This window comes from Schistocerca serialis, chromosome 1 (genome assembly GCF_023864345.2).
Source record: "Schistocerca serialis cubense isolate TAMUIC-IGC-003099 chromosome 1, iqSchSeri2.2, whole genome shotgun sequence".
NCBI classification, from domain to species: Eukaryota; Metazoa; Arthropoda; class Insecta; order Orthoptera; family Acrididae; genus Schistocerca; species Schistocerca serialis.
Window position 1 is genome coordinate 423,281,713 of NC_064638.1, and position 72,089 is coordinate 423,353,801.

The window sequence follows — 72,089 nt, forward strand, 5'->3', positions numbered from 1 at the left end:
ATGGGACATTAAGTGATCGGCGAATGACGTATGTAATACCCTAATGAGTGACGCCGAAAATGCAGGAAATTAGAACGTGTGTTGCGGTATTTTGAGTGTAGCGGGAAAACGGTTCGTTTCCGAACATGAGTTCCTCCTAAAAGTAACCGTCTTGGTTCCAACTACAAGTCCTCAACGTCTATAAAGGGAATTTATTTGCCCCTCGTACGTTCATTATCCTCAGATAGTCCTATTTGGAATCAAATGCAGACACTTGAGCAATAGTTTAGTATGGGTAGCGTGATTATTTTGTGATCAATCTCTTTTGTAAATTGAATTCATTTACCCAGTGTCTTCCCAGTGAACCGAAATCAGCCATATTCCGTACCTACAACTGAGCTTATTATGATCATTCCATTCGACACACAGGTATTTGTGTGACGTGACTGATTCTAGCTGTGACTCGTTGATGTAGCCGTAGAATTATATGTCTCTACGTTTTGTGAAATGCGCAGTGTTATGCTTCTGCACATTTAAAACAAGGTTTCGGTTTTTGCATCCCTCTGAAATCTTATCAAGAGCCGACTAGATATTGTGAAGCTTTCTTCAGGTAATACTTCATTAGAGATAATTGCTTCTATTGCAAAAACTTTGAGGTTAAGATTAATATTGCCTGCCAAGTCAATAATATACACATTAACAACACACTTCCTTGGGGTACGCCTGAAATTAGTTGTGGTTCTGTCAGAGAGCCTAAACCATGACTGCGCATCCTTCCTACCAAGATAACCCGTTTCTATTGCAGGTGACCCGTTCGTAATAAGTTCGCGATAGTCTCTTATTCGGTAAATGGAGCTGTAAAATTTCGGATTTGTTATAACATAAAAATATAATTATTAAAATGATGATCTTTATCGATAAGAATTTGCACATGGCAAGAAAGGCTGTCGTCACATTTCTTTTTCTGATCAAGTAAGCAGGACGGAACATAGTAGAGGTCAACTTTTCCTGCGATGTCCTAGTCAACTAGGATTTGATCAGTGATTTTTTTTCGTTTCAGAACTACGCTTTCAACTAAGTAAAACCACCGTAAAACGTTTTTTCCTTGTTCTTGAGTGGCAATCCGCACCCTCGTGAAATATAACTTCTTCAAAAAGTTGTGCCTGCATGATTTTCAAATCATATGAGCCTGCGCTGAAGAATAAGATTGAGGACGACAGTTTAGTCCCGGAAGGGTACTGTTCACTGTTTTATCAAGGTTTTTGCTTTATCAATATTCACCAAATTAACATTTGTATGACAAAATTAACCAGTTATAATTTTCAGTCTATATTATTGCTAATATCTTAGTTTGAGCTCACGTACAACAGTCTAGGTTTTGAGGAGTACAACAGGAATTTTATAAAAGCTAAAATAAAGAACATATGACTCGTGCGAAACTATTCCCATGCACGTTCTGGCAGATAAGTAAGACATCTCGTCGATACTATCTGCGAAAGTATTCCTTGCGGTGGACAGATAGTATCGGTTCAAAAGTTCTAAGAATCTACAACCATCTGATTACAGCTTCTGAGACCAAATGAGAAGCATGATGTACGAGACTGATACAACAGATATCACTTCTTTACGGCGAACGGTCTGTGTTCTCCGACTGTTGAAGACACGGAAGTATTTTCCAAGAATGTGCGCTTCTTTCATGGGAAGAGTGGAAGTCTGTCTTCAACATGGAGGTTGCACACTCTAAAATGCGGTGATGCACAAACGTCTGTGAGTCCTTGAGTTACCACTTGTTGAAACGCTCATTATCAGTTAAAATATGCTTTTCTCCGAAGTGATAAATTTAGGCTAGTTGAGCAAAACCTACATTTGTTCAATTGGAAGAAACCAAACGAGTTGCCTCTGGGAGGCTGCTCGAATCTGAGCATCCGACGACCTGACTGACTAACATCAGTGCTAAAGAGCTCGGAAACGGCACAGCGTGTCGAGGTATTTTCTTAACAGTTATATCACAACACAACCTTCCCTGTAACACCGTTACAAGATTTTCAGACGGTTGCTGACCGCCTCATGTAGTCACGATTTTCTATTCCGACCATTTTCTGCTTCCTAATTTCAGTCGTACAAACAACGTGCCATAGGATTAATTACTCGCATCCGTAGACTTCATTGACTGAAAGACTCATTCGCTGTCGTACCTTAAGACGGCCTATGCACCAGCAGTACAATTCTGTTTATTTTACGAGGGTGAATCAAAAAGTAATTCTCCTGTGTCATAAATAAATTAATGATGAACGTATACTTTATAGAAGAGAGGACGCAACAAGTAATTTTGGATGGACAGACATAGACGTAGAAGCAGTTACCTTCGGGTGCGCCCCAGGGAAGTGTGCTGGGACCCTTTCTGTTTATGTTACACAATGACTTTGCAGACGATATTGATACTAACTTCAAACTTTTCGCAGATGATACCTTTATTTGTAATAAGGTATTGTCTGAAGAAGCTATATAAATATTCAGTCCATCTTGGTAAGACTTCATAGTGGTGAAAAGATTCCCAACTTGCTTTAAATGTTTCGAAATCCCAAACAGTGCCCTTCACAAAACCAAAAAACGTAGTAGCCTACGACTATAATATCAGTTTGAAACGATCGACTAGTACAAATACCTGGGTGTAACATGTTGTAGTAATATGAAATGGAATGACTATTCAGTCTCAGTCGTGGATAAAGTAGGTGACTGACTTCAGTTCATTTGTAGAATATTGTGGAAATGGAATCAGTCTACAAAGGAGATTGCTTGTAAATCACTCGTGCGACCCATCTTAGATTATTGTTAAAGTGTGCGGAACCTGTATCAAACAGGACTAAAGGGTATATTAAACGTACACAGAGAAGGGCAGTCCGAATGGTCGCGGGTTTGTTTGTATCGCGAGAGAGTATTGCAGAGATGCTGAAGAAAGTGGACTGGCGGACTATCCCGCGAAAGCCTACTTACAAAGTTTCAAGAAGCGGTTTTGAATGATCAGTCAAGGAATATACTACAGCCCCCTATACATCTCCTACACGGGGACCGTGAGGACAAGGTTAAACTAATTACAGCACGCACAGAGGCATTTAAACAGTGGTTCTTCCCGCTCTCCGTATCTGAAAGGAACGGGAAAAAAACTGTGATAACTGGTACGATGATATGTACCCTCTGCCTTGGACTTCACAGTAATTTGCACACTGTAGATACAGATGTAGTCGTAGAAGCAGATGTAGAAAACAGCGGAACTGGTACAGAACTGTCCTCAGCAAAACACTGCCGTTCAACATGGCCCCATGCACACATACAGATTTGCAACAAACCCAGTTTGGAAAAATTCAGACTTTTGCCTCTTGACGCGAGATATCGAAAACTTAGGTTTCGTATTGATTATTGGCTCTAATTCGTCTTTCTTCTCGAATCCCTTCATCAGCATGTCCGCGATTTGCACCTGTAGCAGATGTTATTGGCCAGGCGCTGGGCAGCTAAACCGCCACGTCCGTTTCTCCGTTACCAGACTTCTTCACCCGACGCCGCACCTTGCTAATGTCCATTACAGCGTCCCCATACACCTACTTCATCGATAAAACGGCTTAGCTTACGGTCATGGGTCAAGAAGGAAAACCGTGAATTTTTCCTAACTGGTTTTGATGCCTGATTTTAAATTGGCGCAAATCTGTACAAATGCATTGCCACTATGTTAAATGGTAGAGTGTGACGACAGTTCAGGCTATGCTCATTTTTAAATTTTTTTTATAAAACTGGGGGCATTACTTTTAAACAACCCTCATATTACAAACAGTGATCCTAAGGTTACAATTTTAGTAAAACTATTTTTATTTCTTCCAGTTATTTGTGTGACTACTTAGTGCCATATAAGATAGATTGACCCCCATTCCAAACGAAGGAAGGTTGACTTTTTTATGTAGCTTAATTAATTTCTATCTAATATAAAAATAACCTAAAATCAGGTGCGGCTCCTGTATTGGTGTGTAGGATGTGCTACCCCCATGAATAATTTTGTTTAATTGTGTGACCTTTTATACAAGTAGGGCACCATGTATCTCTTTTGAAATGCCCGAGCTGTAAGCGCCGTGCCGAATGCAGCCGAATAGGACGGAAATGTACCGACCGCGACTTGGGGTTGCACTACGCTTCCGAATGCAGTCTAGGGTGTGTTTGTGTGTGTGTGTGTGTGTGTGTGTGTGTGTGTGTGTGTGTGTGTGTGTGTGTGTGTGTGAGACTGGGGCACGGGGAGGAGGCAATGCTTGGCAGCACAGTTCTCATACACCGCTCCGGCCTTAGGTATATAAACATTCCATGTGAGCTCCAGAAACACTGGCAGAATTGTTCCGAAGAGAACCGGAATGGTCAGATCTTGGAACAAAGCGGGATTCTCGCGCCCCCTTGACGAGTTCACGCACAGCCGCGAGCAGAGTAACTATTTCCTGTGCATTGTGTCCGTTATTTTTGAGTGTGCTACCGTGGATTTTGAGACTCAAGTAACAAGTGAATACGTTAAATAGTAAATCAGGTAATTTGCTTGCTCTCTGAATCCTTTCACGTTACGCAAGTTTGAAGAAAAATTAGAAATCAAGAGATTGTCTAGGCCAACTCCTACTTACAGTTTCGCAAACAGAACTAAAAGGCGTCGTTTCAGTAGAAAATTTAACACTGAACTATACAGCAAGCAGTAATGGCTGCATTTGAAAAGCGCCTTGTTTTGTTTTCCTTGTTATTATTTGGAGGAGAGCTTTGGTGGACTAAACAGAGTCTGTGGCACTCAGTACGTGCATGACAAAATTAGGAAACACCATCTTCCTCCAATAATATAGCAGTGCGTATAGTGTTAAGAAGAACAATGTTCCATGCATGTCCGAAGGAACATCGCATCTTTCTTCTTAACAACACAGGCACTGCAATATCTTATTTATCCGCTAATACCGGGCAGCGACAATAAATTAAAATGTCCTCCCCTGTACGAAAGCTACACAATGTGTGTACGAGTACAGGTTGCGACTCAGACAGACGACATAAGGAGGTTCGGGTCTCGCCGTGAGTCCCCTACGAATAGCCAAAGCATTATAAGAATTAGAAAAGCATTGCTTGCTGTGTGTCTTGCCAGCACGGTAGCTCAGCGTCTTCGGTCAGAGGGCTGCTCGCCCTCTGGAATGAAAAACTGACTAAAGGAATCAACGATCAGCTTGAACTGTCTTGTGACGTCCGCCCAGACCAAACGCAACGAACAATACCGAACTAAATGAAAAAAAGGGGTTAAGGCGGCGATTGTTCGAGTAAGGCGGGAAATCCGGGTTCGAACCTCAGTCTGGTACAAACTTTCACTGTCGTCATTCCCCTGTACAGCTGATGGTTGTTCGCATTCACAAATGCGAATGCATTTCTTGCACGAACTTTCTTCGGTCTATGTGAATAACGTTTTGAATCTGCGAAGACTAGGAAATGTGAATATAGATACCAATTAGATTCAAATGGCTCTGAGCACTATGGGACTTAACATCTATGGTCATCAGTCCCCTAGAACTTAGAACTACTTAAACCTAACTAACCTAAGGACAGCACACAACACCCAGCCATCACGAGGCAGAGAAAATCCCTGACCCCGCCGGGAATCGAACCCGGGAACCCGGGCGTGGGAAGCGAGAACGCTACCGCACGACCACGAGATGATACCAATTAGACACTGGGTACAAGACGATCCGTGGCATTATCCACCGAAAAACTTACCAATGATAAATACACACTGAATCTAATTATTAACTGCATTCGTTTCCGTAATGCATTGGAACTTGCCCTCAGACGACATAATGAGACTGAATCATCTTCCAATCCTGGCATTTTTGTTCCTTAATTAATTTTAATGCAGAATTAGATTCGGTATTAAAATCGCATTTAGAGGAAGTAAAATTTTGAAAGGCACCTCTGAAACCATCCACAATGAACTCCTCCAATTCATATTGTAACAAGAAATCAGAAATCGTATTATGGTTGCTGTGTTTTTGATTGTAGTAGCTGACGAAACCAACGACGTATTCTGTGTTTTCCAGGTGGTTGTAGTGTATACAAACATCATCAATGGAAGGCCAGTTGAAAGATTTTATGACTTCATAGCATCAGAAAAGCATGATTCCCAGTCTTGGCAACGTGCATCACAGAACAGATAAATCACTATTTGGAGAATTGTTCACACAAACTAATAGCACGAACATATGATTCTGCAGCAGTCATGACTGGTTCATCATTCGTGGTGCAGGCTATTGTTAAGCAAAAGTTTCCAGTTGCTTCATACATTCATTTTTACGCGTACCAGTTGAATCTGATTATTCTTAAAACCACTTCGATTAATAAAAATGGGTGAATATTTTTCACCAAACTTCAGAGACTTTGCAGCCTCGTTTTTCTTTCAGCATCTCCACAAAGAACAGATTTCTCAGCGAAATAGAGTGAAAATGGCTGCCACGTTCAGTGCCTCCTCGTTGGAGGAAAAAATGTGTAATCGTAATACCGTCCTACAAACCTAAGCGTTAGTAACTATTTTGTGGATGAAAGATTCATTTTCTGGCTCTTGTCTTTTCATAAGATTATGACCCATGTGCATATTTTGTACAATCAGCTACAGAAAATGTATATTGAATCAACATGTACACTAAATCAGCTGACAGCCTTTGAACGTGAAATTACAAACATTAGAGAAGACACGAATGAAAATTTAACAGTTTTGCGTAAGTATCATAAAAGAGGGCGAACTAAAGATAGAAGAGTGATGCGTAATCTACTGTGGGGCGAAAAGAAGTATATGATATTATAAGCTATTAGGGAAGAAGGATTCAAATTCAATGGACACCTGATTGCAGCCTTCCTCTTTGTCAGAGAGAAATTCAGCAGTTACTCTTCCAGATTTCCAGATAGTTTTTTCAGACGTGGTAGTGAGTGCTACTCGTTCTTAGAAGGAAACAAACTTCGAATGGAACTCTGTTATTTATGGAAGAGATGAGCTGAAAAGTATGTGATGATTTTTGAGCTTGCTGGATTACCCAGCAGATAATCTGTTTGGTACATTGAATGAATCTATGAAATCTTGAAAGTGATAATTACAATGACAATGACTATGTCAGAAGCAGAACATTGTTTTTCATCACTGAAGCGTATCAGTATGGAAGAAGAAAAACTGCGACGCGGTGTGACCGCGCGGTTAGAGGCGCCCTGTCACGGATTGCGCGGCCCCTCCCGCCGGAGGTTCGCGTCCTCCCTCGGGCATGGATGTGTGTGTTGTTCTTAGCATAAGATAGTGTAAGTTAGTTTGTAAGTCTAGGGACCGATGACCATGGCAGTTTGGTCCGTTAGGAATTCACACTCATCTGAACCTTTTTGAAGAAAAACTGTCAGCGCTCGCAACACACTCTACTACAAGAGCGCTCGTTTTAGAAATTCCTGACTTCAGTCAAAGGATGACTGAAAAATTCTTAACTATGAAGAAAATAAGAACGGAGTTTCTTGTACAAGTAATTACCACCACATCAAACAGCAGAGATACAAAGGAACGGTGTCAACATTGATCCTGCTGAAAATAGTGAGTAACGCAACGCTATTACTCTCTGCGTACGTGGAGTGCAGTGCATCTTAATTTCTTATTACGAGTATACTTTTCAGTTACATGAGGGAGCGAAAAATGGTTCAAATGGCTCAAGCACTATGGGACTTAACATCTGAGGTCATCAGTCCCCTAGAACTTAGAACTACTTAAACCTAACTAACCTAAAGACATCACACATATCCATGCCCGAGGCAGGATTCGAAGCTGCGACCGTAGCAGTCGCGCGGTTCCAGACTGATGCTCCTAGAACCGCTCAGCCACCGAGGACGGCTGAGAGAGCGATCTGCATATGTCACGGATTACGAAAACATAAGCAGTGTGCTGATTTTCTCTCTTTTGTTAATGTTTTTCTTTTTGAGCAAACTGTATCTTTTTAGGTCACAAGCCGCCACTGCGTAAAATGCATATCTTAGTTAACTTCTCCAAGAAAAAAAAAACCTGCCAGGCTAGTGCTGCCGAACATTTAATAGAATGTACATTACATTTCAAGTACTAACCAGTAATTAATTTCCAAATATATAGTAATCAAACTGAGGATGTGGAGAGGCAATGTGGGACGGCAACCAATGATTGCAAGACTGTCTCTTTGCTATTTTGCAACAGGTTCGGCCTCTCTTGAAATCTCTGCTGTTTTGTTCAGAATCAGCCAGTTTTATTCATTTCGCGTAAATTCACAGGCAGCACAGAGGCAGCCCGTTCGAATAAACGTGGCGTTCCTTCTGATGCTCTACATTCACAAGCCGGTGTTAAGTCATTCCAAATTTGGCACTGTAATGCTAGGCCAGGTATAAGACCACTGGGGATAGATGAATCTCGCGGACACTGAGGAATACTTGAAATTTCTCCCTCTCTCTCTCTCTCTCTCTCTCTATGGATGCTATTTGTTACTGCTGTTGCAACTTACTTCAGGCTACATTTCTTACTCCACTTTTATTGCATACTTGGCCTAGCATGAGTTTCACGTGTTCAGAATCCTTTAACGAATTAAGAAGTAATTTGCTGCTTGTTGTTTGACTGTCAGATCCAAAAAACATTTTATTGGCGGCAATGATACACACCAGGTAAGCATCACGTCATTACACTTGGGCACCGTCATTACACTAGTAGTACTTCTGATGGTTACAACTTTTTGTTAATACGTACAGGTATATATTGGCTAATCATAGCAGCACCTCATCGTAATGGCCATAGTAGCACCACATTAATGACTATTGCAGCTGTAAGAGATGTTACAGAAGCTCCTGTGCTTCTCAAACTGACATTTCTCTGCGCTCTCCCCACGCAGATTTCGTAAGATTGAGTCCGTGTTCCTACGTGCTAGAGCTCTAGAGTACAATTAATCAACTAGAGTGTTATGATACAACTTGGTAATATCTGGTGACTGATTTTTAGTATCAATATCGCTTTCCTACTTCCTCGATAATATGTGACGTAAAACTTAAAATTGTTTAATTGCACTCCAAAACGTTTCTTTTTTGGTTCCCTTTGTAATATTGGATTCCTGTAACCTCGCCAGATTTTAAAGTAATATATAATTTAACTTCTGTGGAACAAATTGTGTTTGCTCACATCGCTGGATTATCGACCCAAAATCAGTTCTGGCCTTCCAGTACTCTTTCGGTATTACTTACCACTAACAGTAGTAGGTGAGCATAAGCCGTTGACTCATAACTGCATCGTCATGCCGTGAGATTCTCGGCAATAGTTCTGTATTTGCATCCCATAAATAACTCAGTTCAGCTAGTAAACGACGAAACAGTTTTGAGATTTCACTGTAGATGTCTCTGGGTACACATACTACTAGTCGGTATCCGTTATATGTTCTGATTTTCTTCAAACTGACGCTCAACTGGTACCTCTGACTGTGTAGCGGGACAGGATGTAGGTTCGGTTTGTGAAGTATTTTTCCTGGGGGGAAGAGGGGGGGGGGGGAGGAGGAGGGAGCGGCTTCCCTCCACTACACCGACGGCTGTGGGAGTTGCGATAATTGAGCCATGTCGCGCTGACGTGTCCAGGTGCTCCTTATATCATGTCATGAGGTCACCATTAGACCAACATTAGTAGGCCTACCTGTAAAAACACCGCCCTTCCGCGTTAACGGGAATGATGTCGTGCGGGCAGATGTGGGTTTTCGGCCGCCCCTTTGACCTCGATCTCTAAGAACTTTGCCGGAGGCACCTCTCCGCTTACAATGCCATATATATTGCCTGCTGCAGCAGTGGGCCTTCCGGCGCGGATACTCAAACGGAAGCCGTTTGTTCGGCGGTAACTGAGCAGTGGCTGCTCTCACGGTGATCAGGCAGGGATCCGCTAGGCAAAACCGTGTCAGCGGCGCTTTGCTACTGGACGCGCCATACAGGTCCCGTTCGGGTGTTCACCGGCATGTTTCGTGACCCGCGGACATTAGATTCGCACCATTGGGTGGGTCTGAAAATTGCCGTAACTGGAGGGAAGTAAGCTGTAAATTAGCTCTGCGCTCCGTATGACGTACTCTAAATGCGAGGCTTCATCTCCATCTCCAGAAACAGTTACAACCACAATTTCAATGCTTTACGACTATGTAGATAGATACAAATCATTTTTGGCACGTTAAAGTTGTTGGTGACCTTTTTTCGCATAACTAAATAGTCACAAGAGACTTATAAAACTACGGTCACAGGTTCGAATCCTGCCTCGGGCATGGATGTGTGTGATGTCCTTAGGTTAGCTAGGTTTACGTAGTTCTAAGTTCTAGGGGACTGATGACCTCAGAAGTTAAGTCCCATAGTGCTCATGGCCATTTGAACCATTTGAAACTTATAAAACAGTAAACAACATGTTACTGTAACGTTATTAAATATCGAAACGAAAATTTTAAAAAAGTTTCTTAAAATGAAATTTCCGATGAAAGAAATACAGTGAAATAACTATTTAGTAGAGCTAATAGCTAATTACGAAATAAAAAGCATTTCAATTTAGGACTTGTGTTTTATTAAGCGCCAACTGGAATTTTTGTAACTATTAGCGAAAACGTACAGCGCTGAGGCAATAATCAAGCTTGAGTGTTAGTTTCTTACAGTTTTAAATACGAGGGTTCGAACTTAAATAGTGGCAACTATTTATTCACAACCGATACAAAAGAGTTACATGTTTGCACCTGTTACTGTCCTTCAAAGTAGTCACCAACGTTGTGTAGAAGCCGTTGCTAGCGATGTGGAAGGCGTAGCATACAGTTAGCAGAGCCTGTTCTGTTGATTGTGCGAATGGAGCGGTCTACTGCCTGTCGAATCTCTGGAACAGTTCCGAAGCGAATGCCACGAAGTGGTTCTTTCTTCTTCGGAATCAAATCAAAGTCACAAGGACTTAAGTCCGGGGAGTATGGTGGATGGTACAGTACTTCGCAGTCCTATCGACCGAATAGAGCAGCCACAGCTAGCGCTGTATGCGCCTGCGCATTGTCGTGCAAAATGGTTGGTGGTATGCGCAGAAAGTGTCGCCGCTTCTTTCGCAAAGCTGGTAGCAAGTGAAGCTCCAAAAACGAACAGTAATACGGTTTAAGTCCCTGTGACTTTGATTTGATTCCGAAGGTGAAGAATCCACTTCGTGGCATCGCTTCAGAACTGTTCCAACGGGGACTGGCAGGTATAGATGCACTCGCGTTCTCTTGGGAAGTAACTGCAGCTACCGTGATTATAGGGCTGGTCTATTGTGCGGCTTGTTGTAAGTATTCGCTGTCGACCACCGAGTTGAAAGCAACCGTTTTGGCTAACAGAAGTCTGCCACCGGAAGGTAGGTGTTCGGAACATATTTTAAAAAATGCTTTCTGCAAATAAACATCTTCTGGTTTTCCAAAAAACCATGAAAAAAACAGCTCTGATATACCGCAGCTTCAGAAGATGTCGCAAAGTTAGTGCCTAGTCACGAGCACTGTTTTCTAGCTTTTTTCCGGGATTCGTAATGTGACACCACACGTAGCAGGTAGTTTTTTTTAGAAAAGAGGGTAAGATATTGAGATCATTGGTTTTTTGACGTTTCGCCTCTTCTTGGCGATTTTTTTAAGAAACAATTACGCCATTCGTGGGCCGATGCATGGTCGAGTTTTTCTTGGCTCGTATAAGGGAACAGTCAGCTCTTTAATAACGGATAGAGAGCCTTGATTTCGAGGCCTTGATCTGAACACATCGCTTCTCTGCAGGCCGTGCTCTCACCTGGAGGGGTCGTTGACACAACGTCCCCAGCGTCAGACTTCCTGGAAGTGTGACACGTTGTCAGCACACTACTCGTATCACACTGAAGTTTACGGTGAGGATAGCTGCCATCTCCGGCAAGTTAGGATAGTCGTGAGTCTGGAGTTCAGAATCATGGTAGATTTCACTGTACCATGTTCGTCAGTACATCCTCAGATCTCTGGGTTTCTTCGGTCCTCTACACAAACAGTCAATGTTATTGTTAAATACTCAGGTTGAGATAAATGACACAAAGTGAGATGCGAGATTATTAAGCAATCCGAATGCCATCGAGTAAATTTGGCAACCAAAAGTTCGAGTTTTGTAGTTCTCATGGTTAATTCTGTGGTTGTACCTTCAGTAATTTTATGACTATTTTTGATGCTTTCTGATTTTAATGCTTTTTTGTAATGAACCATAGAGTTCATTTCAATCTTGATTGTACTATCTCATTTAACCATTGTTCCTGTGGTGTCACCGCCAGACACCACACTTGCTAGGTGGTAGCCTTTAAATCGGCCGCGGTCCGTTAGTACACGTCTGACCCGCGTGTCGCCACTATCAGTGATTGCAGACCGAGCGCCGCCACACGGCAGGTCTAGTCTAGAGACACTCCCTAGCACTCGCCGACTTCGCTAGCGATGGTTCACTGTCTACATACGCTCTTATTTGTAGAGGCCATAGTTTAGCATAGCCTTCAGCTACGTCATTTGCTACGACCTAGCAAGGCGCTATATTCAGTTACTAGAATGTATTATGAACAGATAATATTGTGAATCATGTACCGTCAAGAGCGACGTTTCTCATTAATGGACTAAAGTTAAGTATCAAATTAATTACGTCCGCTTTCTGAATTCTAATTCCTTGTCATGTTCCAGACCTTGCGTCAGTATGGTCCTTCCCTCCTCACGCCAGCCTGCGTGAGCTAAAACGCGTGCATTTCGGCCTCCACTAGTAACACGGTGTTGGCTCATCTGCCAACACATCAGTTCCAGTACGTAAATCTATACCTTAATTGCGATTCTGAAAGTTCTACATAATTATGCACCTACGTCTGATGATGATGATGTTTGGTTTGTGAGGCGCTCAACTGTGCGGTCATCAGCGCCCGTACAATGTCCCAATTTTTACACAATCAATTTTCTTTTCACAATCCAATCTAGTCAATCTCACAAATGCTGATGATGATATGATGAGGACAACACAAACACCCAGTCTCCGGGCAGGGAAAATCCCCAACCCGGCCGGGAATCGAACCAGGGACCCCGTGATACCTACGTCTGACGTAATCTTTCCAGTGGAGTCTGTTTCCAGTAACAATTTTATTCAACTGAGAGAATACATGGGAATTATACCATGCCAATCTTGCGAACAGGTAGGATGACCCAAAAATTTGGATTTCACGTTCCCTTCGTAGGTAAGAGTATTGCCCCGAACATTGCCCAGAATTTCGCCTTCGCATGTGTTCGTGATCAGCATACATACGGTGAAAGGTGGCTTCTATCACCCAAAGTATAAGTTGTTATACGCGACATTATCTTCGAAGCTGCGCGCGTGCGTCAATTGTCTTTGCGACTCTCTTCGGGCTGACGTGTGGCACGATGACAAATCGATGTCCCGCGGAACTCCTTGAAGCGGTGGCCAGGCGCAAGTTGGCCGGCGAAAAGGGCTGCTTTAGGCGTTCGAGATAAAACTCCCGTTTTGAGAGGACGTAGGTCTAGATGGAGCCGCATGGTGCTTTAATTGGTGAGATCATATGAAGCACTTGCAAGTAAGGAATGCATTGCTATTATAGTACCCTGCATTAACTTACAAGTCATTCTATTTCTAACAATAAATTCAGCTTCCATGTTAGCTCCGTTTGTAAAATTTTAGACACTAAATATAGAGATTCTCAGGCAGGTCTCATCAAGGCGTGAGTCATTTTCCCTGAGATTTATTTGCTTCATCACTTACCACCTGTCTCTGCCCTTCATGCGGTAACGTTCTCGCTTCCCACGCCTGGGTTCCCGGGTTCGATTCCCGGCGGGGTCAGGGATTTTCTCTGCCTCGTGATGGCTGGGTGTAGTGTGATGTCCTTAGGTTAGTTAGGTTTAAGTAGTTCTAAGTTCTAGGGGACTGATGACCATAGATGTTAAGTCCCACAGTGCTCAGAGCCATTTGAGCCAATTTCTGCCCTTCATAAGCCAACAACAGGAGGTGCTATGCACATGGCCCTATCTAACTACACTTTCATCTTGTAGTCCACACTCCCTATTATACAGTTTTCAATGTTGTTGCTAATAAGTAAAGAAAATAAATTAAGAAAGGGCAGATTACAATTGACTAACAAGAGCGGAAAAAATCGGCGAAAATCATGGCAGTCGTTCCGTCGTTAAGAACGTGATGCGTGACCATGAAAAGACAATAAATAATTTCATTGTAAGTAGCGACTCTTCAGAATAATATCGGACTTCGTATAAAAGATGTATGTGAAGGCAAGTTCCGTCATCAATCTTGCGATGTGTAATTAAAACTGCTACGATGGCGGCTGATAAATTGCATCGCCGTATTAAAAAAATTCGACTTGATTCCTATTCTCCAACATTAATTCCTGGAAAAATATTTAGAAAAAAAGAGTCAGGACAAGGAAATGTTTAAAGTGACAAATAAGAGCTATATGCATCTCACCAAATTTGTGATCAGCTAAAATATGCAACAAAGAGTGAAACCACTTCCCGCCTGGCTTGCGGTCAGGAGGAGCGCCAAGAGAAAAAAGACGGTAGCAAATACTGCCGTTCCAGAATTTGTTCTTAAACAAATTATAACTGAAAAGCTGCCTTAGAATACTTTTAAACTGCATATGCATTCTGTCAAGTCATCTTTGCATCTGGGAAGTTGTCAATCTTTCTGTGAATGTTTTATTATGCACTACAGATGTCTTGCATTACTAACTGCATAGTTATTGATACACTAAAACTTTTAGTCCTACAACGTAATTCGGCGAGCAATGCATCCAGTGACCACACACACACACACACACACACACACACACACACACACACACACACACACACACACTAATTTTTGTGAGTTACAATCATCTATTTGAATGATGAACTAATCTTACAGTCGGTGGCGTATCCTCTTTTGCCTGGTTCTCAATGCGTTCATATAGATCTGCACGTTATGCAGTTCGTACCCTAGTGTTCCAGTCGAGTTAAAGTTTTCAATTGTGTGTCATACATTTTCGGCGCCCAACATTGATGTATGGAATTAACTGAGATTAACTTCATTTATCACGACATGAGGTGAGGTAAAAACTGTTGCATCATGCATGACGGTTATCTTTACTACTTCCGTGCTACTAACTCTATTCGCAATAAATTTCGGAAACAGTATCCACATATGGCGGCAAATGCATCTACAAAATTATATGATAGCTTAGGATGCACTACGTCATAAAGACGTATATCACGAAAAATTGCCGCACTGAGAGTGACATTTAAATTTATTACTTCTTTGCTACAAACTCTTTTCCTAACACATTTTGCTGACAGTATCCACCACATATGCCGCTGAATGTGCGTACACAATTATGTCATTGTACGACAGATAGTTCAGGACATATGACGTCATAAACACTGAGTTGCGTGAAGAACTGCAGCGTTGTCTATGCCGTTAGAACACATTTAGTCCTTGCCACTAACACACTCCTACATCGCAGTCAACTTAAGGAAATCCGTCACACCTGGTAGCGCTTTTGACAGCTACCAACTGCGAAGCTCAAACGGCTGTGGGCGCAAACAACTGCCGTCTATTGAGCGACAAAGAGGCATTGCGATAGAGACGTGTACAAAAGTAGTCATTCGAAACAGCTACACCCAACGTACAGAAATATTATGACTTCTACATTTGTATATTATGCATATTTCTTCGTGCGAGTGTTTCATTTCAGAGGTATTTTCACGAATACATGGAAATGAATTTTTTCCGATATTACACTGCACACGCAATTCATTTTCTTTATTTTCGTTTCTAATAGAAAATTGGGGAAATGAATACCTGGGCAGCGCCAGGTTTGTCAGCTAGTTCACAATAAACATTAACTACAGCTACCTTACAACGGCAGACTTTTGCACAAACATTTCTTGTAGTTTCAATACAGTGTGTCAGTCCAAGTCGCATCAATTTTAATTTTGCTGGCGATTATCGGTTTGAGTCTAATATTATATCCATCATCATACCCACTTCAAGTCCTTGTGAGAAGGCAGCATGCGGAGCCTGTGTTATTAACAAGCCATAACTTTTTGACGGAACCACTTGATAATACTGTACTCTTCCTTCCTTCTTCCATCCACCTGGCAATAACGCAGCGGCTCCACGCACTAGTTTCTCAAACGAACTTCAAATTGGGTTTATGGTGGTTATTATACAGCAATGGAAAAAAATCGCAAAACCAGAAAATAATTAAGATAGAGAAACAAAATTTCGGGGTTACATTTGTCTAGGTAACATATTTATGAGATTAACATTGCTAGATGATAGATTAATAAGAGCGTGATAAGCCATTGCAAATGTGAAATGCTCGTACATTAACAACCGGTGTGAGAGCCAAAACGTCGAATGCAAGCATGCAGACGTGCATGTACGATTGTGTTGTACATGTTCCGGATATCAGTTTGTGGGATGGAGCTACATACCTGTTAAGCTCGGTCGGTCAATACAGGAGCGGTTAGTACTGGTTGTGAATGGCGCTGGAATTCTCGCCAAGGGTGACCGGTATATTCTCGAATGGAGACAGATATGGTCATCGAGCAGGCCAAGGAACCATGTCGACACTTCATCGAGCATGTTGTGTTACAGCAGCGGTTTGTGGGCGAGCGTTATCCTCTTGAAAAAAATCCCTTGCAATACTGTTCATGAATGGCAGCACAATAGGTCGAATCACCAGATACACATACAAATTTGCAGTTTGGTTCGTGAGATGACCACGAGAGCGCTCCTGCTGTCATAGGAAATCGCTCCCCAGACCACAACACAAGGTGTAGGTCCAGTGTGTCCAGCACGCAGACAGCTTGGCTGCAGGTCCTCAACTGGCCTCCTTCTTACCAACACAAGGTCATCACTGGCTTAGAGGCAGAACCAGCTTTCATCAGAAAACACAACCTCCACCCTGCCCTCCAATGAGCTCTGAGCTCCCGCTTGACACCGATGAAGTCACAAGTGGCTGTGGTTTCGGGGTCGGTGGAATGCACGCTGCAGGGCGCCTTGTTCGGAGCTGTCCTTGAATTAAGCGATTTGTAACAATTCGTTGTGTCACAGTGGTGCCAACTGCTGCTCGGACTGCTGCTGCAGTCGCAGCACTATGCGCCAGCGCTAAGCACCGGACAGGATGGTCTTCCCTCTCGCTACAGCCACGTGGGCGTCCGGAGCCCGGTCTTCTTGCGACCGTACATTCTCGTGACCACCGCTGCCAGCAATCATTGCACAGTGGCTACATTCTTGCCAAGTCTTTCTGTAATATCTCAGAGGGAACACGCAGCTTTTTGTAGCCCAGTTACACGAACTCGTCCAAACTCAGTGAGGTATTGATAATGACCTCTTTGTCACCTTAAAAGCGTTCTCGACTATTGTCAGCTCACCACGTCCAATCTCAAAGTTAACTAACGCTCACGGCGGTTATAGCGTGTATTTCAAGCAAACCAGATTTGCATGCTCGTAGCGGTGCTACTAGCGCCACTCTTATGCGACTGGTGCGAAATTTGAATAGACATCATCTTTCAGATGTAGAAACACTACTACCAACTTTCATTTATGTCGCACAACTCCTTGTTGATGTGATTTTTTCCATTAGTTTATAATTGAAACTTGTTAACACTAACAAAATTAAAATTAATTTGATTGAGACTGATATTTTTTTGTTTTTATTAATTACAATCGATGTGGTTGTAACAAAATTTTTTTTCTCTTAGTATTTATTCTTGCAAAGTGCAATTTACACACACACACTTTCTCTCTCCTGACATGTCCATGACGTCAGCCGTTTCATATACTTGTAACCAACGATCGGCCAGAACTGTGTTGTGCACTTTCACGATGTTTTTAAGTTCATTTGGGTCACCTTCAGTCACATTTCAGTTCATCCCTTTCTTAACTGCTGAAAATCAGTGATGATTTTCCATCCGTAATAAACAGTCCAAAACAGAATTTTACAAGTCACTGTATTTTACTTTGTCCGTTGAAACAGGACACACACGGCAACTTTAAAAAAAATTGAAGTTACAATTCTGCTACAGTTTGTTCCTTTAACTCGCGAAATTAGTCTTTGCAAACTTTTCGCAAAGAAATTTCGTAATCAGTAGCGATATTTTGTGCAGACTCTGTGGGTCTATGTTTCTTTTGGAAATTGTGGTGGTACCACGAGTTCCGGTCGCTTCCAGCCAATCAGAACAGTGGGTGGTATTGGCCCATACAGGTGAGTGAATCTGAATACAATCTGCGTTCCGAGGTCGTTGCATTTCTGAAGCGGCGCCTACACTTCAGGATTTGATGAGATTGTTCCAATTATATATAAGATATAATTATATATTATATATTATATCTGTCAAATATCATAATCAATAATATATAATATATATCAGTAATATAGCCGGCCGGAGTGGCCGAGCGGTTCTAGGCGCTACAGTATGGAACAACGTGACCGCTACGGTCGCAGGTTCGAATCCTGCCTCCGGCATGGATGTGTGTGATGTCCTTAGGTTAGTTAGGTTCAAGTCGTTCTAAGTTCTAGGGCACTGATGACCTCAGAAGTTAAGTCCCACAGTGCTCAGAGCCATTTGAACCGTATCAGTAATATATAATATATAATATCGGTCAAACAGGTTGAGCTCTAGCTACTAGATATAAGAAACATATTCCCACTAGAAGTGGTGACGGTGCGCGAGGTTCCACCTTCGCTGAACATCTTGCACAAATGGCTCACGCGCCTAATCCCCCAGCCAGTACCGAGCTGCTTCATTCTGAAGTTAAGGGTATGAAATTAAACATATTAGAAAAAATGGAGATTTTTGAACATCTATGGTATGACAAAGACTGCATCCTTAGCGACCAATTCCAGTTAAAAAAACAAAAAATTTTTCGAAGGTTTTATCCCCTTGCTCAGTGCTTCACATTATACCATATGGCATAGAAGGTAACCGATGCATTCATGCGGTCGCTTGGTGTCACGGATGGTCAATTCGTTCAGTCACGCTCTAGGTTCCCTTAATTTTAGTTATGACGGCAGCCCATACAAACATGGGCACACTAATACAACACACATGCTTTTTTTGTTTCATTTAACGCCTCATAATGAGTGATTCTTGTACATGTTCACAGAAATCTCACTTCTTACAAGCTCCCAATATTTCTAATATGGTCCAAATAGCCATTCCCACTTAGTTATAACTATCCAAGTTGAATATGGCGATGCAAGGATGTTTTTAGTCATATTCATTCCAAGTCCGAGCTCTGTCCTGAAATTACGAAATAAATCCTTAATCTTTTTTTAAAAAACGTTGATGTGACGTCGTACGTCTCTTCACGCATATACACATAACTTTGCATACCAGTTTGGTAACACCTGATAACACTAATCACTTGACCTCTGTCGGTCAATAGATAATAAGGGCGATGAAAGCGACGTTGTACGTCCTTTCACGCATGTATATTAAGCCCGTTACATTATTTGACCTTTCACGCCAACAGCTATTAGAACATAAAGGTAGTTTGTCTGTTCCACGCTATATGCGTTCACAGGCCTCACTTGATTAAGCTTCATGGTTCAGTATCTCAAGTACCTGATTTTAAGAAACTGGTTTAGCTTTCGGTTCTTTTTACACTATTTTGGTACATAGCCGATAGCACTATTCAAAATTACCTCTGTCGGTCATTAGATATTAAGGGCGATGAAGACGACGTTGTACGTCCTTTCACGCAATTACACTAAGCCTGTCATACTAATTTGACCCTTTTCTGGTCAATAGCACTTAGAATTTAATGTAGTAACTTAACACGCTTATCCAAACGTAGTCATCAAATACTGTCACCGACCCAGAGTATTTGAAAAATGGGTCATTCAAATGGTTCAAATGGCTCTGAGCACTATGGGACTTAACATCCATGGTCATCAGTCCCCTAGAATTACATAAACCTAACTAATCTAAGGACATCACACAACACCCAGTCAACACGAGGCAGAGAAAATCCCTGACCCCGCCGGGAATCGAACCCGGGACCCCGGGCGTGGGAAAATGGGTCATTCATCCCCCATATTTTTAGCCTGCTTCAAGCTGATGGTATTTTGTCTGTCCTGCCTGCATGCGTTATGACCATCCTTAGAATTTGCTATCCCACATATATGGTTTCAGCCTATCCACGTTCTATAGTTCTACACTCCTGGAAATTGAAATAAGAACACCGTGAATTCATTGTCCCAGGAAGGGGAAACTTTATTGACACATTCCTGGTGTCAGATACATCACATGATCACACTGACAGAACCACAGGCACATAGACACAGGCAACAGAGCATGCACAATGTCGGCACTAGTACAGTGTATATCCACCTTTCGCAGCAATGCAGGCTGCTATTCTCCCATGGAGACGATCGTAGAGATGCTGGATGTAGTCCTGTGGAACGGCTTGCCATGCCATTTCCACCTGGCGCCTCAGTTGGACCAGCATTCGTGCTGGACGTGCAGACCGCGTGAGACGACGCTTCATCCAGTCCCAAACATGCTCAATGGGGGACAGATCCGGAGATCTTGCTGGCCAGGGTAGTTGACTTACACCTTCTAGAGCACGTTGGGTGGCACGGGATACACGCGGACGTGCATTGTCCTGTTGGAACAGCAAGTTCCCTTGCCGGTCTAGGAATGGTAGAACGATGGGTTCGATGACGGTTTGGATGTACTGTGCACTATTCAGTGTCCCTTCGACGATCACCAGTGGTGTACGGCCAGTGTAGGAGATCGCTCCCCACACCATGATGCCGGGTGTTGGCCCTGTGTGCCTCGGTCGTATGCAGTCCTGATTGTGGCGCTCACCTGCACGGCGCCAAACACGCATACGACCATCATTGGCACCAAGGCAGAAGCGACTCTCATCGCTGAAGACGACACGTCTCCATTCGTCCCTCCATTCACGCCTGTCGCGACACCACTGGAGGCGGGCTGCACGATGTTGGGGCGTGAGCGGAAGACGGCCTAACGGTGTGCGGGACCGTAGCCCAGCTTCATGGAGACGGTTGCGAATGGTCCTCGCCGATACCCCAGGAGCAACAGTGTCCCTAATTTGCTGGGAAGTGGCGGTGCGGTCCCCTACGGCACTGCGTAGGATCCTACGGTCTTGGCGTGCATCCGTGCGTCGCTGCGGTCCGGTCCCAGGTCGACGGGCACGTGCACCTTCCGCCGACCACTGGCGACAACATCGATGTACTGTGGAGACCTCACGCCCCACGTGTTGAGCAATTCGGTGGTACGTCCACCCGGCCTCCCGCATGCCCACTATACGCCCTCGCTCAAAGTCCGTCAACTGCACATACGGTTGACGTCCACGCTGTCGCGGCATGCTACCAGTGTTAAAGACTGCGATGGAGCTCCGTATGCCACGGCAAACAGGCTGACACTGACGGCGGCGGTGCACAAATGCTGCGCAGCTAGCGCCATTCGACGGCCAACACCGCGGTTCCTGGTGTGTCCGCTGTGCCTTGCGTGTGATCATTGCTTGTACAGCCCTCTCGCAGTGTCCGGAGCAAGTATGGTGGGTCTGACACACCGGTGTCAATGTGTTCTTTTTTCCATTTCCAGGAGTGTATAAAATCGTCCTCGAGCTATGACATTATCCATACACACGCATTAACTTCCTGCGCCTTTGACCCTGTCTTCGGACCACTTTCGTAACACATTTTATGCCAATCACAAGGAAGAAGACGATTTCTCAATTTGCGCATGCGCTTTCCTTTCTGACATTCTCACAGCCTAGCTGCCGGCGGCACCTCAGTTGACCTGAGAGCCCGCGGCCCACCGAACGTTGGCTGGGGTGAGGATGCACGCTTCTGACGTTTGAGCTGAGTACAGCTACTGACATGGTACACACGTACCGTTTATTTTACATTTTATGCGAGTCTTTTGCCCCTTTGGGTGTTCTGCATTAATGTTGGACCATGCCTCTTTAGGCAGTTTGTAGTTTTAGTATGTTCCGAAGAAGGCTTGGTTGTCCGCGCCAAAACCTAGGTCAACATTCGGTTTCTATTTGCAATCGAGGCGGATTCTTTATAATCATTAAATTATTCACGATTGCTGACGCGCTGCAATATTAAAAGTTCTCGTTTTTATTCAGTCTGAAGGATTATACACTCGATTTTGTCATTCTTTCCAGCACTTAAGGTTATCCAGTGCTTTACTGGAAGTCGTATAGAGAAAACTTATGCTTTTGTTCAAATGGTTCAAATGGCTCTGAGCACTATGAGACTTAACATATGTGGTCATCAGTCCCCTAGAACTTAGAACTACTTAAACCTAAGTAACCTAAGGGCATCACACACATCCATGCCCGAGGCAGGATTCGAACCTGCGACCGTAGCAGTCACGCGGTTCCAGACTGAAGCGCCTAGAACCGCACGGCCACACCGGCCGGCCTATGCTTTTGTGACTGCTAGAATTTCATGTTTCACGTGCATTGTGACTCCCCCGTAGAAAATGCTCAATGTTTGATTAATCTGATGTCAGTACAAAACTTCTATTCAAATGTGCTGTTATTCATTTCTGCTTCCGTAGCTATTTACCGAATTAACACACTTGATTGTGACCCATGTTTTGTGTGATGCCGTCTTGCGTACAGCTGCCGTTGGTGAGCCTCTTTTGCTCACGATCAAGGGAGCGAAATAGTTCACACACCCTATTAATAATCATCAATACTCCACTCTGTTGCATGCAGGATTTTCAGGTTGTGAAAGGTAGTTTTTGGTCGCTGCTTCTCGGATTGCTGTGTTGCTCTTCCAGACTTCCTACAGTATATATGTGATCGTGTCCCCACGAAATAACGTTCACACAGCATCACCTTCCGCATTTCTTAGCAATACCTGCAGAGTTTGTCTTTCGAAGCACCTCATGATTCAATTACTTTGCCGTACTGTCGGCAATAATTTACTATTTTCAGATTGAGGTACTGTTATACAGCCAAAGGGAACCATCCCTCCGCACTGCGTTTGGCTGTACGTTGACCGCTCCTACACTCTGTAGTTTTGGTAGGATTTCGCTAGTGATTTTTGCATTGTTTAATATTCAGGTATACAACCTATACCTGACAATTTCTAGTTCAAATGCCTCTGAGCACTATGGGACTTAATATCTGAGATCATCAGTCCCCTAGAACTTAGAACTACTTAAACCTAACTCACCTAAGGACATCACACACATCCATGCCCGAGGCAGGATAGGAACCTGCGACCGTAGCGGTCGTGCAGTTCAAGACTGAAGCGCCTAGAACCACTCCACCACACTGGCCGGCCAATTTCTGGCTGCGTTGTTTCTTGTTAGTGCATTCTGCTGTGATTATTTCCTTTTCTTATTTTCGAAGACACATTGCGTTACAAAATGATTATTGGATCATCATTATATATGTAACAAAGCGTAGCGTCTGCAAATGATGGTCTTAGTCTATCTACCTGTTTTGGTACAATATAGCGTAACACAGTAGGCCACTTTCAAGCTCTATAAACAAAATTATTCCGTAGATGAAAATTCCTGACACTTAACTTACTTTATTGTGTAACAAGTACCAACAGAACGGAAACACAATTTCATGGATATCAACGCTATATCTGCGACAGGGGGCGAAATTTTGTCCCTACTCGGCTAAGCCTGAGGTGTTCTCGTCTTACTGGAGGATGGGACTACAAGCAAACACTCCCAGTCTCTGTGACGTGCTGGTCTTTGTAGTCACTTCACGACTTCGCCGCCCCCCCTTCCTCGCCCCCTTGAGAAACCAGTATATCTAAAGACGACGGCAAGGCTAAGACCGAAGCCTATTAGCTTCTTGAAGAGTAAACAGTGCCATAAACGTCTGCCAACACGGTCGCCGGCGCACGTCGTGAGAACCCACCTGCTGTCTGAGTATGGAAGACAATTACCGAGCAAAGTGGTTAAGAACTTGCAGAGTAGGGTTTTACGTTGCTGTCTGCTCTTCCAGTAAATCATATGAATACTGGCATAGCAACGACTAATTCCGTATACTATCCTTGTTTACACATACGTTTGAATATAGAAGTGTAACAGCAGCGTTATGAGATTCAACGAACAAGGAAAAACTGTAGAAGGGAAGACGAAAGAAAGCCAAATTTGGTGTTAGGTTCTCAAAAGTACGGTGCATGTGTTAAAGAAACTGGACACAGGGGTTTCGAAATCCCCATTCCAGTATGTGGCGTACTTTCATATTATCCATCAGAGTGGAATAATTTCAGACATGGCTGTTAGGATAGCACAATCGTTCTCAGACTTGATTCGTCAAAGAAAGAAAGAACATTAGGGTTTTAGGCCCCATTGACGACGAGATTACTACAGACCGACTACAGACTCGGAACGAGGAAGGGTGGCCGTGCCCTTTCGCCTCAGGGTATTTACAGAAACCACAGAACACCTCAATCTTGACGGCTGGATTGGGTTTTGAACCGCCGTCCTTCCTACTAAGAGTCCAGCTTCACGCGACAGTAAGAACCGTCGGAACAAAGGCAAAATTGTTTTAGCACGGTATGAAGTATCGTCTGAAACAAGCTGCACGAAAGTTCAGTCAGATCTTGGAAAAATTAAAGTCGTGCGAAGCTTTGCAGCTGCCTTTGCATGTATAGAAATGTAAAATTGTGTATTTTACAAAACGTAGAATGTAGTATCCTATGACTATAATACCACTGAGCCACAGCTGGAATTAGTCAATTCGTGCAAATATATGGAGGTAATAATTTGTAGGGATATGGATCAATCGTAGGAAAAGCAGGTGGAAGACTTGCGGTTATCAGCAGGGTACCGGGGAGACTGCTTACGAGACACCGATCGATCTATCGTAGAGTACTGCTCAAGTCTGAATGATCGATACCAACCACGACTAGCAGCCGATATTTGACATTAACAAAGAAGGGCAGCACAAATGGTCACATCTTTTGTGTGTCTCCCGAGACACGGAAATGCTGCAACGCCACTACTGCCAGACGCCGAAGAAAATTTCAACTATGGCACGAGCGCCTAGTTAGAAAGTTTCAAGAACCAATGAATCTAGGAAAATGCTACAGCAATCGGCGTAACTATAACGTGCACAGAGGGGTTTAAACAGTCATTCTTCCCGTTGTAAGTGGGCTGCTTCTGTTTTCGCAGCGTTGTGTAGCGCTTTGCATTGGATCTCTGACTGCGCTTTCCTTGTAAGAGACTCTGTGGCTGGTTGGACTCGTTGAAAGTTAATCGCCAGAAGCGTGGGGCAGTTGGAAGTCAGTCGCCAGCAGTGATGGAAGCACAGTTGGGCAGTTGGAGGTGAATAGCCAGCAATGATGGATGTTAGATGTGAGAAGTTAGCATTGATGGAGGGTAAAGGTCTGAAGTGTTAGCGTAGGCTGACGATCTGTACGTGTTCGACTTGGAGACTGAATATTATTCATGATTATATACCTTTGTATTAGATGTCGATAACGATTTATATTTGTGTTTGAACTGGATGGCCGGTCTCGGCGGCCGAGCGGTTCTAGGCGCTCCCGTCCGGAGCCGCGCGACTACTACGGTCGCAGGTTCGATTCCTGCCTCGGGCATGGATGTGTGTGATGTCCTTAGGTTAGTTAGGTTTAAGTAGTTCTAAGTTCTAGGGGACTGATGACCTCAGATGTTAAGCCTCATAGTGCTCAGAGCCATTTGAACCATTTTTGAACTGGATGTCACATTATTAAGGTAAAAAATACATTATTTGGTTTGCAACAAAATCTGTCTTTTGCTAACCACATGCTTATTAGTAGTTAGTGGCTTTAGTAGCTAGAATCTTTTATTTAGCTGGCAGTATTGAAGCTCGCTGTATTGCAGTATTTCGCGTAATGAAGAGTTTTGTGAGGTAAGTGCTTAATGAAATGTACAGGTTATTGTTAAGATTTCTTTTTAGTCAGGGCTATTCTTTGGAATTAATTATTTGAAGTCAGGTTGTAATTTTTTTGAGCAGTCAGATTGCATTGCGCTAGAATATTGTGGGTCAGTGTTGACATGATAAGAAAAAGCAAAGAGAAATTATGCTTAGTACGTTCAGTTTTACTCGGCTGTTTCGGAATCAAATAACTTAGAAGTTTCATTTCTCAGTCATTCTGCAATTTGAGTACAGACACACTCATTTAAATAAAGAAGTTTCACCGTCATCCATACGCGAATTCAGCATGAGCAAAGTCTAAGACGTGCTACAATGGGGAGTACCCTCTGCCATTCACTTCGTTGACACTTGCAGAGTTTGGATGTAGTCTGTGCTATCTGATGAATAGTATCCGGACACCTATCAGTGGACATTAATATGGAGTGTTTCCACCCTTCGCTTGAAATCTACTGAGATGTCTGAATGTTTGTGGAGGTGTATTAGCCCATTTTCCCTCAGAGCCGAAACCAGAGAATGTAGTGAAGTCGGACGCTAGATGTGGAGCGAAGTCGACGTTCTAAATCATCCCAAAGGTCTTCCATTGGCTTCAGTTCGAAACTCTGGGCAAATCATTCCATTTCAAGAATGTTATTGTCCACGACCCTCCGCCTTACAGGTGCTGCTTTATGACTAGGTGCGTTGTTGTGCTGACACAGCCGTCGTCTCCGAACTGTTCCTCTGCAGTACGCAGTACACTATACTGAAAAACGCGTCCGTATTCTTTCGCATGTAGAGATCTCTTAAGCGCAATAAGGGGACCACACCCCATCCACGACAAACACCCCAATACCTTCACCGAGCGAGGTGGCACAGTGGCTAGAACACTGGACTCGCATTCGGGAGGACGACGGTTCAATGCCGGGTCCGGCCATCCTGTTTTGGTTTTCCGTGATTTCACTAAATCGCTCCAGGCAAATGCCGGGATGGTTCCCTTGGAAGGGCACCGCCGACTTCCTTCCCCGTCCTTCCCTAATCCGATGAGACCGATGACCTCGCAGTCTGGTCCCCTACCCCAAAAAACAACCCAACCCAATACCTTCTAAAACCATCTCCTCTGTACTTCACTGTCGGCGCTACCCAAGAGGGCAGGTAATTTTCGCCAGGCATTCACGAAACACAAAACCTCATATCGGACTGCCACAGAGTACAGCGTGACTCATCACTCCAAATCACTTGTTTCCAGTCATCCACCGTCCAGTGGTATCGCCCGTTTCACAACCTCAACTGTCGCTTAGCACTGAGTACAGAAAGGGGTGGCTTACGAGTAGCTGCTCGATCATTGTATCCCTTTAACTCTCTAAGCACAGACGCTGTGCTAGCTGGACTACTGATAGTACTTTGGGACTCGTAACTTACTGTTCCCTCTGATTTCATGCGATTTTTCTAGTAACATCCTCTATAATGCCCCATGGTCCCTTTCCGTTTGTATATCAGGTCTGCCTGGTCTTGGCCTGTCTCTGATTGTTCCTTCGCGTTTCCACTTGGCAATCACAACACCAGTAGTCGATATGAGCAGCTGTAGGAGAGCTGAATCGTTCCTGATGGTTCCGTTACTCATGTGACATTCAGTGACTCGCCCACGTTTGAATTCAGTGAGCTCTCTTGACCGACACATTCTTCTGTTACTCCTTCTCAACCGACAACTCAATATTCCCTGACTCTTTTCTAACTGGCGGGTCCGCCTCTCGTGATATTTCGTTTGCAATTTTGCGTTTCATAGGAGCGTCAGGTTATTTTTGATCAGTTTAGATGTCGTAAATCCCCTTTGCCTAGTTATATTACTACAAAATTTTTACAGTTCATGAGAATAAAACGAGGTAAATTAGGACCAATGTAGACACATACTGACTTTTTTCAAGCACTCCAACAACGGATGTCAAAAACTAATATGTCGCCAGTTGGGATTTTTTGTGGTCTCTGAAAGGCCTTCATTCGTGTAGCTACTGATACTCTCTTAGAAAAACTCAGGTTTTATGGAATTGATGGCTTTTCACACAGGTAGTTCGAATCATACATGGCAACCAGAATACAAAATACAGCGCTGAATAATTCAGATAATGCTGGAAGGGTAGAAAATTTTAGTGACTGCAGTAAAATCACAAACAGGGTCCCATAGGGTTCAATTTTGGTCCCACTCCTATTCTTTATATAGTATATATACATGAATGACCTTCCATTTAACCTTCAACAAGTAAAATTTGTAATTTTTGCAGACAATACTAGTCATGTAATAAATCCCGTTAGAGAGAAAGCAACAGAAGCGTTAGTAAATGATATTTTTCAAAGAATTATTAAACGGTCCTCTGAACCCAGACTCTCCCTAAATTTTGAAGAAAACACACTACATTCAGATCTGTACAACAAAGTCATACCAATAGTCAGCAAGTAGGATAGGAAGCTTCAAATTGTTGGGTTTACATGCTGATGCAAACTTGAACTGGAAGAAGGATATTAATGAGCTTCTCAAACAATTAAGTTCAGCTACTTTTGCTCTTCGTATAATTGCTAATCTTGGAAAGAAACTATCAGCCTTCTCACATATTTTGCATTTTTCCTCTGGTCTAGGGGTAGCGTCTTTGATTAGTATTCAAAACGTCCTCGGTCCTGGGTTCCAAACCTGCCACCATTTAAATTTTGATTAACAATCAACATTGGCGGCCGAAGACTTCCGGCACAGGAAGTCACCCCTCATTATGCCAACGGCATTGTGAAAGAGGGCGGAGGAGCGGACAGGGGTTCAGAGCATTCTGTTGCCCTTGGGGTGGGAAACTGCCCCTAAATGCGAAAGAATCAGCAGTGACCAACGGCGTGAGGATGCAGAAGGAAATGGAAACCACCGCGTTAAAGACACATAACGAGTATCCACAGTACATACGGCCTGTAATTGAAAAAGTGTTATGACCATCTCTCCATTGGCAAAAGATTCCGGGATATCCCCCCATTCGGATATCCAAGAGGGGACTGCCAAGGGCAGGTGACCATGAGAAAAATATTGAACAACGAACGAAACGATAACGTTCTACGAGTCGCGGCGAGGAATGTCAGAAGCTTGAACGTGATAGGGAAGCTAGAAAATCTGAAAAGGGAAATTCAATTCTCACTCTACATACAGTTGGCGTCAGTGAAGCGAAATGGAACGAAGATAAGGATTTCTGGTCAAAAGAGTATAGGATGAGATCAACAGCAGCAGAAACTGGTATAACGGGAGTGGGATTCGTTATGAATAGGAAGGAAGGGCAAAGAGTATGTTACTGTGAACATTTCAGTGATAGGGATGCTCTTATCAGAATCAACGGCAAACCAACACCTACAGCGATAGTTCAGGTATACATGCCGACATCGCAAGGTGGAGATGAAGAGATAGAGAAGTATATGAGGATATTGAAAGGACAATACAGTACGTAAAGGGAGATACAAATCTAATACTCATGTGGGATTGGAATGCAGTTGTAGGCGAAGGAGCAGAAGAAAAGGTTACAAGAGAATATGGGCTTGGGACAAGGAGTGAGAGAGGAGATAGACTAATTGAGTTCTGTAATAAATGTCAGCTCGTAATAGCGAATGCTCTCTTCAAGAATCGCAAGAGGAGGCGGCATGCTTGGAAAAGGCCGGGTGATGCGGAAAGATTTCAGTTAGATTACATCATGGTCAGACAGAGATTCCGAAATCAGATTCTGGATTGCAAGGCGTACCCAAGAAATCACAATGTAGTAGTGATGAAGGGTAGGCTGAATTATAAGAGATTAGTCAGGAAGAATGAATATGCAAAGAAGTGGGATACGGAAGCGCTAAGGAATAACGAGATATGCTTGATGTTCTCTATGGCTATAGAGACTGCGATAAGGAACAGGTTAGTAGGCAGTTCAGTTGAAGAGGAAAGAACATCTCTAAAATGGGGAATCGCAGAAGTTGGAAAGGAAAACGAAGGTACAAAGAAAGTACCTGCGAAGAAACCATGGGTAATAGAAGTACTTCAGCCGATCGATGAACGAAGGAAGTACAAAAACGTTCAGAGAAATTCAGGAATACAGAAATTTAATTCGCTAAGCAATGAAACAAATAGGAAGTGCCCGAAAGCTAAGAGTAAATGGCTGCAGGAAAAAGTGAAGAAATCGAAAATTGTCGGAAGGACTGACTCAGCATAAAGGAAAGTAAAAACAACATTCGGTGAAATTAAAAGCATGGTTGACAAAGGGAAATCCGCTGTTAAATGCAGAGGAAAGAGCGGATAGGTGGAAAGAGTACATTGAAGGCCTCTATGAGGGGGAAGATTCATCTAATGTGATAGAAGAAACAGGAGCTAATTTAGAAGAGACAAGGGATCCAGTATTAGAATCAGAATTTGAGAGAGCTTTGGAGAACTGAAGATGAAACAAGGTAGAAAGGGTGGATAACATTCCAACAGAATTCCTAATATCAGTGGGGGAACTGTCAACAAAACGACTATTCACGTTGGTGTGTAGAATGTATGAGTCTGGCGACATCATCTGACTTCCGGAAAAATATCATCCACACAATTCCGAAGACTGCAAGAGCTGATAAGTGCGATAAATATCGCACAATCAGCTTCGCAGCTCATGCATCCAAGTTGCTGACAAGAATAATGTACAGAATAATGGAAAAGAAAATTGACAGTGTGTTAGATGACGATCAGTTTGGCTTTAGGAAAGGCAAAGGCACCAGAAAGGCAACTCTGACATTACTGTTGATAACGGAAGCAAGACTACCACGGTGTTCGAAATTCTGAGAAAAGTAGGGGTAAGCTATAGGGAGAGACTGGTAATATACAATACGTACAAGACCCAAGAGCGAATAATAAGAGTAGACAACCAAGAACGAAGTCCCTGGATTAAAAAGAGTGTAAAATAGGGATGTAGCCTTTCGCCCCTGCTGTTCAATCTATACATCGCAGAAGTTATGATGGAAATAAAAGAAAGGTCCAGGAGTGGAACCGAAATTCAAGGTGAAATGATAACAATCATACAATTCGTTGATGATATTGCTGCCCTAAGTGAAAGTAATGAAGGATTACAGGATCTGCTGAACGGAATGAACAGTCTAATGAGTATAAAATATGGAATGAGAGTAAACCAAAGAAAGACGAAAGTAATGAGAAGTAGCAGAAGTGAGAACAGCAAGAAACTTAACATCAGGATTGATGGTCACGAAGTAGACGAAGTTAAGGAATTTTGCTACCTAGGCAGCAAAATAAGTAAGGTGGACATCAAAACCAGACTAGCACTGACAGAAAGGATATTCCTGGCCAAGAGAACTCTACTAGTATCGAATATAGGCCTTGATGTAAGGAAGAAATTTTTGAGAATGTACATTTGAAGCACAGCATTGTATGGATGTGAGACATGAACTGTGGAAAGACCGGAACAGAAGAGAATTGAAGGATTTGAGATGTGGTGCTACAGACGAATGTTGAAAATTAGGTGGACTGATATGGAAAAGAATGAGGAGGTTCTAAGCAGAATCGAAGAGGAAAGTGGAAATCACTGACAAAGAGAAGGGACAGAATGATAGGGCACCTGTTAAAACATCAGGAAATAACTTCAGTGGTACTAATGGGAGCTGTAGACAGCAAAACCTGTAAAGGAAGACAGAGACTGGAATACATCCAGCAAGTAATTGAGGACGCATGTTGCATGTGCTTCTCCGAGATGAAGTGATCGGCAGAGGAGAGAAATCCGTGGCGGGACGCATCAAACCAGTCAGAAGACTAATGACTCAAAGAAAAGAAAAAAAAGGAAAGAAGAATGAAAATTTCGTACGAAATAATTTTCTGGGGAAAGTCATTACTCAGAAAGAAAGTACTGATTTGCACGAAAGCGAGTGGCATGAATTATATGTGGTGTTCACCTAAGGACGTCATGTAGGTACCTCTTCAAGGAGCTAGGCGTTTGAGCTTCGTCGTCACGATACATATTTCCGGTAATGAAATTCACCATAAATAATCCATGACGATTGAGAAGAAGAGTGATTTACATACCTACGACATTAAAGGGAAAAATGACCTTTACTGCCCATTGTTAAAGCTGTTAGTGGCTAAGAGGAGTCCAGTATGCAGCAATAAAAATATTTGATCGTTTGCCCGATAACATAAAATGTCTGGCAGGTAGCGAAGCAAGTTTTAAATCTGATATAAAATCGTTTCTCCTGGACAACTGCTTCTATTCTCTTGACGCATTTCTGCTTAAAAACTGGTAGCTTGTAACTTGTTTTAAGTGTAGCTGCAGGAGTAGGAATAAAAGATAATGTACTCATTATCGTTAACACTGGCAGACATACATAACCTGCAAACTGACTCGTTCCACATTATTTCGATAAAAGAATCGTTTAAATGATATATGGAACATGTAGCTAGGAACATGTAAATAGCTACGGATGTGGTACTATGGGGTGTTCTTATTTATATTATTTGTTGCTGTTCTCAACACAGGCTCTCTAACTACAATGTTAGCAACCAGAAAGTGATCAGCAAAAACGTGATGCCTGTAATTACGGTTCACTGTGCTCACTCTGATGGAGAATAAAAGTTGTTGATTATTGAAGTTCATTACTCTGAGGATTTAGGATGATGTCTGGGATTCATAGAAAATGCAGTTTACTATAATAATTTTCACTATATTCTGAAAACGATAAAGTGTAAAATTGCAGACAAATGATTACCCATATCAGCTATTGTACTATCAGAGCTGTTTAGAGTCTACTGCGCGGATCCTATTATCCCTAGATAACGAAACTGTTCAATAATCTTTATCGATGTAAATATTCAAGTGGATGCTCGCCAAAATTTGATGTCAATACTCATCAAACGCCACGCTAGTAATGGTTGAAAGTCTGTCCTGCGGAGACACGTGAAAATACGACATACGCAAGCTGAAAAATAAATCACTTGAATCGTTCTGTTATTAACTCTTTACCCCAATGCGAATTCATTGTTACATTCTTACTGAGTTACATAATACGGCATCCGCGAGGGATTAGCCGAGCGGTCTGAGGCGCTGCAGTCACGTACTGTGCGGCTGGTCCCGGCAGAGGTACGAGTCCTCCCTCGGGCATGGGTGTGTGTGTTTGTCCTTGGGATAATTTAGGTTAAGTGGTGTGTAAGCTTAGGGACTGATGACCTTAGCAGTTAAGCCCATAAGATTTCACACACATTTGACCATTTGATTTGAATAAGGTATCCAAGGCTGTTCCTAGCAACTGCACAAACGCGACGCGGCTTCCGACACGGAGTGCGCGCTGATACGAATCTAGAAGAGAACTGGGGCCTTGCTCTAGCTCGCACGCTCTTATTTATATAGCCGCGGCGCGGACCGCCGAAGGCGCAGCCGACATTTGCCTTACTGACTAGCCGCTGGGCTAACAAAACACCACTTCAAATTACTAAATAATTAATTGCTTCATTCGCTGAAGTCCAATGAAGCTCTCGATTTAATTGTGCAATCAGCACACAGGTAAGTACCTCTATAATAAAATTCTAATGTGGTTAGGTTAAATACTTTTGGCGACAGAATTATTTTAGTTATACTGCACGCAATAGATGAGCTCTGAACTTGCTCTTTGGAGAGACGCTGCAGCTATAGTTTTATAGCTACCTTTTTGAAACTTCTCATATCTTTGTTATTATAGCGTATCTCCATTCTACCTAAATCTAAACATCCTAGCTTTATCTAATCACTTACTTAATCTATCTTGCATCCGAACTTTTAGGACACTAAAACAGAAAATCATGAATTTTAACTAAAATATTACTTTGCGAAGTCCAGAATGCTGTTAAATTACAATGAAAACGGAACCCGAATATAAATTTTGAAATTTCTAGCTCCTTCCTGTTGCGTCAATCATTTTTACGTAAAATGTCCAAATTTCTAAAACTGTGAAAGTTAAGCTGGCCAGTGTGGCCGTGCGGTACTGGGCGCTTCAGTCTGGAACCGCGGGACCGCTACGGTCGCAGGTTCGAATCCTGCCTCGGGCATGGATGTGTGTGCCGTCCTTAGGTTAGTTAGGTTTAAGTAGTTCTAAGTTCTAGGGGACTGATAACCTCGGATGTTAAGTCCCATAGTCCTCAGAGCCATTTGAGCCATTTGTTAAAGTTACTAAACTAAAACTTAACACATTATTATTTTAGCATCACTCATGACGTGCTATCAACTTTTCAGAGTATTTACTTTATTTTTAAGGTATCGCGCAACATTCGTGACGTCATAGCTAGGCTGGCACACAATGGAAAGCATATGAATTTTATATGGCGTGGGTAGGCTGCTTCCCTACAGTACGAATCGCCTTCAGCATTCCGCTGAACAGCAGCGCGAGCAGAATATATTACATGCAGAATAAAGCAGAAAAACTTAAATCACTTTTTCCCGGACGAACATCACCTTTCCAAATGTAAGTCTAAGGTTTCGGACACCCACTTGCAGACCTCGCCTTTCGTGACCTGACTGCCGTCTAAATGCTAAAGCCTACGCAGAAAATAAATGATATCCCAAAGACAGGAATTCCTGCTGCACCCGACAGGAGTGACGCGGCTGATGCGACGCGGGGAGATGTGTCGATAAACGTCAGAGCGGCGCCGGCGAGCACACCGCACGCTTATCTGATCGTCCAGAGACGGCGCTGGCGGCGCCTCGCTTGATGCATGGCCGCGATAGGAATCAGTTTCCCCCATTAGCGAATTTACAACCGGTCGCATGTCATACGCACTTAAGATACACAGTGATAAAATTAAATTACACGAGGCGCCGGTGACAAACCGGTTCGGCATTCGGCGCATTTAACTGCCTGTGCCATTTGGTGGAAAGCCTTAAGCGGATCCGTAATTTGAAGAAGTGACGTCACACGAGCGGGCGAAGTAACTGGCTGCTTCGCGGCGTCAGCGACAATGTACGCGCTAGGTGGTCCCCAATCAGCCGCACGACAGTGCCGTCTTCCGTCATGTTTTCCAGCTCCGTAATTTAGATACGTGCCAGCGAACTACAGCGTTCTCAACAGACGTTAGAGGGCGCTTGTCTCCCGAAATGGCGTTTCTTAGTTCAAGAGTAAAGGTCGATTCACATCGTCAAGGGAACGGAAGGTTACGTCACCGTCAGACGGAGGCGACTTCACACTAGACGGAACGACAACACAGTACCGCGTAGCCCAGTACCGAACAGTGACAGAGACGTTCTAAGATGCCATCAGCGATAAAAAAAATCGGAATATAGTATGAGAACGAAGGAATTGGTAATGATAGAGTTTATTAATCACCAAAGAAAAAGTCGTACAGGATCTTCTTCCCAAAAGTTAAATAATAAAAGTGAAGGAAAAATAACTTCCAGTTATTTCAAAACATCGACATTTATTCACTCACGAAAATACCGGGTGATCAAAAAGTAAGTATAAATTTTAAAACTGAATAAATCACGGAATAATGTAGATAGAGAGGTACAAATTGACACACTTGCTTGGAATGACATGGGGTTTTATTAGAACCAAGAAAATACAAAAGTTCGAAAAATGTCCGACAGATGGCGCTTCATTTGATCAGAATAGCAATAAATAGCATAACAAAGTAAGACAAAGCAAAGATGATGTTCTTTACAGGAAATGCTCAATATGTCCAGCATCATTCCTCAACAATAGCTGCAGTCGAGGAATAATGTTGCGAACAGCACTGTAAAGCACGTCCGGAGTTATGGTGAGGCATTGGCGTCGGATGTTGGCTTTCAGCATCCGTGGCGATGTAGGTCGATCACGATACACTTGCGACTTCAGGTAACCCCAAAGCCAATAATCGCACGGACTGAGGTCTGGGGACCTGGGAGGTCAAGCATGACGAAAGTGGCGGCTGAGCACACGATCATCACCAAACGACGCGCGCAAGATATCTTTCACGCGTCTAGCAATATGGGGTGAAGCGCCTGGTTCTAATAAAACCACATGTCATTCCAAGCATGTGTGTCAATTTTTACCTCTCTATCTACATTATTCCGTGGTTTATTAAGTTTTCAAATTTATACTGACTTTTTGATCACCCGTATATATGTATAAACACATCAAACAATATTTAGAAGGCAATATATGGAGCCTTTTTTACTTGATTCACAACGTGTTGTGCTCTAAGTACCAAATACATCTATATCCACATACGTACTCCGCAAGCCACCTCTGATGCATGGAAGAGGGTACCTTGTATCACTACTAGCTATTTCCTTTCCTGATGTTCGTCGGTGTCAGTGGGACCATTCCGCAGTCAGCTTTAAAAACCTGTTCTCTTATTTTCTCGACAGCGTTTCATGAAAAGAACTTCGTCTTTCCTCTAGCGATTCCAGTCTGAGTTTTCGAAGCATCTCCGTAATACGCGCCTGCTGGTCTAAACTACCGATAGCAAATCTAGCGGCTCGCCTCTCAACTACTTCCATGTCTTCCTTTAATCCGACCAGGTGGGGATCCCAAACACTCGAGCAGTACTCAATCAACGGCCGCGCTAGTGCTCTATCCACAGTCTCCTTTATAGGCGAGTTGCCCTTACTCTCAGTCCTGAAATCGACCATTTTACTGGGTGCAGAAGGAATTCATTACTTTGGGAAGTCATTTACTTTTCGACTTTCCCGTAACCGATACGATTTAGACGCGTGTCAGCTCACGAAATAGAAAGGTTCGAACATATGGGTTAGGTTCTCAAAAATGTGAAATGCTCGAAGACTTCTTATGTAAGGGAACACAAATGTTATCCTCGACGGCAAATGTTCATCACAGACAATGATATCGTCAGGAGTCTCCTAGGTAAGTGTGACAGGACCATTCTTATCTATATACACAAATGATTTGACGACCAGGCTGAGCAGCAATCTGCGGCTGATTACTGATGATGTTGTGGTGTACGGCAAGGTGTCGTATTGAGTGATTGTAGGACGATACAAGGTATGTTATAGCTTGCTCTCAAAGTAAGAAAAAAGTGAAAGCAAACGAGTATGAAAAACCATCCCGTAATGTTGGAATACAGCATTGGTACTATGCTGCTTGACACAGGCACGTCAATTATACACCTAGACGTAATGCAGCAAAGCGATCTGAAATGGAACGAGCACGTAACGGCCGTAGTATCTGGGAATAGTGTAGGCTTCTTCTTTGTCGAGGTGTTGCAAAACCTAATTCATTTTTCGTTTCAGGCATATGGCGTCTTTTGTGGAAGAACACACATAAGAAAAATGTCCGTATGGGTGCTCTGCAAAGTGTCACGAAAAGAAAGCAAATAATAAGATAAATATTAAAAATAAATAAAAGCGAGTGGTTGGAGAACGGTTAACTTCCAACATCATACAAATTACTTACATTATAAATTGAAGTCTGGATATGCATCTAATTTTATCAAAATTGCAAATAGAAAACTTTAGCGCCCGGTACCATAACCTACATTTGAAACACTGATTTAAGTGTTCTGTTGGGACGGTGTTTTCTGAACTCAAACATCAATTAGCAGAAAACGAGGGGAACGGGAGATAGCAGATACACTCTGTTTCAAAACATATACACAGCAAATGATAAATCAAACGACACCATAGCATAATTGAACGTTAGCTATCAATAATCACTCGAACTGAAATCTAGATATGGCCTTAATTCCTGTGTAAGACAGAAATTTTGTAGTAAATATCATCTCTGTTGTGGTATATTATTCTCGGCACAAGATTCTTCTTTAGCTCTGTTTGCGGTGTACTGTTCTCGGCACGAGACTCTTCTGTTGGTGGCTTGCGAGGGCACAGGTGGTCTTCTAGGCTGATATAAGTGTGAGGCATGCACGACACAATTTGTTGCCTCGTTATCCAAAGAGTCGGTCGTACATCATCGCTTTAAAACCCGTACATGTAGACAGAATTAATTCATAAGCCTTTTAAGTAAACAGATAAGTGATGAAAAAAATATATATATGTATAAAGGTAAAGTGACTGGATAAAACCAGTAAGATTAATGTGATTCTTGAGTTTCTCCCGGCGTATTTGATAATCAAAATATCCACGGGTATGCTGCCGGTCTATAGTGTCCAACAGGCACAATATTTCGGCGATCAAACATGTCGCCATCATCAGGTGAACTGACGGACTGAGCTCCTGTGAACGTGCCGGCACGGAGATCCGTACGCTATGGCTGCTCAGAGGGAACTGAGTTCGGTCGCGGCGGCGGCCGATTGAAATACCCTCCGCCCGCGGCGCGCTCCCTCCGCCGTCCGCGCCCAGCGCCACGGTCGCGCGGTGGAACAGATTGCGACGGCGTCTGAGATGACGTCGGTGTGATGGCTCTGTCCGCCGTGGTCGTCACAACTATACGTCTGCTCGATTTACTCTTGATTAACCCGATCGCTGGTTCCCAAGCCTTGCTAAGATTATAGCCACAGTCATGGTTTATGAGGTCGTCATTGGTGCGAATTTCGATGGCCTCTCTAACAACGCTGTCCCAGTATCTCGACGTCTGTACCAGAATCCTCGTGCGGTCATACTCCATGGCGTGATTTTCCGACAAACAATGTTCAGCGACCGCTGACTTGCTCGGATACATCAGTCGAGTGTGCCTCTGGTGTTCACGGCATCGATCCTCGACGGTACGCATCGTCTGACCAATATACGACTTGCCACATTGACACGGAATCTGGTACACGCCGGCCTTCCTCAAACCGAGGTCATCTTTGGCGCTCCCCACCTGTGCACGAGTTTTATTTGGAGGACAAAACACAGTTCCGACCCGGTGTTTCTTCAGAATGCGGGCGATTTTCCCCGAGAGTGCGCCTGTGTATGGAATAAATGCAGTGCCTACCTCCTCCCTCGTGACTTCATCCATCTCAACAGGTTGTGCTGCAGTGGTTGGGCGGAGAGCACGTTGAATCTGCCACTCTGAGTACCCATTTTTTCGAAATACAGTTCTCAGATGTTCCAATTCCTGGGGTAGACTTTCTGACGGGAATATTAAGTCCTTATGTGGGTAAATGCCCTCATCACATCCGTAATTCCGTGGATTTTGTTAAACGCCTTGATAGCTTCAGGTTGGATGAGTCAGATATCATGGTGAGTTTTGACGTCGTTTCCTTGTTTACGAGGGTACCCCTGCGAGAGTCACTAGAATTGATTAGTCAGAAGTTTGACGAGAAAACCACTGAACTTTTTAGGCATGTCTTGACTTCCACGTATTTTCTTTTTAATGGAGAATACTACGAACAAACGGAGGGAGTCGCCATGGGTAGCCCACTCTCACCGGTGGTAGCGAATTTGTACATGGAGAACTTCGAGGAGGAGGCCCTGTCGTCATCCGTATGGAAACCTACTTGCTTTTTCCGTTACGTGGACGACACGTTCGTCATCTGGCCACATGGTATGGATAAACTCCTTGACTTCCTTACACATCTAAACTCCATACACCCCAACATCAAATTCAATATGGAGACTGAAACGGAGGGTAAATTACCTTTCCTTGACGTCTTGGTCAAGAGAAGGGCTGACGGCACCCTAGGTCATGGGGTGTATCGGAAGGCTACGCACACTGATCTGTATTTGCATGCAGACAGCTGCCACCACCCTTCACAGAGGAATGGGGTACTTAAAACTAGGGCGTGCACTATCTCTGACGCAGATAGTCTACCCCAGGAATTGGAACATCTGAGAACTGTATTTCGAAAAAATGGGTACTCAGAGTGGCAGATTCAACGTGCTCTCCGCCCAACCACTGCAGCACAACCTGTTGAGATGGATGAAGTCACGAGGGAGGAGGTAGGCACTGCATTTATTCCATACACAGGCGCTCTCTCGGGGAAAATCGCCCGCATTCTGAAGAAACACCGGGTCGGAACTGTGTTTTGTCCTCCAAATAAAACTCGTGCACTGGTGGGGAGCGCCAAAGATGACCTCGGTTTGAGGAAGGCCGGCGTGTACCAGATTCCGTGTCAATGTGGCAAGTCGTATATTGGTCAGACGATGCGTACCGTCGAGGATCGATGCCGTGAACACCAGAGGCACACTCGACTGATGTATCCGAGCAAGTCAGCGGTCGCTGAACATTGTTTGTCGGAAAATCACGCCATGGAGTATGACCGCACGAGGATTCTGGTACAGACGTCGAGATACTGGGACAGCGTTGTTAGAGAGGCCATCGAAATTCGCACCAATGACGACCTCATAAACCGTGACTGTGGCTATAATCTTAGCAAGGCTTGGGAACCAGCGATCGGGTTAATCAAGAGTAAATCGAGCAGACGTATAGTTGTGACGACCACGGCGGACAGAGCCATCACACCGACGTCATCTCAGACGCCGTCGCAATCTGTTCCACCGCGCGACCGTGGCGCTGGGCGCGGACGGCGGAGGGAGCGCGCCGCGGGCGGAGGGTATTTCAATCGGCCGCCGCCGCGACCGAACCCAGTTCCCTCTGAGCAGCCATAGCGTACGGATCTCCGTGCCGGCACGTTCACAGGAGCTCAGTCCGTCAGTTCACCTGATGATGGCGACATGTTTGATCGCCGAAATATTGTGCCCGTTGGACACTATAGACCGGCAGCATACCCGTGGATATTTTGAGTAAGATTAATGTTTTTGCTGACACCAGAGGGTTATTTTTTTAAAACCAAACCCAGATTTATTAAATAATATTCACTGGTGTGTGAATAGTGATCTCGGATTCCAAAGAAAAACAGACGATAATTAGCGTATGTAGTGCGAGCAGAGCATCAAATACAGAGACTTGTGTGAGCGAATTCATTTAACAATACATTAATTCTCGAAAATCGGAAGCAGAATTCAAAGTCTGAAAGTGCAAAAAAATGACTAAGTACTGTGGGACTTAACATCTGAGGTCATCAGTCCCCTAGACTTAGAACTACTTAATCGTAACTAATCTAAGGACATCACACACAGCCATTACCGAGGGGTGATTCGAACCTGCGACCGCAGCAGCAGCGCGGTTCCGGACTGAAGCGCCTAGAACCTCTCGGTCACAGCGGCCGGCTTCCGAAAGTGCAGTTTTCCAATATCGATCACGACACAAAATAACGTTCGTTATCCTGAATAACCGCTGTGAAGAACATGCGCCAAGTATATCATAAACAAAAATAAGTATAGGGTGTTTCAAAATGAATATGCCGGTATTAAGGCTTTGTAGCATTTACTAAACTCAACTTGAAATTATAAATAACACGTCAAATGAAAGAATACTCGAACAGTATTGTTTATATACCAGCGCTCAAAGGAAGAGTATGGAACAACTAAAAAGTGACTGAAGGACTTGACGAACGAGTGAGAGCCTTTCACGCGTAGCCCCAAAAATTCAGATCGGAACGCAAGTCGTGAATTAGAGTTCCAGCGACGTATGTGTGGAGACAAGGAAGGAGACACTTACAACTACGTGCTTATAGTTTGCAGTTGTTACAAACTCTAAAGCTTACGGATTGCGGTTTACGTGCCAACTTTGCAAACCATATATTGCTGCATGATGATGAAAATTTTCTGGATCGTGTCGTCTTCGATGATAAATCGACATTTCACCTAAGTGGAAAAGTGGACACGTACAATGTGTGCATCTAGGGGTTATCAAATTCCCACGAGGTGGTACAGCCGCAACTACACTCCATTAAACTGAATGTTCTTTGTGCCATATCCCAGCGCAAAGTTCACGGGACTTTATCAGTGAAGCAACTGTTAGTGGTGTCTCTTATCTTGATGCGCTAGAGCTGTGGCTCTTTCCTCAACTGGAAGAATTTGAACTCCAGAACTTCATTTGGCAGCAAAATGGTGCGCCGCCTCACTGGCAATAACTCAGTACGCGACTGGTCAAACGACATTGCACCCGACCACTCGATTGTATCCTTGATCATTTACACACGATCTGAGGCCATGAGCCTTTTACCTTTGGGGTTCATAAAGGATCATGAGTATATGTGTACGCTACCAGCTGATGTACCCGACTTTAGAAAAATCATTGTTGCAACAATACTTCAGACACACTGATTAACGTCTAGGAAAAACTCATCTATCGACTCCATATGTGACGAATAGTGCTCACATTGAACACTTGTAAGAAAAACTGTTTCTGTTACACTTTCATTTTATGTGTTATTTGAACTGTAAGTTGAACGTAATGAATGCTACAAAGCCTTAAAACCGTATATTCATTTTGAAACACCCTGTATAAACTACAATAAATAATTCAGCATAGCTGCCTCAAATTTTGTAAACCAATTTAAATTCGTATAGTCTAGCAAAATCAGTCACAAGAAACACAGTCAATGTAAGTGCAGTCGAAAGTTAAACTGCATAACTTGCGCTCACAAAATTATTCCGAGACCATTGAAAAATTTAAGCACTTAATCTGTGCTTACAAAATTATTCCGAGTCCAACGAAAAGACAACTCATGCAGCTACTCGACAAACTGACCAACAAACCAAAGCACGAAGACCATCGACAAAAGACGCCGAAAAAGACTAAATACCTGTTACGCCCCACCGCTCGCCCTTAAATACTTCCTTTGACGTCACACACTACTGCATCCACGATAGACACTTAAGTAATTATCATAATTCAGTTTTAGAGCTAACTTTAAGTGCACATAATTTAGCCAGTGTCGTAACTCACACAGACAGGTAGCGTTTTAGACTACTGACGGTCAGGTGTTAACTATCAGTAGCCTTTACGCAACTTGTCTGAGTGATTTCCGACACTGACTAAATTATGTGTATGTTACATACTATTGAGAGGTGTCGTTGTATTTGGTATGCCAGTGAATCCTGTGTGACTAATACGCATTTTTAATCCGTATGATGTACTGCTTTCCTTCCAGTGATGATGGTTGTGAACACCAAAACCGACAAAGAATAAAGTTGAATGTGTACAGCTGATGGTCACAAAAATACTTTTCTTCAACTACATAACAGCTGTAGTAAGTTATCTACGCATCTGTGATTCTTTGAACACTTGTATGACTTGAAAAGTAGTTTGTTGTGGTATTTACTGCCAAAGTCAGCTTTCATTTTATACTTCACGTGCTTCGACCGCTCCAGTCGGTTAGTTGTCATTAGAGGTAATTTTTATAGTCTGTCGTCTTTGAAAAAGTCCCAGCTTTTCGAATATTAATCCTAGAATCTGCAATTAGCTCGTCTCATCACCATTATTTTACTGGTGCACTTGGTTTTTCTGCATCATGCCCGCAGGGCCTGTAGCATAGTTTCGTTGAAAATATAATATTCATCTTCCATTTCAACTACCTTAACTGACAATGAGCTGTCCCCTCACTTCAGTCTAGGCTGAATGCTCCGGCCTCGAGAAACATCCACATCCAGTGTTCACTGTCAGCCATCTGCACTCGTATTTCTCATACGATCGGCTAGCCGCCACGAGCTGTCGAAACATTCACACCTGTTGCTTGACAAAGAAAACCTACTTAATGACCAGCTACAATTGAGAAATAAGAACTTTTTCGAAAGTTTTCAACCTTTGCTTCACCGGTCCTGATGTTACGTTGCCTTTGCAGTTGCCGACGCCTGACGCCACTTTCTTTAGTCGAATACTAATGTATTCAAAATTGAAGAATAATTTTGCCGAGTAATAGCTTGTCCATCTTACGGGCTCCGAATCCGTTTATAGGGTTCTGATTCTCCTCAGAAATAAGTTCGGTTACATATTACGCCATTAACAGTTTTAATTCTTATACTAATCCAATTCTAACGTAAAGGTAGCTACTGTTAAGCATCTATATTTCCACGCGCGCATGAGCATGACCATCAGCAGTGCTCGGTACATAGCTGCTCGCTGCAATTAGTCCCGGGGCAGCTCTCTACGGCCTACCGACCTCGTCAGCGAGGTGGGGCCTGCTTTTTCTCTTCAGCTAAGTAATGTAGACTTATGACTGGATACTATGGTTTTATAGTTTTATACGTGACATGGCCAAACTTTGGCATGCAACAGTTATAGCTTCTGAAGATGCCCAAATTATTTTGGCTGACACCTAGGTAAAGATTGGTTTCTATTTGCAACTGAGGCTGACGTGTTATACGTTTTATATGTTTATTCACCGCTGCCGTTTGCACTGTGATCCAGCTTCTCTTAATGTGATAAGGTCGCACGCTTACTTCGAAACCCGCTGCCGCTAACAGTTCATCTGACGACTTATCATTCAAGGAAACTATTGATTTCTTCCTGGTCCACTCAGCTGTAATGCACTCGCGTTGAAGAAGTAACTTCGTTTATGATATCGTACTTACTTAATCCTTAAGGTACCTAATGGCTAACAACCAACAACCTGTGAAAATCATTTACGTTTCGAAATCGATGTTTCTCAGTTAAACAGGCCAGAAGTCCCATTACCCGCAGGAGGCGGCTACACGGGTAGCAACAGCGGCTGTGCGGCGTGGACAGGGCGGTTTTCTAGGTTAGACAGTCACGGGGAAACACAAAAAGGGCTTCAGTCGAACACAGGAAGGACGTAGAACCAGGAACCGGCGGTATAACAGTTGTGAATTGTCGTAACTGTGTTGGGAAAGTACCAGAGCCCCAAGCGCTATTAGTAGTCACTGATGCTCAAATTGTTATGGACACTAAAAGATGGCCGGCCGGTGTGGCCGTGCGGTTAAAGGCGCTTCAGTCTGGAACCGCGTGACTGCTGCGGTCGTAGGTTCGAATCCTGCCTCGGGCATGGATGTGTGTGATGTCCTTAGGTTAGTTAGGTTTAATTAGTTCTAAGTTCTAGGCGACTGATGACCTCAGAAGTTAAGTCGCATAGTGCTCAGAGCCATTTGAACCATTTGAACTAAAAAGATGGCTAAGGCCGGATATAAGTTCAGCCGAAATTTTTCCGAAGGACCTAATGGCGTTCAGAAAGGATAGGCTAAACACAATTAATGGTGGCGTGTTTGTTGCTGTTAGAAGTAGTTTATCTTGTAGCGAAATTGAAGTAGATGTTAGAAGTTAGCATGGGTAGAGTGCATTCTTGGCAACCGGAATAACGTAATAATAGGATTCTTTTACCGACCTCCCAACTCATATGATACAATTGCTGAAAAGTTCACAGAAAACTTGAGTCTAATTTCAAACACGTACCCGACTCATACATTTATAGTCGGTGGTGACTTCAGTTTACCCTCAAGATGTTGGTGAAAACACGTGTTTAAATCCGGCGGCACGCATAAAACATCGTCCGAAATTGTGGTGAACATATTCTCTAAAAATTATTTCGAGCAATTAGTTTATGAGCCCACTCGAATAGCAACAAATAATCCTGAGCTGACAACGAGCCTCAAAACGAATACAGTGATTAGTGAAAACAGGCTTCCCGTAGCGAGACAGAATATTGTAACTCCCACATCCTCCAAAAATAAACGAAAAATATACCTATTCAAAAAAGCAGATAAAAATTCACTTGACGCCCTCCTGAGAGACTCTCTCCACTACTTCCAAATTAAGAACGTACCGGTAAGTGTGGACGAGATGTGGCCTGAAGTAAAAGAAATAGTGTCTACAGTAATTGATTGATTTATACTAAATAAACGCACACAAAACGGATCAGAATACTGTTGCAGAAAGAACGAAAAAAGCATGCTAAATCTAAACGAACGCATAATTTCCGAGATTGGCGTCTTTTACAGAAGCTCGAAATTAAGCGCAGGCTTCAACGCGAGATGCTTATAATAGTTTCCACAACGAAACTTTGTCTCGAAATCTGGCAGAAAATCCAAAGAGATTCTCGTCGTAGGCAAAGTATGCTAGCGGCAAGATACAATCAATGGCAGTGCAGCTAAAGCAGAGTTATTAAACACAGCCTCCCGAAATTCCTTCCCCAAAAAAGACGAAGCAAATATTCCAGACATCGAACCAAGAACAGCTGTCAACATGAGTAACTTAAAAGTAGATATCCTCGGAGTAGTACAGAAAATCAAATCACTTAATAAAAGCAAGACTTCCGATACATACTGTACACCAATAAGGTTCCTTTCAGAGTATGCTGATGCAATAGCTCCATACTTAACAATCATAAACAACCGCTCGCTCTACAAAAGATCCGTACCCAAAGATTGGAAAGTTGCGCAAGCCATTCCAATATTCAAGAAACGTAGTAAGAGTAATCCATTAAATTACATGCCCTTATCATTAATGTCGATTTTGGAGCATACGTTGTTTTCGAACATATGAATTACCTCGAAGAGAACGGTCTTGCGACATAAAGTCAACATTGATTTAGAAAACATTTTTCTTGTGCTGTTGACATGGGATTTCAAATTGATTCCGTATTTCTAGATTTCCAGAAAGGTTTTGACACTGTACCTCACAAGTGGCTTGTAGTCGTATTGCGTGCTTATGGAATGTGGTCTCAGTATGTGACTGGATTCGTGATTTCATTTCAGAGAAGGTTAGTTCGTATTAACTGACGAAAGTCATCGAGAAAAACAGATGTAATTTAGGGCCTTCCCAGAGGTACTGTTATTGGCCCTCTGCTGTTCCTTATCTGGACAAACGATTTAGGAGGCAATCTGAGCAGCCGTCTTAGGTTGTTTACAGATAATGCTGTTGTTTATAGTCTATTAAAGTCATCAGAAGGGCAAAGCAAATTGGAAAACGATTTAGAAAAGATACTAGTATGGTACGAAAATTGGCAATTGACTCTAAATAATGAAAAGTGTGAGGTCATCCTCGTGAGTGCTAAAAGGAATCCGTTAAACTTTGGTTACGCGATATGAGTAAACCAGTCAAATTTTAATGCCGTAAATTCAACTAAATACCTAGAATTACAATTACGAACAACTTAAATTGGAAATAACACCTATAAAATATCGGGAAGGCGAACCAAAGACTGCGTTTTATTGGCAGAACACCAGAACACTTAGAAGATGCAACAGATCTGCCTTGTTTGTCCGTCTTCTTTTGGAGTACTGCTGTGCCGTTTGGGATCCTTACCAGATAGGATTAACAAAGTGCATCGATAAAATTAAAAGAAGAACAGCACTTTTTCTATTATTGAGAAATAGGGGAGAGAATGTCACTGACATGATGCGGGATCAAATAATGTTGCGTATCAGAATTCAAATGTGATCGGATACGACAACTATCGACAAGATGGCAACAGGAAGAGACTCGGAGATATCATAGTGAACAATAATCCGTACTTGTGACAGTCAAAAACAAGTAGATACAATTCCAATAGGTGGCCAATCAAACAGGCAAGTCAATCTAATCCGAGCTGGAGCCACCTGCTGGATCCAAACACTACTGGAATAATCATGAGCACAGTAACGTGCAGGGACAAGTGCAACAGCATCAAGACCAAAGCGTAAGAATCGTGGAAGTAGCAGATGGCAGCCAGCCTGGCCCACCCACACCTTTAAACTAATTCGACCACACTATCCCCTCTGGTAGTGGTCAGGGAGAAAAGTGAAGGCACCTCTACGAAAGACATAAACATGTGGTGATTCAACAACGGCCAGGTCCTGCAGAAAGTGTCATCACTTCTGTCTCTAAGCTGGTCGTGGATTGTGTTCCAAAAATGAACAGCATAGAGACAGACATGATAACACTCTCTGCAGGACATGACCATCATTTTGCAGGACAATGCTCAAGCACGTACAGTGCAAGATGTTACTGATTTGTTTGACTTATGGGGCTGCGAAGTGCTATACCACCTACTGCACTCCCCTGACTTAAGTCCTCGTAAGTTCAACTCGATTTCTAAACTGAAGGAAACACTTCACGGCATTCGCTTCAGATCTGCTACAAATTCGTCGGGCAATAGACCGCGCCGCTCGAACTGTCAAAGCAATTGGCACTGCTAAGAGTATCCTATGGCTTCCACATCGCTGACAACGGGTTATACACAATGCTGGTGACTACTTTGAAGGTCAGTAAAACTTTTGAAACACGTATCTATTTTGTAAATAAATACTTGCCACTATTAAAGTTCCAAACCTTGTACATTGTGACATGACAATTTCAGGACAGTTGTCAAGATACACATTACGTCCTGTTTAGCAGAAATAACGCTGAACAGAACAATATCAAATTAAAATAGAAGGTTCTCTACAAGATTTTTCTGACTTCCAGACAGTGAAGTTGGCCAATATTACGACAAATCATCCGATTCCGGTTCGGAGTTCGGTACTATTTAGGATGACAATCAAATCTACGGAGGATGGTTAGTTTCTGTAACAAGATGAGCAAAAGATTACTCAAGGTTGCTCGACTTCAGAGTGGATGCAAGCTGGTGATCCAACAATTTATGCCTCTGCCAGTGGCTATTACCTTTAGCTACGATGTGCTGTCCGTTGCATGGCTGCTATCGCCCTCTGAGAATCTTATAAAAAGCTAATCAAAATCTTCACTGATTTTATCAGCTGAAACTGTTCTATGTTTCTCGTTAGGCGAGAAAACATGCATTCATCCCTAGTCTGGAAAACATGGCGATATACACGTGCATAGATGGAGCAGCGTGTATGCTTTAATGCCCTCTCAGTTCTCTCGCTAGAAAAATTAACTACGTGGCTGTTTCGTTTCACCGCTATCAGAGCTCAGCGACTCTTCAAGCTAATTTCTAGCTGAATGTCAGCCAAATTGTTCACACAAAATTCCTCTTCTGGCGTCGTACAGAACGTGATCTGCCCAGTTCTACACTTGACGCTCGTTCAGAGGAGAGTCCCCGAAGTTTTCAGTATTGTGTCTCCCGTAGCAAACTGTTCCCCACCTTGGTCCTTTTGTGCTTGACGTCACAGCTTTTTCAGACCAATGACAGCGTTCCTTCCGTCTTGTGGAAACCACCCCTGCCAATCGCAAAGGGCCTACCTTTAAACTGCATCGAAACATCGCCCCTTTTTCTCCTTCTCAGTTTATTTCAGCCAATCGGACATTTTGTGCCTGCTCCTGACGCCTAAATGTTACACGCATACATCACGAGTGTACCAAGGGCCATTCATGTGATCAACTGCGTCGCTGGTCTGTTGATATCCATCTAGAAACTCCCCAACGCAGTTTTCTAAAGAATTTCTCCGTTGCAAGCAGCACTGGGCCACTACCTGCTCCCCCTGCTGTATGGCCCAGCTCGTTCGTTGTCTCTCTCGCTGCGGGTCACCAACCCTTGTATGCGGGCCGTGTCTGCTCCTAAACTAAAATGTTTCTTACGGAGCTTTTTCACCTTTTGCTCATTGACATGCAAAATTTGGGTTCGGTGTGTTAATGCCATCGAACTGAGTGTTCTCTCTTTGTATTGCATACTGTACATTTTGATAGGCAAATCTGCTCACTATCACTGAAGTGTGTCAGGTAACATATCCTTCTACTTGTTATGCTGTATAAAATCTCATGTAAGGCTCGAAATTAACATTCATTGAAGCTGCCACCTTACAGAGATTTGACATTGGAGGATTAGTGCTCCTATGGGTCCATCCCAAGACTTTGAGCCTTGAAAGGTAGAACAAAAAATAGTGACTTTTGTGAACGGGTCCCTACAAGGTTGTAGAGGTTACAGGTGGGGACAGTTACAGGCTGACACAACCTGACAGTATGACTGTCAAAGGCCTGTATCCACATAAGGTCTTGAAAAACTTTACAGAATAACTTGTAAAAAGAAGCGTGCATCTTCTCTAGATAATAATTGTTTTGTTTTCTTATTAATTCTTGTTTGTCATGTAAGTATGTTGTATTTAAATAGTATATAGTAGATTTTAATCTTATGTAACATTGACAGTGCAATTGTTAACAAGATGACCAGCAAGCAACTAAAGCGGAAATCAGTCCACACAAATAACGTCTATTGCATTTAAGAATTGGCTTTAAAAATGTTTTTCAAGCATTTTAATTATGTCTCTTTTATAATATTTTGAACAGGGATAGAACATCATTAAATGCTATTTACTGTAAATGATAATTGCTGATGGTTAATCTATCTTTTAATTCAGATTCCTTTCCTTAAAAAGTTCAATGAGAATAGTAATCTTTTTTTGCATTTTGTAAACTAGAGTATAAGAACATTAGGATAAGTGTCATTTTGCATACACAAGTAAACAACAATCCATTATTTACTTAAATGTCCTTACAAGATGCACCATGGGTTATTGGAGTTTGAACCGCTTTGATATGAAGTTTTTCTTACTGGATCTAATGGCAGTTTTGTCGCTTAGCTTTCGCATTTCTGATGGTGTCCTGGCGACAACATGCATGGGGGCTTAATTATAAAAATTATGAAATGCGATTGTTTTAGTAGCTGTGTGTCCGGTTACGAAGTCTCGTAACTGGTTGGCCCTGACTAGTATTAGTACACAACCTGACTGCATAAAATAACAATAAAGAATGAAAGGAAATTTCCGTTAACACAATTGATTAATTAAGTCCCCTGCAACTCTAAAAGCTACGAAACAACAAAGCACAAATGTAACTGTTCTGTGTGTGGTAGTGTGGTTCAACGTACATGTATCTGGCACGGTTCTTCCTCAATACGACAAGAAATTTTAAACACCATTTACAATGAACTAATTGAAAAACCACAAATACTATAATTGCACATAGAAACCAGAATTACAAGTCTAATACATGAACACGAGCCAGATGCTTTGTTGACTGAACCTGTGACCAAGAGGCATTATTATTAAGGAGATTTGAAATAAAAAAATTTTTGTTACCTCCATATATATTGACGAAAAATACACTGTGATCATTGCAACATCTTCCATATATACATTACACAAACCGAACAGTATCAACTCTCTCGGCCAGCAGAAGAACAACTGCACACGACATGCTCTCAACTAGTACTGCTCTCGACATCCTCTCAACAAGCACTTACCACGGCAACCTCTGAACTACAACTGCCCTCGACATTCTCTGAACAACTACAGCGCCAGTGGAGGCGGCGGAATAATACTCTTTGGCGCAATCTCTGGCGCTGTGACTCGGTGTAGCCACCTTTCAAACATTATTCGCAATTAGGAACCACTGGCTTGCTTTTCTGAGTAAATAGGAACATGCACTGGTGTCCTCTACAGACGTAACTGCATTCTTGAACATGAAAAATGATACACTGGCCGTTACTTCGTAAAAGTCAAGCCAGAACCTTGAGTGGCAGAATCCAGATGGCCAATTGATCATAAAATGTAGATTGGAGAGATACATTGTAAGCTCACGTGAGCACATTATGTATCCAGAAAAGTTATGTACACATCTGTACGATTATAATATGCACCAGTAATGTGCAGTTGACTAATATACATACTTCGAGTAATCACGAACAGTATGTAAAATGATGTCATAAGTGACACATTAAAGAACCAACAGTGCTAACTGAGCCATATGCGGCTCACATTGGTGCCGTTGGTAGGTTGACATCGGGTAATAGGGATAGTGGCGTGTCGTTTTCTTTTTGTGTTTACTGGCGCCACTACGTTTGCTAGCGTTTTCTGTCGACGAGTGGCAGCAGCAGCGTTTATCGATATCTAGTACTGTCGTGCTATCTTTGGAAGGACATGAAGTGCCTTCTGGGTCGTGTGTGTCAGGAGCTCATTTGAGACGGAGCGGCAGTGGGGTCCAACAGAGCGAGAACATGCCAGGACTGCTGGCGGCACGCAGGCACTGCCAGATCGAGGGGCTGTAGTTGCGAGGGCGACAACCTCGTTCTCCACCGGACCCAGGACGGTTGGGTAGAGAGAACATTAACCCAGTAGTGAAAAATCCACTATTTTGAGATCACGCCGTTTGTTCGCGCGTTGCTGCTCGTAGGGTCGCTGAGACGAACAGCAATGAGTAGAGCGTTTGGAGTTGGCGAAATTAATTAGCCATCCTCCACACTTTATTATTAATCACTGAATTCCTTGTATTTATTGATGAAGTTCAACCAGCGGTATTTTTCTGCCTAGTGGCCGCTAACGCCCCAGTTACCTGCCCTGGAGGTTAGCGTATTTACGCGGCAGTGTAGAGGATCCTTCTGCTTCTGGATGTTCTAAACACCGGATTCAGAAGGCGCAATGCTGTCAGCCGGTTCCCCTTGCCTGAGGTTTTCCATCGTTGTGTTGGTTATCAGACGTTAGATAGATGTTGCAAGAGTGTTGGTCCGCATTTAAACTGCCACTAGCTCGAGTTGCCATCTGGTTAAGTGAATACAACTCTCGGCTGCCTGTCTTACTGTTTACGAAGTTGAGCGACTTTCCCAGGTCGACCCTTGGAGCACTGTCTGAGGCCCACTTTTCTCTTGATTTGGTCAGATTGTGATGATTGTCAATAAGGCCTTCAGCCGTGAATGCAGTTGGTCTTAAGAAGTTTTAATTAGATATTCTCTTAATATGGCTTTCCTTTTTTATAATATTTTAGTAAAAATTTGCTATCTGGGCCTCCAGCCGTCAAACTGTTTTCGAGTAATTACTATTAGGGCCTTCAGCCAACCAATAATTTGAATTTCTTTTAAATAAGATCTACAGCCGTGAATGCAATTTGTCTTAAGAATTTTTAATTAAATATTGTCTCTTAATATGATTGTCTCTTTTTATAATATTTTAGTAAGAATTTGCTATCTAGGCCTTCAGCCATCAAATTGTTTTGAGTAATTACTACTGGTGCCTTCAGCTGACAAATAATTTGAATTTCTTGTCCGTAAGGCCTTCAGCTGTGAATGTATTGTTTTAAGAACTTTTAATTAGATATTCTCTCTTAATATGATTGTCCCTTTTGTACAATATTTTAGTAAGAATTTGCTATCTTGGCCTTCAGTCATCAAATTGTTTTTCAGTAATTTTTATTGGGGCATTCAGCCGACAAATAATTTGAATTTCTTGTCAGTAAGGCCTTCAGCTCTGAATGCAATTTGCCTAAAGAATTTTTAATTAGCTATTGTCTTAACAGTCAGATTTGATCATTGTTTCCAGAATGAGATTTTCACTCTGCAGCGGAGTGTGCGCTAATATGAAACTTCCTGGCAGATTAAAACTGTGTGCCGGACCGAGACTCGAACTCAGGACCTTTGCCTTTCGCGAGCAAGTGCTCTACGAACTGAGCTACCCAAGCACGACTCACGCTCCGTCCACACAACTTTATTTCTGCCAGTACCTCGTCTCCTACCTTCCAAACTTTACAGAAGCTCTCCTGCGAACCTTGCAGAACTAGCACTCCTGAAAGAAAGGATATTGTGGAGACATGGCTTAGCCACAGTCTGGGGGATGTTTCCAGAATGAGATATTCACTCTACAGCGGAGGGTGCGCTGATATTAAACTTCTTGGCAGATTAAAACTGTGTGCCGCACCGAGACTCGAACTCGGGACCTTGTTCCTTATTGTCAACCTTATATGAAACTGGTTCCAAATAAAGTGTACATGATTTTAAAAAAAAGACTATGCAACCAACGGTAATTGAGTAAGGCCCCGTCCACGCTCCTTTCCCTACGTAACACGTCTCGCTAACGTCAGTGACGTGTGAACAAACTCAAAAGTGACTAAAATTTCCAGTCGAATGTCATGCATTAAAAACTGCAGCGCAGCGAATGTGTCGAGACTTACGGGACAGACTGTTACAGTGACAGCGCAACGGTGCTTCGTAACTTTTTGGGTGACGGCGACTGCCATTGGTAAAAACAAATTATGAAAACTTTCAGTGCAAAGTAAACATTTTTGTGGCCGATAAGACAATGCAGATATATGCAGCCACCATTGTGTAGTGAAAATGTGAATAATTTTCGTAGAGACAGTGAAACTGTGAAACCTCCCCTTAGAAAAATTTATGAATTACTGGGCTGATAAACCTCTTACGTTATTTCATTTTCAAACAGCTGAGCAGAACTGAACGTACTCAGACATTTCTCTCTTTACTTATTCTGATCAACACTAAACTGACACACAATATTTTTAGCGCAACCCAATCCGACTTTCAATAATCGCTACAAAAGAATGGCCCTGACTAACAATAACCTATACCTTTTATGAATCACTTACCTCACAAAAATCTTCGTTACTCGAACTACTGCAATACAGCGAGCGCCAATACTGTTGGCTAAATAAAAGATTCTAACTACTGAAGGCACTAGCTACTGATAGGCATAGTTATCAAATGAAAGATTTTCGTAGAGAACAAAGAATTTATTTACCTTAATAGTGTTCAAAAGTCATAATATGACATCCAGTCTTACAAATTTACTCTTTCTGATGGACACACGTCCAGATCATCCGCTCTCAAAACTCCGCCATCTCTCTTCCCACATCCACCACTGCTGGCGGCTCACCTCTAACTGCGCAACGTTACGCGCTGTTCACATCCAACTGACCAACACTACAATAGCGAATATTCCAACAATGCAAACCAGCCACAGACTTCGCACAGCACAGTCAGTGATTTTCATATAGAGCGCTACGTGGCGTTAACAACATACAAATTTAAACAGCCTACTTACAACTAATGTTTGGTGCAATAACTAATTTTGAATGCGTTAGCGAATTCTGTGAACTGGATCCAACTTTACAAACAACATAAAAACTTCACAAAAAGATGTGATAAAGATTTTTGTGTGACACTAACAGTGTACTAATCTGTAAGTGTTCTTTCCAGCGGACATTGTCATAAAGAAATTTTGATTCGACTTCGGAAATTTTAAAGTTCGCGGTTCCGGTTGAGCTGTTGCTAAGGCCAGCAGGAAGCAGTGACGAGCGTCTGCAGCACATCCGGATGCTGTGTTCCTGACAGGCGGGGAGAGACGACTACGTCCAGATCACCGACGCCGCTTGCCGACCACACACGCCGACGTCGATATTTGAAAACTTGATATTAATGTATAAATCTTGCATATCACTAACTTAGAACAACGAATTATATTGTGACACGACTTGAACACTGCGGTCACGCCAAGAACTAACTATAAAATTTGTGAAATAAAGTGTATTGTGCCAGTGAGCACTGAACAGATTAACAACTTTATGACGTGTTAATCCAACTTTAATTGCACCTTGATCTGCAATTGAACTACATACTTTGCTATTGTACAAAGAACAATTTGAAACATTTTATGACTCGTTAACCAAACTATAATCATCCGTATGCATATGGATTACATAATGTGCCAGCGGACACTGAAAAAGTTAACCACTGTAATTAGTTCTTCATGAAAACGCAATTGTACATTCCTGTAGCCTTGGCAACTAATGTATTCTCATGTGTAGCATTGATTTTGACTGTCGTTGTGTGTGCCGGCCGCGGTGGTCTGGCGGTTCTAGGCGCTCAGTCCGGAACCGCGCGACTGCTACGGTCGCAGGTTCGAATCCTGCCTCGGGCATGGACGTGTGTGATGTCCTTAGGTTAGTTAGGTTTAAGTAGTTCTAAGTTCTAGGGGACTGATGACCACAGATGTTAAGTCTCATAGTGCTCAGAGCCATTTGAACCATTTGACTGTCGTTGTGCGAAAATCACATACAATTAGTCCGAAGGCTTCAACCCGGGTTTTACGCTGTGGTTTTCCTTGTTCTTCGCCGAATTATGAAGCAAAGTACTCTATTCCCTGGCAATTTAACTTGATTCCGGACTAACTCTATCTGTGACAGTATAGTAAGTGGCAAGATAACTGAATTAGTCAAGGAATAGTAAGTGACAAAATGTAGCGAAATGATATTCACTTAATAATTCTCAGTGACCTTCAACCAAAATGTGAATTATTAAAAATGACTTATTGATCCTGCATAAACGTTACGAAGCGACAGCTGCTGGAAACTTAAAAGCAGGACTTGTGTGACAAGCATACTCTCAACTTTCCAGCGGGCGTAGTATCGTCTCCTGGAAGGCCTTCTAAAAACCGTAGTATAATTTTATTACAACCGCAAGTGAACTGTGTTAATAACGAATAAAAATATGGGTGTTTTTGTATGTAAATGTGCTATCAATGATGAAATATTATTTTGGAACAAGAAAACTCTACACCTTTACGTGTTTTGAACATATAGATATTAACAATAAATATATTTCTGTGTAAAAAACACTAAGAATAATAAAGACCATGTCATGTCAAGTAATTGTGAGATAAAAGCTTGGATGAATAAAATGATTGCTCTTGTGTCAGCTCTCGAACCGATTAGGCGCTTTTGTACAAAATTTCAAAGATAGGCAGGGCAGATAAGTGCGATAACTATAGCACAATAAATCTGGCAAGAATAACACACAGGAGAATAGTAGGGATAGTTGAAGTTTTGTTAGATAATGATCAGTTTGGGTTCAGGAAAGCTGAGGGCAGCAGAAAGGCAGTTTTGATGTTACGATATGTAATGGAAAAAAGAGTTAAGAAACAACAGAATACGTAAATAGGATCTAAAAAAAGTGTTCAGTTATGTAATATAGAGCAAAATCTACTAAATTCTGAGAAAAAGAGGGGTCAGCCATAGGGAAAGACGGGTAATGTGCAATACGTACAAGAACAAAGAGGGAACAATAAGAATGGATGACCAAGAAAGAAGTTCTCGAATTAAAAATGGTGTGAGACTAAAATGTAGTCATTCGCCCTTGTTGTTCAATTTATACCTCGAAGAAGCGATAACCATGGCCCATTCCGCTGTTACTGCTTCTTTGCTGACAACACAATACTTCCCGTCTTCTTTTATAGCCGTGCGGAGTGGCCGTGCGCTTAGAGGTTCGAGTCCTCCCTCGGGCATGGGTGTGTGTGGTGTTCTTAGCATAATTTAGTTCAAGTAGTGTCTAAGTCTAGGGACCGATGACCTCAGTAGTTTGGTCCCTTATGAATTCACACACACATTTCATTTATAATGGCGGGTTTGCCTCTCGTGAAACTTGGCGGTCATTTCCACATTACGCAAGGACGGCCGGATATATATATATATATATATATATATATATATATATATATATATATATATATATATATTGATCAGATGGTGCACGAGATGTATAGCTTGAGGGAGGCCACACTTCTTTCACGAAGACTGTATCAGTGCACTGGTGCATTGATGCCAACTATTGAGAGCGACTCGTCTTTTTAGGAAATATCTTGACTGTTGGCCATTTAAATTGTAACACCAGGAACGATAGCAAATTTCGAAATTTTACTTATTAGGCACAGTTCCAGTGTGGCACTAATTTTCAGTTTCCGACAATGATTTATTCAATGCCTATAGGCTACTGAAGTCTTGATTTCTCATAATATAGTTTCAATAAGTGGGTACCCGTGGTCTAGGGGTAGCGTCTTTGATTCATAATCAAAACGTCTTCGGGCCCGGGTTCGAACCCCGCCACTGCCTAAATTTTGATAAATAATCAGCATTGGCGGCCGAAGAAGTCAACCTCATTCTGCCAACGGCCTTGTCAAAGAGGGCGGAGGAGCGGATAGAGGTTCAGGGCACTCTCTTGTCCTAGGGGTGGGAAATTGCCCCTAAAGGCGGAAGAATCAGCAATGATCAACGACATGAGGATGCAGAAGGCAATGAAAACCACTGCATTAAAGACACGTAACGTGTATCCACAGGACATGTGGCCTGTAATTGAAGAAGTGTCATGATGATCTCTCCATTGGCAAAAGATTCCGGAATAGTCCCCCATTCGAATCTCCGGGAGGGGACTGCCAAGGGGAAGGTTGCCATGAGAAAAAGATTGAATAATCTACGAAAGGATAACGTTCTACGAGTCGGGGCGTGGAATGTCAGAAACTTGAACGTGGTAGGGAAACTAGAAAATCTGAAAAGGGAAATGCAAAGGTTCAATCTAGATATAGTAGGGGTCCGTTAAGTGAAGTGGAAGGAAGACAAGGATTTCTGGTCAGATGAGTATCAGGTAATATCAACAGCAGCAGAAAATGGTATAACAGGTGTAGGATTCGTTACGAATAGGAAGGTAGGACAGAGGGTGTGTTACTGTGAACAGTTCAGTGACCGGGTTGTTCTAATCAGAATCGACAGCAGACCAACATCGACAACGATAGTTCAGGTATACATGCCGACGTCGCAAGCTGAAGATGAACAGACAGAGAAAGTGTATGAGGATATTGAAAGGGTAATGCAGTATGTAAAGAGGGACGAAAATCTAATAGTCATGGGCGACTGGAATGCAGTTGTAGGGGAAGGAGTAGAAGAAAAGGTTACAGGAGAATATGGGCTTGGGACAAGGAATGAAAGAGGAGAAAGACTAATTGAGTTCTGTAACAAGTTTCAGCTAGTAATAGCGAATACCCTGTTCAAGAATCGCAAGAGGAGGAGGTATACTTGGAAAAGGCCGGGAGATATGGGAAGATTTCAATTAGATTACATCATGGTCGGACAGAGATTCCGAAATCAGATACTGGATTGTAAGGCGTACCCAGGAGCAGATATAGACTCAGACCACAATATAGTAGTGATGAAGAGTAGGCTGAAGTTCAAGACATTAGTCAGGAAGAATCAATACGCAGAGTAGTGGGATACGGAAGTACTAAAGAATGACGAGATACGTTTGAAGTCCTCTAACGTTATAGATACAGCAATAAGGAATAGCGCAGTAGGCAGTACAATCCAAGAGAAATGGACATCTCTAAAAAGGGCCATCACAAAAGTTGGGAAGGAAAACATAGGTACAATGAAGGTAGCTGCGAAGAAACCATGGGTAACAGAAGAAATACTTCAGTTGATTGATGAAAGGAGGAAGTACAAACACGTTCCGGGAAAATCAGGAATACAGAAATACAAGTCGCTGAGGAATGAAATAAATAGGAAGTGCAGGGAAGCTAAGACGAAATGGCTGCAGGAAAAATGTGAAGACATCGAAAAAGATATGATTGTCGGAAGGACAGACTCAGCATACAGGAAAGTCAAAACAACCTTTGGTGACATTAAAAGCAACGGTGATAACATTAAAAGTGCAACGGGAATTCCACTGTTAAATGCAGAGGAGAGAGCAGATAGGTGGAAAGAATACATTGAAAGCCTCTATGAGGGTGAAGATTTGTCTGATGTGATAGAAGAAGAAACAGGAGTCGATTTAGAAGATATAGGGGATCCAGTATTAGAATCGGAATTAAAAAGTGGAGGACTTACGGTCAAATAAGGCAGAAGGGATAGATAAAATTCCATCAGAATTTCTAAAATCATTGGGGGAAGTGGCAACAAAACAACTACTCACGTTGGTGTGTAGAATATATGAGTCTGGCGATATACCATCTGACTTTCGGAAAAGCATCATCCACACAATTCCGAAGACGGCAAGAGCTGACAAGTGCGAGAATTATCGCACAATCAGCTTAACAGCTCATGCATCGAAGCTGCTTACAAGAATAATATACAGAAGAATAGAAAAGAAAATTGAGAATGCGCTAGGTTGGCTTTAGGAAAAGTAAAGGGACGAGAGAGGCAATTCTGACGTTACAGCTAATAATGGAAGCAAGGCTAAAGAAAAATCAAGACACTTTCATAGGTTTTCTCGACCTGGAAAAAGCGTTCGACAATATAAAATGGTGCAAGCTGTTCGAGATTCTGAAAAAAGTAGGGGTAAGCTATAGGGAGAGACAGGTCATATACAATATGTACAACAACCAAGAGGGAATAATAAGAGTGGACGATCAAGAACGAAGTGCTCGTATTAAGAAAGGTGTAAGACAAGGCTGTAGCCTTTCGCTCCTACTCTTCAATCTGTACATCGAGGAAGCAATGATGGAAATAAAAGATGGAACGTCCCCTTTGAACAATTATGCATGACTGTGCTTAAACTAACACACAATTTTTTTTTTTAGCGCAACGCAATCTGACTTTCAATAATCCCAACAAAAGAATGGCCCTGTCTAACATTAACCTATACCTTTCGCAAATCACTTACCTCACAAAAATCTTCGTTACTCGAACTACTGCAATACAGCGAACGCCACTACTGCCAGCTAAATAAAAGATTCAAACTACGGAAGGCACTAACTACTGATAGGCATAGATAGCAAATGAAAGATTTTAATAGAGAACAAACAATGTATTGACCTTAATAGTCATAATATATATAGCAGTTCATGACATCCAGTCTTACAAATTTCAAAACTCCGCCATCTCTCTCCCCACATCCACCACTGCTGGCGGCTCACCTCCAACTGCGCAACGCTACACGCTGTTAACATCCAGCTGCCCAACACTACAATGGCAGACAACAATGCAAACTAGCCACAGACTGCACACAGCACAGCCAGTGGTTTTCATACAGAGCGCTACATGGCGTTACCAATATAAGAACCTAAACAGCCTACTTACATAGCCCCCATGCTCCCCACAAAAACTTTACAAATTGTTTTGGGCACTGGCCAATACATATTTCTTAAAATTTTTTCACAATTACAATAACAAAGAATTCAAATGCACACACTTATTGATACAATGTTGGTCAAAAGCTAAAATTTTCTCACAGTCCATAAAGACAGTCTTGATCGTTCATCACAGTAAAATTGCAGTGTTTTTCTCAAAGTCTGAGCAGTAAAAGAAAATTCACACGGAAGTAGTGGATTTCCATGCAGTCTTGAAGAAGTAGTGTTGTACTTCCAACGGAAAGACAGTGCTGACTCTTGACATGCTGACGGGTAATGGTCCACCACAGAGCAAACCCACAGCAGAGTCATTCGAAGTTTTGAAGAATATTGGTAGGTAGGACATCACAGAGTAGACCCACTGTAGTCCTGGTAGACATTGTGGTATTGGTGGGCCACCAGAGGTGCAGACCCACTGCAGTCCTTGTAGAAATAATGGTATTGGTGGGCCATGGAAGGTTCAGACCCAGTGTAGTCCTTGTAGAGACGGCCAGCAGCCATCTGTTGCGACTGTGCAGGTGCACAATCACTATCGAAGAGTCTTGCGGAGAATATAGCAAGTCCATAAAGCACCACTTGTGCATTCACAAAGTTTTTGGAATTGTCCTTAGAACCAGCAATGCTGTTATCCCGTCCCTTGCTGAATAATTAACACACGTGCAAACACTAACAGTCCCTACTTCTCACATATTGTCCATATACTATGACCAACAGAAACGTGTGCAGTGAAATGGAACTTACAAGTTAATAATATGATGAGCTGGTGTCAATTACAATTTTATAACATAAGAATACAATTACAAAGGTACAAAATACGTCATTAAAGAACATAACAATACAGATAACATTTGTAGTACAGGCTTTACAAAAGAATCGAAATAACATATACATCAGTGTTACAGGAATTATGACACGAGTACATACATAAAAGATCACAAAAACTTTCGAAACATCAACTTCACACATGAGCATTAAAACAGAACAGAATAAATAATGCCTAAACATCTTTACAAAGAGAATAACCTATTATCAGAAAAATTCTACAACATAACTCTTATTAGCTAAACACATAAAGACGGGAAAAACACAAATATACAAGAGTACACAAACACATAGCAGAATAACACAGGGGGAAAGGACAGGGTTTGTTTTCAGTGTAACATTTGGTACCGCAGTATTTTGCAAACAAAACCTTTTTTTTCTTGGAGATCTCCCTTCGTTCATCATTATTCCCAAAAAGTCCTCTCTATACCTGCTTTCTGTACTTTTTTCGTATAACTTCTCAATGCATTTCTTCCAATTCATCGCAACTCATTCTCTTATATAGTCTACCCCCTCTTAAGCTAACTTAAATCTACTGAGCTCAGATGCTAAACTAAGGGATGAGGCAATGCAGCAGCATAAAACAATTAATACAAACAGCAATGAAAAAAATGGAAATTGTCAAAGCAAGCTGCAGTAAATCTAAATTACCAAGCAATGATACATTACAACTAATATGAGCCAATGTGCAGCAACAAGAAAAATAAATCAGTAGTAAAACTAGCTTAACAGAGTATACAAAGTGAAATTTAGTAGCACTATGCCTGGCAAACAGCAGCAGCAAATGCAATAACTTATATCTGAACATGACATAGCTCAAGCGGAAAAAATATCACACTAAAGACAACAATGCAGACAAGGGAAACGTATATTCACATCTTAATATCTATGTAATTAAAGTGGTGCACCACAAGAAGTTATTCTACCTAAAAAATTACCAAGTAGTTGAAAAGAAAATCCCGTATGCAATTCCTGTGAAGGGAAATGTCTTTTTATGCTCCTTCGTTTTTTTGAATATATCATAAAATTATTTACTGGATCTGTAGGCATAAAATATTTATATTAGTACATCTATTAAATTTTATTTTAACCAATGCTGCAGTGCAGCTAGAAACTAGATATTAAACAAAATGAGTAAATAAATACATAAAGCAAGCCATATGGCATTTCTCTCAACTATCAAGACAATAGCTGTGAAATGTTTCTCATCGTTTCATTAGGCATTTTAGCAAATATTATAAATTAAGAGTTCCACAGTATTATCATATGTTTTCAAGTTTGAGGGTGTCGTATTTACAATGCTTTCTACAAAGGAATGTCAATAGCGAGGATAATGGCCTCCCTCTTTTTTTTTACCTGCTCCTCTGAAAAGGCACACACTAATGGCTTTTTCTCCAGGCGTCTGACACAGCTGGCCGCTCAAGATGCGTTACGTCAAGGTCACTTGGCTTTCTTACCAAAATATTTACGACACCAGTTTGCACTACTGTGACAGTCTCATAAAAAAATTTCATGGTTCTAGAATTTGCGTTGCAAATCTGTAGAAACAAAGTCCTATAAATATAACAGTGTCCAAAAAATATTCGTCGGCATTGTGATACATTCATACATTTAGACACATTTCATAACTCTTAAAGTACGATTCTTGGTTTCCAACATACTTTTTCACAAGTCAGAGTCCCTAACCACTACTCATTATTCCTTACCTTATTACACATATACATATATTTCATCTTAATAAATACGTAGCATAATCAAATTCCTCATATAACATCAGCTTATTGATCATGAACATACCTCAACAGCATAATACACATCGTCATCATAACATCATAAAACCTCAGACAAATCTAAAAAAAAATTCTCTGCTCATTTCAATAATGTCATCTACCTCAAACGTACTTTTAAATCATGCTCCCTTACCAAATACATCATTCAAAGCTCTCATAGTATCACAATAGTTCCGAAAAAATATGAACATTTCACAAAGTACAGACAAAATACAATTTCATAAGTGTGAAGTTATCCAACGGTGTAATTACGTAAACATGTGTCACTGATGTAGTAAAAAAATGTTTGTTTCTCTGTTAAATAATCAAATAGCTGTGTAATTTATGTGTTAGAGAAATATGGTACCGATGTGTAAAGTTGTATAAGCAAATACCATATTAGCTAGGGCTCCTTATGCTTGCCAAACACATGATACACAAAGTAGGCGTGTACCCCCTGAGGATTAATGTAATTATACCCTCAGGTGTTACAGATTACAGCAATGGAATGAAATGTATCATGGAAAACTTTCTTTGTAATTCAAAAAATTTTTAAAATAAATGTTTTGAGTATAAAATTAATCACTCAAATACGTGTACTGTAGCGCTAAACTGTGCCTCTTGTTGCAACATAATCTCTGTGGAAGTGTAGTAGTTATCGTCCTCGGAAAGCTAAGTTCTGCAGAAGTCAATGTACTTACCTCATGATAAACAAAAGTGAAATGCTTTGCGTATAGATATCGTAGTTATTATGCTTATTGGCGTGATGAAGAAAGTACTGTACAGTAACGTATTGTTGTGCCACGAAAAAGGCTGTCTCATCGTTGCTATATCACAAAAATTCCTACTAAAACATGTTTTACTTTCCAGAATAATTCAGAAAAACTGTGCAGATATAAAACAGAAACACCGCAAAAGCAACATTGTAAATTGTCACTCATTAGTAGCGTCGTGATAAAATCGTGTAGCTGTCACATAAACTAACTACTGTGTCATCTGGTATCTCACGGAAAGTACTTTAAATCCAGAATGTATTTTCAAGTAAACCAAAATGTTGCATTAAAATCTTATTAGCAGTACTGGTAAATGTCCTAAGTATGTGAGCCTTATAGTCGTTACGTAATCATGCAACTAACAAGCAAGAATGTATACACACAATAACACTGTGTCGTCTGTTCACAATAACAATGCATTCGTAATTTCTGTTTAAATAAGTTCTCTTGGTTCTTGACTGGATAGTTAACTTTAAAACATAGTTGCATGTTAACAGTTTCTAAGATTGAAAAAGAGTACTAGTAACGTGAAGTGAAAAATTTTATAGCAAAGACTAAGTTAAAAAGCAGATTATCTTTCAATAAACGGTTTTACATGTGAAATGTGATGTAAACCTTTACTCTTCCTAGTACGCAGAGTTTCAACTTGAACGGAATTATCATGCAGTATACGTCGGTGAGGAATGCTAAAATTTTTCTCAAGGTTAGCGTCTAGGTTATTTTTCTCTGAGCCAGCCGGCGCACGCGGCTGCCTAGGGTGCGAGTCATTGTCTGTTCCTTTGTCGGCGCGCGTCGTTATTGGGATTAGGAGACCTAACTTCTACAAATTGACCTTGACGAGAAGGCCCTGCCCTGTTTGAAGCTCGCCAGTTCTGATGCAATTCAGGTCTGTCGTTACGATCATATCGTCTGTCGTCATGTCGGTAGATTCCATAGTTTCTTTCTTGTCGGTCACGTGGTGGAGAATTTCTCCCTGAATCGTAACTGCGCACTGGACCATTGCATCTAAAGTTATTCTTTCTCCCTTGATAATAATTATTTTGGTTCCCATATTGTCTGTTTCTCTGATTGTCTCTGTGATAGCCATTACTGCGGAGAGGTGATCTTTCCCTGTAATTATTACTACTCTGCCAACGGTTGTCATACGGGTGGTGTCTGTTTTGGTCAAGATTTACACTGTAAGAATAGCCTTGTCGTGTATTATTTCTGTCATCGCGGAATTGTGACAGATGTGACCTGTAATTGTTGTGCTCCTGTTTTCGCGTTCCGCGGTTGTCAATGTCAATTTCCAGTTCTTGTAACAGTCCCTGAAAAGCTTCAATGTCGTCTTTGCAACGTCCTGCTAAGATAATATGTCGTAAATGTTCAGGCAATTTGATTAACAAGGGGAGGCCGCCAATTGTGAAATTCAGATTCGATTCATACTGCGCATAATAAAAGCTCATGGCCAGAGGTGTAATGTGGCAAAGCACCAAGATGCACTTCTCAGCCGTTGTCGAGAAAAACGACAGTTTAAAGAAACCGTTGTGGTGAAATATCCTCTACGATTAGTAATTTTCTACAGCATCGCGGCGCAGCGGTAAGCGTTCGGGTTCGTATTCCGAAGGTCGCTGGATCGAATCTCGCGCCATACAATTTTTTTTATTATTAGTTTTTGTAATATATTGAAAGGGTACAGTACCGCCCAACATTGAAAATAGGTACGAAATTCTTGTCAGAACAACACATTTTTTGTGTAAAAGTAACTCAATTTCAATTAATACAGCGAAGCCGGATACCAGTGTGGGAAAGAATGACAATTTATTCATTTAATTGATCACATGTGCACTCCCTCAAAATAAATCCCTACATCCAGTTTGGTGAGATCTGTGAAAGGAATGAATGTATGGTCGACTGCTAACCACAGATAGGGAATCGGAATATATGATCATCTTTGAGTCGATCCTTTGGCTACCTTTGGTGAGACCAAAGAGATGGAAGTTACCAGAGCTTTGAGCGTCTGAAATGTGGCTGACCAATAAGGTAGCAAGGTGCTTCTCCCACTTCGAGAGAGGTGCGAGAGAATCAGAATACGGCCATGTTTCAGCACTCTGCCGCTGAACCTTCTGCTGTAAATACCTGTTTTTTTTGTTGTGCTCCGTGATGAAAGAGTGGAGGCATGGTATGGATGTGGAATATTTAAGAGTAGTTAGAATTAATAATTTCTCTTTCACAGGACCTTTTGTGGGGAAAATTACAAAGTGAGGCAGGTAATTTTAAGGGGATTGTAGTAAACCAACGGTCACAAAGAGCCCACGTGTAGTTATAAGTTGAGATACTTCCGTGAGCTTAAGCTGAAATATTTAAGAATTAATAGCGTGTGTACATGAAGCTGAAATATTTAAGAATTAATAGCGTGTGTACAATAAGCTGAAATATTTAAGAAATAGCGTGTGTATCATAAGTTGAAGTATTTAAGAAATATCATTCCGTGTGACGCTGAATTTAAACTCTGAGAGAGAATCAAGGTGAGTCGGCCGTTTTTCCAGCAACGCCACTTGGCTTGCATTGCACAGGAAGACGTGCGTTTATCTCCAGAGTTCACAGTAGGAAAGTAGAATTACAAAGTGGGGCAGTGTCGTGTGAAACGGATAAATATTGATTGAAGTGGGAAAGCGGAAAGTGATGAAGTTGTAACCGTTCTTTGTGTAATATTTCATATTGTTGTGTTGTGTATGTCTTGTAATTTGGGTATGTGTGTTTTGCATGGGAGTAGCAAGGTAGTTTCGAAAGATTTGTGGGTATGCCTGTTCCTTCTGTATCGCCCGATCTGGAGGAAAGTTTCGTGAGGATTATTGTGAGAGGCGAAGTGTGAGGTATAATAAAAGATCCACCATCCGATCCAGGGAGTGCACTGTTGCGGTAAATAGATTACGAGACCATAGTATAGAGATTCACTAACGTAAAGCCATGCCCACTGGGCGGAATTTCTCATGTGATTTTGTTGTAGGTTGTAGAATTTGTGTGTTTAGGAATAAATCAAATAGTGAAAAGAAAGAGATTGGTGGCCTTTTTTCATTAAATTGTATGTTATTGTAATGTCCCGAATTTATATAAAAGCCGTTAAATCAAAGACAAAAGGTAAATGTGGTATTGCCAGTGCGTAGTGTACAGTCAGAGTTCTATAAATCACTGATAGTCAGATGCGTGTTTCCGTTGCGTATTATTCATACAGGAGGATAATTTGTAACTAAATAGTAAGATACGAGAATTCATGTTGCTCGATAAATTAAGGAAGATTCCACTCGCTTGGCAAACCACTCATCTTGCAGGCCTGACTGCTTGATGCCACAGTATGAGAAAGGCAAGTGGGTGCCTCTCATAATTTCGACCCTGCCAGGATTCCGTTTTTTTTGCCACGATAATTTTGTTACCAGGATATTTAATTTGTTGCCAGGATTCCGTTTTTTGCCACGATAATTTTGTTACCAGGATATTTAATTTGTTGCCAGGATTCCTTTGCCAGGATCGTTTTTGTTAGGATATTTTGTTGTTAGGGTTTGCTGTTAAGATTTTTTTTATGGAATGTATTGTGATAGCGTTAAGAAGTAAAATTTTTTGTTTGCAAATTCTTTCTGGATTGGTGAGGATCTTTTATTTTATTTTATGTAATTAATTGCTATATCGCACAAGGCTGGAAGATCGTTTCATAATTTTTTTTGCGTAATGTCCGTAGTAACTAGGTCGCAGTCGAAAAGTGTAGCCACCATGGAGAATAGCGATTCTGGGGTGGACGTAGCAGTGCAGCAGGAAGTAGCTGTTGACCATGGGTTAATGAGCGAGAAAGACAAACGCTCCGAAGGGGCTGTATTGTTCAGTGGACCGCTGCAAGGGGAACCTTTATGCGGCGGGCTTTGTCCACAAACGCGGGCTTTTCCCGACGACGCGGGCTCGGGACTAGGTCAGGTATTCAGTGAAAGTGAAGCTACCCTTAGCGAAGCTACCGTTTCTCAGGCGAACGAGGTGAGCGCGTCGAAAGTAGGAAATAACGATGTGATACTGCAGTTTTTACAAGCGATGAGTAGGGAGACTAACGAAAGATTAGAAGCGATGAGTAGAGATAATAAAGCGATGAATAGGGAGACTAAGGAAAGATTTGAAGCAACTAACGAAAGATTAGAAGCAATCAATAGAGATAATAAGGAGAGAGATAGGGAGGCTAAGGAGAGAGATAGGGAGGCTAAGGAGAGAGATAGGGAGGCTAAGGAGAGAGATAGGGAGGCTAAGGAGAGAGATAGGGAGACTAAGGAGAGATTGGAAGCAAATAAGGAAAGATTGGAGGCAATTGATAAGGGAAATAAAGAGGCAATGAGGAAGCTACACACAGTTATCGATGAGCGTCTGTCTGTAGTTAATAATCGGTTAGATGAGGGGGAGAAGAATCTGGATGCGGTGCAGCAAGAATGTGATGCTGTGAAAGAAAAAGCCAATAATTTGGAGGTACGAATAAGGGCAATAGAGAGCGATATTACAGAACGTAGGGACGTGTTGCCGGATGAGCGAATCAAAGAAGTTGTGGTCAGAATGAATACGATTAGTGCAGAGGTAGAAAAGATTAGTATAAGAGGCGAGACAGGCTCTGACAGTACGCAACGAGAAGTTTATGCCAACCAGGGGGAGATACAATCGCTATTACAGCTTAAAGAGGCGCAATTAGTAATAAGTAGGAAACATAGTGAAGAACTAGCACAGTTGCAATTAGCGTGCAGCAGCGAAGGTGACACATCACCAGGTAGAGTGGAGAGGGAGATTGAGATAAACTCAAAAAGCGAAAATAGGCAGAAAGAGCAAGACGAATTCACAGAGTCAGAAGAACGGTTGTGTCGGATAAAACAGGTGGTAGACTCAACTGGGTAGTGTCCAAGGCTGTCTCAATTTCAAGATTCATTACCTTCATCGTGGGGACTGCTCCTCAAAACGAAGTTTGTGTATAACCATTTGAGGGACGAGGCTAGAGCGAAAATGCAGGAAGTTATTAAAGACTGTAGTAGCTATTTAAATGAATTCTGGTCGCAAAGTAAGCAGGACCAGGTTACGCAAAGCATATTGATGATGCGAAATGGTAACGAAGGTGGTATAAGAGATCCAGTGTCGTGCTATCAGGAAATCCTGAGACGAAATAGGTATTTGGATGTGACATACGAACCTGGGGAGCTCATTAGGATCTGTAGAGCGAAGTTGCCAGTGAAATTGCGCAGAGATATAGTGATAGCAGGCAGAGGCTTAGACGATTCTGCGTCATTTCAGCACTTGTTACAAGAATTGGGTAATGAGAGCGATATCGTGAACGGAGACACGACTCATAGGTCAGACAGAGTCGAGGATAGGAACGGCAGAAACTATCAGAATGACAGGAGAGCATGGAATCCTGGTATTTCTTTCTTGTCATAATAGATTGATGGATAGGAGAAACAAATCCAACATATCAGCCCTTAGCATCTTGCCTTAAAACACATGCAGCTGGCGCTGAAAATTGTCTATGTAGCGGACATACTCTACTGATATGTAGGAGTGCAAATACCATACTTCTGATCAGAGAATAAAACACCAGTAATGGAATCTGTTAGGCTGGTCTCTCAGAGCAAAATTTGCGAATTTTTATTTCGAACAGTAATGAAAAAAGGACTGTTTCCTCAAAGAAACCAGTTGCAAAAAATGTTACGTAATAATGCCAATAAGTCCAGTTTAATTAGTGCGATTGGACTATTGCAGGTACTTAACACGTAATGCAAAGAGTCAACATTGTGATCGAAGTTTTTAAATTAGATGCCATCTGATGTCATTGTCGTGGTGACAGTTATAATGAAGTGCTGTGTATGGTTGTTCGGAATCTGGTGTTCGGGAAAGAGGCCACTAGCACCAAAGTTTCTAACACTTGGGCTGTCCCATCTCTCCCAGCTTGTATATTCTCTGCACACATTTAATTTTCATGTAAACTTAGATTCCTAACTAGCAAATTCTTTACTGTGTATAGTGTACCGTTCAGAGTGAGGCGGATTGTCCATGAAAATGCTGTACTGATTGAGACGAGCAAGGGAAAACAATCTCGTGGGCTTCATCACATTTCTAACATCAAATTATGGAAAAGTTAAGGATAGATCTAAAGTAGGCAATTTAATGGTATAGTCAGTGTATTTATTTGTAGTGTGTAACGTTGTGCAGGGTCAAATCGAACATAAGAATTTTTAGGCGGGATGTCAGGAAGTATGACGGAATAGACTGGTCAAATGAGTCATGAACAGGAGTCGACAGAGTGGTGTATGTACGTATTTTTTGTCGTATGAATAAGGATCAAGCAGAAACGACGTGATGATTTATGAGTGAATAAAGATGGTAGATAGAGAAGCGACGTGAAGCAGTGTGATTAATAAATAGAGATTCGACGTGATGACACAGTGGTAAATAAAGGTGAGTGGAATTGAATAATGTGGAGATGTCTTAGATGTATGTTACAGAGAGGCCTGTGTATGCTGCAATAGAGATTGATGCCAATGATGAAGGAAGACCAGGAAATGATGGAGTAATGGACGGACGGAGAGCCGAAATACGAATGAAGAGATGAGGACAACTGCACAATGTGAAAGGACGTAAAGGGAGTATGAGACCCAGATGGTGAACGTTGTGGAATACTGACGTAAGATGTGATATAAGTGTAGATCTAATTCTTAGCATAAAATTTGCGATTGGGCAAAAATAATATTTTTTGTTGTTGTTGAAGCCTGGTACCAGTATAATCAATCAAAACGGTACCAAGAATGTGTACAGTTATTTTGCAGGTTGATTAATTTGTGTGGTTTTTGTTCTTAGATGAAATGTCGCAATTCTAAGTTGGTGTTTAGCAGAATGATTAATGGGTAAAGCGAATGCGGAGGTAAGCCGATGGAGAGAGGTGCCAGAGTGAAAGGACGAATTCGGAGACTGGAAAGCTATCTCCGGAACAGCTTCATGTGTTATGTGGTTGAGTATAAGGGAGCAAAGGTATGGTATGTTGTCGTGAGTGTGGTGGTGTTATAAGTATAAGGGAGCAAAGGTATGGTATGTTGTCGTGAGTGTGGTGGTGTTAAGGTTAACTGACTTCTAGACCTATTCTGTTAGTGTATTAATGGATTGAATGAGAAGGAAAATGTGATGTCTGGTGAGTGAGAGTCGTAGAGTAGTGTGATCAATGCGCCCACTCCTGTAAAGGGGATCCTACCGATCTGTAACTAAAACATTATTGTGTATTGTTTGATTTGGATGAACCTCGATGGCAGATCAGGATTTGACATCATGTGGATGGTTCATACATGTCCTAGAAATGTTGTTATATATAATAAAATGTAAAATGTATAAAGAGATACTAATTTCAGTCTGTCACAAACACAAAGGTGCATTGTATGTTGTAGATTTAGAGTCACCAGTTTCTAAAATGTTTATTGTCTTAGGATGTTAAAGTAGTTTAATATTTAATAACCTGTGTTAGGTAATTGTGAGCGGTATAGATTATTTCTTATTTTTTTTGTTAGAACACTTTCAAGTGGTATTAATTTCAATCTGTCACAAGCACAAAGGTGCATTGTATGTTGTAGATTTAGAGTCACCAGTTTCTAAAATGTTTATTATGTTAGGAGGTTAAAGTAGTTTAATATTTAATAACCTGTGGTAGGTAATTGTGAGCTGTATAGATTATTTATTTTTTTTGTTAGAACACTTTCAAGTGGTATTAATTTCAATCTGTCACAAGCACAAAGGTGCATTGTATGTTGTAGATTTAGAGTCATCAGTTTCTAAAAATGTTTGTTGTGTTAGGATGTTAAAGTAGTTTAATATTTAATAACCTGTGGTAGGTAATTGTGAGCTGTGTAGATTATTTCTTATTTTTTTTGTTAGAACACTTTCAAGGGGTATTAATTTCAGTCTGTCACGAGCACAAAAGTTCATTGTATATTGTAGTTTTAGGATAAAGTTTCTAATACTTTCACTGTGATAGGATGTTAGAGTAGCCTACTATTTGATATTGTAATTATGAGCTGTATAGATTGTTTATTATTCCTTTTGTTTTTTTTTTTACACTTTCATGTTTTGTATGAGGGACGACAGGTACAATGAATAGCACGAGTATGGGCTGTCTATAGAAAAGAGATAAATGTTGATGTTGTATGAGTAGAAAACTAGGGTGTATAATTTTAATGTAAGAATTTCCTTTTGTCTGTATTGTTGCGAGATGCACGGAAGGCTAACTGATTGGGTGTCGTAACGCCCATGCCGCTAGCGGGCCGAGCTGACGATGCCATGGCGACAGGCGACAGAGCCGCGGCACTCCCCACTCCACTGTCGGACGGGGTACACTCCACGCGCCCGTTACAGCAGGTCAACGGCCTGGGGCGACACGCACGTACCACTGGCCATTCATGAGTTCCGCCACCCTTACGACAGGGGAAGGTATCCCGCGGAGGCAACAGCGGGTGGTTTCTTCTGCTCAACGGCGCGCGCAGCGGCGC